General features: G+C 45.3%; 2 protein-coding genes across 3 annotated transcripts in view; both read left to right on the top strand.

Annotated features, from left to right (window-relative positions):
* The window catches only part of BCL7B (BAF chromatin remodeling complex subunit BCL7B), a 14,020-nt gene extending 3,641 nt beyond the window's left edge, over positions 1–10,379 (top strand). For both annotated transcript variants that reach the window (XM_040423597.1, XM_040423598.1), the window contains exons 2-6: positions 2,432–2,507; positions 4,381–4,459; positions 6,146–6,298; positions 8,132–8,211; positions 9,594–10,379. In XM_040423597.1, coding sequence (XP_040279531.1) covers positions 2,432–2,507; positions 4,381–4,459; positions 6,146–6,298; positions 8,132–8,211; positions 9,594–9,683 — 478 coding nt within the window. In that variant the 3' untranslated portion in view covers positions 9,684–10,379. The remainder of the gene's footprint in view (positions 1–2,431; positions 2,508–4,380; positions 4,460–6,145; positions 6,299–8,131; positions 8,212–9,593) is intronic.
* A 7,425-nt stretch (positions 10,380–17,804) lies between these two features.
* On the top strand, positions 17,805–71,583 carry MKS1 (MKS transition zone complex subunit 1). Its single transcript, XM_040423596.1, has 18 exons — positions 17,805–17,904; positions 17,975–18,090; positions 20,836–20,903; positions 24,814–24,969; positions 27,275–27,372; positions 32,478–32,606; positions 32,811–32,915; positions 37,020–37,128; positions 39,594–39,650; positions 41,000–41,042; positions 50,579–50,641; positions 53,806–53,876; positions 56,329–56,398; positions 56,476–56,580; positions 58,466–58,599; positions 58,723–58,805; positions 67,885–67,982; positions 70,484–71,583. The coding sequence occupies exons 1-18, from the start codon at positions 17,828–17,830 to the stop codon at positions 70,588–70,590; spliced, it is 1,689 nt and encodes a 562-aa protein (XP_040279530.1). The 5' UTR covers positions 17,805–17,827; the 3' UTR covers positions 70,591–71,583.
* The last annotated feature ends 506 nt before the right edge of the window (positions 71,584–72,089 follow it).

The raw sequence follows: 72,089 nt of genomic DNA, 5'->3' as shown, positions 1-72,089 counted from the left end.
CTTCCGCTTTGTACATGTTTATAGGTTCATTTATCAAACTGGTGTAAAGCAGAACTGGCTTAGTTGCCCATAGCAACCAATCAGATTCCAGCTTTCATTTTTAACAGCTCCTTTGAAACATGAAAGGTGGATTTGATTGGTTGCTATGGGACACTAAGCCAGTTCTACTTTACACCAGTTTGATAAATGACCCCCTTAGTTTCTGGTGCGGAGGCAGCCTGAACGGCGGGGGTGCCTGGTGTTGGACACCCACCGATTTAATATTGATGGCCTATCAAAAGGTTAGAACATTAATATCTGTAACCCGGAGAACCCTTTCAGTACTAGGTATGGATATACACTGCTCAAAAAAATAAAGGGAACACAAAAATAACACATCCTAGATCTGAGTTAAGTAAATATTCTTCTGAAATACTTTGTTCTTTACATAGTTGAATGTGCTGACAACAAAATCACACAAAAATAAAAAAATGGAAATCAAATTTTTTAACCCATGGAGGTCTGGATTTGGAGTCACACTCAAAATTAAAGTGCAAAAACACACTACAGGCTGATCCAAGTCAAAATGAGGCTCACTAGTGTGTGTGGCCTCCACGTGCCTGTATGACCTCCCTACAACGCCTGTGCATGCTCCTGATGAGATGGCGGATGGTCTCCTGAGGGATCTCCTCCCAGACCAGGACTAAAGCATCTGCCAACTCCTGGACAGTCTGTGGTGCAACGTGACGTTGGTGGATAAAGCGAGACATGATGTCCCAGATGTGCTCAATTGAATTCAGGTCTGGGGAACGGGCGGGCCAGTCCATAGCATCAATGCCTTCGTCTTGCAGGAACTGCTGACACACTTCAGCCACATGAGGTCTAGCATTGTCTTGCATTAGGAGGAACCCAGGGCCAACCGCACCAGCATATGGTCTCACAAGGGGTCTGAGGATCTAATCTCGGTACCTAATGGCAGTCAGGCTACCTCTGGCGAGCACATGGAGGGCTGTGCGGCCCTCCAAAGAAATGCCACCCCACACCATTACTGACCCAATGCCAAACCGGTCATGCTGGAGGATGTTGCAGGCAGCAGAATGTTCTCCACGGCGTCTCCAGACTCTGTCACGTCTGTCACATGTGCTCAGTGTGAACCTGCTTTCATCTGTGAAGAGCACAGGGCGCCAGTGGCAAATTTGCCAATCTTGGTGTTCTCTGGCAAATGCCAAACGTCCTGCACGGTGTTGGGCTGTAAGCACAACCCCAACCTGTGGACGTCGGGCCCTCATATCACCCTTATCGAGTCTGTTTCTGACCGTTTGACCAGACACATGCACATTTGTGGCCTGCTGGATGTCATTTTGCAGGGCTCTGGCAGTGCTCCTCCTGTTCCTCCTTGCACAAAGGCGGAGGTAGCGGTCCTGCTGCTGGGTTGTTGCCCTCCTACGGCCTCCTCCACGTCTCCTGATGTACTGGCCTGTCTCCTGGTAGCGCCTCCATGCTCTGGACACTACGCTAACAGACACAGCAAACCTTCTTGCCACAGCTCGCATTGATGTGCCATCCTGGATAAGCTGCACTACCTGAGCCACTTGTGTGGGTTGTAGACTCCGTCTCATGCTACCACTAGAGTGAAAGCACCGCCAGCATTCAAAAGTGACCAAAACATCAGCCAGGAAGCATAGGAACTGAGTAGTGGTATGTGGTCACCACCTGCAGAACCACTCCTTTATTGGGGGTGTCTTGCTAATTGCCTATAATTTCCACCTGTTGTCTATCCCATTTGCACAACAGCATGTGAAATTGATTGTCACTCAGTGTTGCTTCCTAAGTGGACAGTTTGATTTCACAGAAGTGCGATTGACTTGGAGTTACATTGTGTTGTTTAAAGAGGACCTTTCACCTATTCTTACTCTATGAACTAAGTATACAGCCATGTGGAGCGGCGCCCGGGGATCTCACTGCACTTACTATTATCCCCAGGCGCCGCTCTGTTCTCCTGCTATGCCCTCCGGTATCTCCGTTCCCTAAGTTATGGTAGGCGGAGTCTGCCCTAGCGCTGGCCAATCGCATTGCAGAGCTCACAGCCTGGGAGAAAATAACCTCACAGGCTGTGAGCTCTGCGCTGCGATTGGCCAGCGCTAGGGCAGACTCCGCCTACCATAACTTAGGGACTGGTATCTCCGCCTACTATAACTTAGGGAACGGAGATACCGGAGGGCATAGCGGCAGAACGGAGCGGCGCCTGGGGATAATAGTAAGTGCAGTGAGATCCCCGGGCGCCGCTCCACATGGCTGTATACTTAGTTCATAGGGTAAGAATAGGTGAAAGGTCCTCTTTAAGTGTTCCCTTTATTTTTTTGAGCAGTGTAGTGATGAACTGCTACAAGGCTACCAGCTTTAGTGACCGTGTGATGTACTTCTGTATTATATGCCATCATTTATGTTTCAGGGAGAAGAAATGGGTGACGGTTGGCGACACATCCCTGCGGATATTTAAATGGGTTCCTGTCATTGATGGAAGAGATGTGCGTATCCAGAAATATTTAAATTTTTTTCATGAATAAATGAGTCAATGCTAAAAATATGTTCTGAAGAAAATATTGTACTATGATTTCTTTATTTCTTCAAGGGGTAGACTTATTTTATTTGTATGTGTGAGCTATTAACCCTCTTGGTTCTTCTTCTCGAGCATGGCAGCTGAGGCGGTAGTCGGAGGGGGGGGGGAGGTAGCTGTTTCCACATGTTCTGAACAAACCATAGCAATGCACATGTGTGCAAGTTTTCCACGCGGGTGCAATGCGTGACGTGAACACATAGCACCCGCACTGAATCCTCACCCATTCATTTCAATGGGTCTGTGTACATGACATTTTTTTCAATCATCATTTTTGCGTTGCGTGAAAATCGCAGCATGTTCTGTATTCTGCATTTTTCACGCAGCCCAGGCCCCATGGAAGTGAATGGGGCTTCAGTAAAAAACGCATTGCATCTGGAAGCAAGTGCAGGGCTCCAAATTTAGGAGCCAATTTTAAATTTTTAGTCGCCAAATTTAAAATACATATAATTACGGTATAATAATAAATAAAAAAAACACTTCTTACCTAGGGTTGTCACGATACCAAAATTTTGACTCGATTTCGATACCATAAAAAAGTATTGCGATACTCGATACCACACTAAAAAAAATAAAACTCAAAAAAAGCTGCGTGCATTCCAGATTTTATGGAACGTCTGGACCATGATAGAACAGTCCTATCCTAATTTTTGTCGGGACAAGGTGACTAAAAAATGGCAAATTGCACGTTTTTTTTTTTTTTTTTTCTGTTACGGCGTTCACAGCATAGGAGATATTTTTTAATATTTTAATAGTTTTCGCTTTTTCGGGCATGGCGATATGTAATTTTTTTGTATTGTTTATATATTTTATATGTAAAATTGGGCAAGGGGGTGATTTGAACGTAATATTTAGGTGTTATTTTTTTTTTTGCCTTTTTTAAACTTTTTATTTAATAACTATTTCCCCCCTTAGGGGCTAGAACCTGGGATCTTTCATCCCTTGTCCTAGTCACCCTGTGCCATGTCAGTTTAATGTGAAAGCGGCAGAGCAGCGGAGGGTCTAGGCGTAAATGGCGACAAGACTACAAAGTCTTGTCGCCATTTAGCAATTCTAAGTCGCATTGGCGACCATTTTGGTCGCCATCTGGAGCCCTGAAGTGCGGATGCGATGCGTTTTTCACTGATGGTTGCTAAGAGATGTTGTTTGTAAACCTTCCGTTTTTTTTATCACGCGCGTGAAAAACGCATCAAAATGCATTGCACCCGCGCGGAAAAAACTAAAAAGCTATGGCTGTCAGACTATGGGGATGCAAAGAAAAAAATAAGTTTTATATTTTTTCAAGAGCCATAATTTTTCAAAAAATAATGGCCCTTGAAAGGTGAGCATGGAAAAGCGAAAAATAAAATTGGGCGGTGTCCCAAAAGGGTTAATGATCCCTTTATGATCAGTACCGGGTTTTAGCTTCAAAACGGTATCGGGTACCTGACCGCGTGCGGTCACCCTAATGAGATTAACATGTCTTGCTGTGTTTCATTGGTGTGGCATTTTGAGGTGCATGGGGTAACATGTCCTAGAGATGATAATGGGCGGGTATACCCTCAGCAGCAGAATCTACAGCTAGGGTAGAAAATCTGGGATATCCTAATTTCCACAGCCAGGGACTCCTACAATACTGTACCATGCTATATACAGGCAGTAGTTTGCCAGCATGTTCCCATATCATTTCTCCAGCCACTTCAATGCTATGGAGTTGGGGATGTGGTGAGAATTGGGTGTGTTTGTGTCGTGTGCAGTCACATACGTAAGTCAGTGTAATCAGCGACTTCTGTGTTTCTTATCAGAAGGAGAAAGTCAAAGGCAGTGCCACTCACTCAAATTCTTCATCCACTGGCAACTCCTCGCTTCTGCTGGAATTTCAGGGTAAGAAATATGTACTAATACGTAAAAAAAGAAAATCTGGCAAATATAAGATAATGTTCGCACAGCAGATTTTTCTGCTGGAATAATTCGCTGTGGAGATCCGAGGCTGACCGTCAGATTTCTGCTACGATTTTGCATGATATGCATCCACCCATGAATATAGCCCAACTCAATGGGGCTAATCCGCGTGTGGGCACCCTCCGTGGTTTCGAGGCGGTCTGTGCATGGCTATCGTACCAAGAACTGACATGTCCTATCTTGACTTGGTTTGTATATCCTAATGAATGGCAGTGCAGGTTCCCATTGAAAAAGGTGGGAGGTGGAAATCCACGCACAAAATCCTGCGTGTGGACAAGCCCTAACATCATCTTTTCAGAAAAATAAAGTTTAGAAACCTTTTCTGCCATTTAAAAATAATTTGAGAGAAATGGCCATTTTAGGGGAAACGGTTACCAGTTTTCTACTGGCCTAGCAGAGGATAGCATAAACTGGTGACGGAGATCTTGAGTCAAATGCGTAGTGATTGACTTAAATTGACCCAGACATCTTGCTAAAGTAAGTATCGAGCAGCTCCATTCCTATACTGTGCTAGAAAGCAAGATGGCAATCGGTGGTTGGGGACATGGAGAGCCAGAAGCCTATGAATACGAAGACCCCCAAGCATGTGCAATGCCATAAGTGGACGCTGAGGCTCGGCTTGTGCGGCAGCTGCTCAATACCGATTTTGCAGCCTTTAAATTAAATTATGCATCAACTAGTTATACATAATAATAAACTTTATTAATATTCCAATAAAAAAAAATAATAATCCAGTATTTAAAAAAGTATAAAACAGGAATTTGACATCCAGGATAGGATACAATGCTCAGTAGTGATATGCAGAGTAATAAAGTCACAGTCTAAAAAAACAAAACAAAAAAACAGGGTTAAAGGGGTTCATCAGCTTCTGATCGGCGGGGGTCCGACACCCGGGACCCCCGCCGATCAGCTGTTTGAGAAGGAAGTGGCTCTCCAGCAGCGCAGCGGCCTTCTCACTGTTTACCGCTGGCCTAGTGACATCACATCTAGCGTGGGCGGGGCTAAGCTCTGTTCACTTGAATGGAGCTTAGCCCCGCCCATGCTAGTTAATACTAGTCGTGACGTCACTCGGCCTGCGGTAAACAGTGAGAAGGCCGCGGCGCTGCTGCCTTCTCAAACAGCTGATCGGCGGGGGTCCTGGGTGTCGGACCCCCGCCGATCAGATGCTGATGATCTATCCAGAGGATAGATCATCAGTTAAAGCAAAGTGCAGAACCCCTTTAAGATTATAGAAACTGCGATTTAAGCATGTAAAAGAAGCAGCAGTAGTAAATGCCATGTATGTAAGACATGCATAGGAGTGCAATCTCATCAATAAAAAGTATATAACATGGTAGAATAAATCCAGACCCCAGGCAAGAGAGCTATACCAATTTTGGCAAAATGACTGGGTCCGCTCAAGAAAGTTTCATCAGGGCCTCTGTTGCCAGTCTACGTATCCTTCAGATAGGACAGCATAAAACTGTGGTCCGATTGCTGTTTAAGGGGTTGTCCAGTGTGATGATATTGATGACCTATTCTCAGGATTGGTTTTACTTTTTTAATGTTCTGTTGACTGTGCTTTTATCATTCTATTCATGGAACGGTTTTGTTTTTTTATCCTTACAGATGAAACCAGTAACCAAAGCTCCTTGTCAGATGCATACCAACCAAAGGTGGAAAGCAGCACCTCCAGCCCAAGCCCCACACATAGCGAGTCCCCCAGTCCAGTGCACACAGCAGACTCCCAGCCCCCAACACTGGGACAGGAGAGTCTGGATGGTAAGGATACTTGACTTAGATCCTTGGTCAGAAAAACGAGGAGAAGGATCTAAATCACATTGCTGTACTGTCACCAGAGAGATGGATGCTGTACCGAAGAAGATTTTTTATTTCTTTTGTTTTGTATGTCATACACACAGAACATTAGTACAAATGCAGATATAATTGTATTTAACCAAAGATCTCCTTATATGTAGCACATGCTGACACTGACATTTTCTCATCAATATATTTGCAGAATGTTGTCACAACTTGTCTGTATTATTGTATGGTCTTTGCTTTCATTTTGTCACATGGACAGTATATAATAGGCAGTTAAAGCCAATTTAGTTTAGTTCATGTCTATTACTGGGTGTGACCTGTATAATAAATGAGCCTGTGTTTTGCTGTGTTATGTTTTTTCTACTTATACAGTCTTCCCAAAATAATAACAATAATACTAATATCTTTGTAAGGCAGGCCCTGGCACATCTGCACTAACACCAAACAGCCATCCAAATGTTTTTTTCTATATGTTCTTCAGTTATACTTTTTCCATGGATTAATTTTTCCATAGAAATATAAATTTTTCCAATTTAAATTGAAAGCTGCAAGCAAATAAATTGTCTAATTTATGACACCCTAGAGGTGCATCTTTCAATACCTAGCTACATGTTAGTGGATACCTTGAGTAAAAAAAAAAGTTGCACTAAGTTTAAGGCTCCAATCTCTCTTCCTTCATTCATTTTCAGACCCCCTGCTACTTTGTTTGCAACCTGCTCCTTTTAATACATGTTGGGTGTGAGAACTGTGTGTCTAGAGTGATGTTGTCTTTACTAACTCTCATGTATCAGCATGGCTTCATTCTTGTACTGATTTCTCCTTCTACAGCTCTCCCTTGTATGGACAGTTACTGATGCCGAGGACTGTGTGATTCTACTTCCTCTGCAAAGTTTGTTGAGGGTGCTCTGCTTTCACTGTACACTTGCACAGAACCTACTGTAACTGATTCTTTCCTTGCAAACTGCCATTTGTGTATGTGGGTATGCGTGCTTTCCTCCCTATCTGCAGCCTGTTGTGAGCTTCCTGCCTTGGCTGCTTTTCTCCCTCTCTATCCTCTGCTCAGCTGTGTACAACATCCTCCCTCCCTCCTTACTGGAAAGGCTCTTTCAGGTGCAAGAATGTTTCCGCATATTAATGTCCATGTTAGAACCACAAATCTCATCCCAATCACTGGACTAATGATCCAAACTAACATCTAAGATGCTGTAAGTTTGGGTCAACAGATACAGATGAAAAAATGTGCCTACATTACTCATGTCTGAATAAGGCCTTACACTGAGAGAAGGGAAGGGAGAAAGCAGAGAGAGCCTTCAGAAATATAAGCAGTGCTCTGATGGATGGATGACAGATTGAGCAGCACCAGTAGCTAGGTGAAGGATTTACACACACTCTGCAGGGGCAACATGGTAGCAAATTCTATTGAAGAGCTTAATTTTGCATTTAGAATGCAAATTAAGAATTTATATTTTGGGGGGGCAAACTGGGTGTCCAGAATCTTTAACGTCTAAGTGTCACAGAATGCTTTACCTTTCATTTAAAAAAGCTCTTAGATTGTGTTGAGTAGCAAAATACATTCAGATTTTATTTCGTCAAGGATCCACAGTTTCTCCAGGTGTCAGCAATATTTTGTTAGGTCTTCTCCAACACCAGAGTTGGAAGACATCAGTACTTTCCTGTCCGGCATCTTTATCATCCAGCTTCCAACACCGGATAACATAACTTTCCGTCCCATTTATTGTAGTTGGTAATTCCTGGTTACTGTTTGTTAGATACCCTGTGTGTATTTTTCAGAGCCCTCTGTGCCTTCTTCTGAGGTAGCAGATGAACCCCCTACTCTGACTAAGGAGGAACCTGCGTTATCTGCTGCCCAGGTACTAGTCATTTCTCATTTTACAGGCATGCATATCAATCCATACCGAATCTAATTTGTAACATATAGGCACATCAGTTTTTCCTATAAAAGAATGAGTTTTCATGTATTCTTGTCATATACTGTATATCTGTGAATAATCAGCTAGGTCTTTTGAGATCTAATTTTTTGCCATGCCATCCTGTGTGACCTGCTAGTTCAGTGCTCATTCTCCTTTTGGCTGTCCCTCATTTATTTTTATTTTTTATAACATTTGTGATATCCAGTAGCCAATATCCCATATCAAGTTTTCATTGGTGGAGGTCCATGAGCTGTTACACATATCGCTAGAATAAAGGTGCCCTGTTGTGTTGGAGATCTCTACATTCTTTAGGGTCTTGGCACTAGGTTGACAACCATCCCATAGACATCAGTGGGGCTGTGATTTATTCTATGGGAGTCATTATGGGTGGTCCATAGGGATGCTGTGACCCCCAGTAAAATATACATGCAACAGCACCAATGCGCAAAATATTACCATGAAAGATGAAGGCTTGATAACTGTTGTATCATAAGATTTTTTTTGGCCAATAACCCTTGAATTGGCTGGGCATTTGTAACCTTTATTATCGGTTTCTTGTTCTTGGTGACATGTCAAAAACCGAAGGTACACGTTAAAGGGGTCTTCCCCTCTCAGAGTGGAGGAACATCCTATGCAGTGACCAGTGTGGCTGGAGTTTTTAAAATGTCCCCCAAAAAAGTTCCAAAGCCAAAGAGGGGTTGCACAAAATTGGAGTAACATTTCTAGATAAGACAGATTTAACAAACAATGTGCGCAGTTTAATAAAATTGGCACAACGTACCCCAAAACATACTCAAGGAAAATTGATTTCAGACATTACCCTCATGATAAATCCCCCCCCCCTTCAAACGATTTAGCTTTTTCTAATTATTAATCTTCGGAACAGGGTGCAGAGCAGGAGATTAATGGGTGTAGCTGTACATGTATTGCAACACTTAGGCTAAATGCACACGGCCGTTGTTTTGGTCCGCATCCCAGCCGCAGTTTTGGCGGCTCGAATGCGGACCCATTCACTTCAATGGGGCCGCAAAAGATGCGGACAGCACTCCATGTTCCGTGCTCCGCAAAAAAAATATAACCTGTCCTATTCTTGTCCGTTTTGCAGACAAGAATAGGCAGTTGTATTAATGGCTGTCCGTGCCATTCCGCAAAATGCGGAACGCACACGGACGCCATCCGTGTTTTGCGGATCGCAAAACACACAACGGTCATGTGCATGTAGCCTTATGCAAATGCTAGCATTGCTTTAAAGCACTTGATTATGATAGGTGTGATACTGCAGGGTGAGTTCTCATTGTGAAATCTGTTCTTCATACCCCTAGGCAGAAGATCCGGATGAGTCTGGAGCGCCACCGTTGAAGAGAGTGTGTCCCGATGTGCCTTCCCGTCCTCCCACTGCACTGAAAAGCTAGTGCCCAATGAATATACCATTAACCCTTTTGCTCTGACAGCATTTGAAAGCCTTAGAAGACAATGTTTGCACTGGAGGCTGGAAGTTGTGCAATTAGGAGGGAGTGATAACCTGCCTCACAGAGGCCCAGTCCAGAATGCAAAGCGAGAGAGTAATATTCTACATCATTAATCACATTCGTCAGAGGTACCGTACGGTACTAATGCTTAGATCATTTCCATAAACTGCCACAAGCTTATTGTGCCATGTTCCTGCTTTTTTTTCAGTTGGCCATTACTAATTGTACAACGTCATGTGTTGCCTTTTCTTCTATGAAGTCTGCGGAGCATATTGTTGCGTTACAGTTTCCGTGCCGGATGATTCTAATCCCTTTCGATTTGCTTTATAAAGGGAAATGATAAAGCACATATGTAACACACCATTCCCTGCCATATGCTGAAGGCCTTAACAGAACGTGGAGCACTTGATGGGTGCACACTCCGCTGACATGGCTCTCTGTCCATTAACCAGAGGTTTTCCAAACCAAGCACTTCTAAATTATTCAATTTATAATCTAGATTACACAGCTCCATTCCTTATAGAAAAGTTCTATATTATGCTACATTTATACTCCATGTTCTTTTCTAGTATTGGACAATGGATGTCGGATGTGTTTCATTATAACAAAGATATTTTTAATAAATGAACCATCCTGTTTCAGGTCGTCTCTGTGATTTATTAAAAAATGGTTGAAAATAAAATTTTGTTATTTATACTTTTATATAGCAAAAGCTGCTGCCTATAATTAGTCAAATAAAAATGAAATAGTCAATTGTGGCAACCAACTTTGCATAAATCAACAGTAAAAGTGAACATAAAAAGCTTTATGATACACTCATTGACAAAAAAACAAACAAACACTGAGATAGAAATGTCGGATTGCTGCAAAACTCTGCATGCAGTAATGTCTCAGGTAGATATGTAAATCATTACAGGTGTGATCGGATTGGATACTGGGTCTTGCCACAAGAGGGTGTGAAAGCTCTTCCTCTGCTACCCTATAAAAAAGGCTGTCAGAGGCTACTTTTGGGTAGTGTACCTCTTGGTGAGAGATCATTGACTGCCAGACATACCTCTACAAGGTACTCAAAGACTTTTTGCCCAACTCACTGACTTTGAGTGGGGGCACATTATTGGACTGCGAGAAACAAGATAAACATTTTGACAAACTGCCAGCCACCTAGGCCATTCTGCTCTATCTGTTAGGAAGTGGTGGGAACAGTGGCCATGTTAAGGCACACACACACACTACGGACAAGCCATACAGACGACCGGTAGAGAGGATGGTTTGATCCACCGACAACCACGAGCAGCTCCCACAGTTCAGTTGTCCACCATCCAGACACAGGTGGCACCTTAATTACACACCTCTGTCTCTGTCCAGATCATTTCAAGGTGCTTAGCAGAAGGAAATTTGGTGTCCTGACACCTATCACATGTCCTCTCTGCCACTAACAGTTCATTGATATGTGCAGGACATCCTGAAGCCACATGTGTTGCCTCTCATGGCAGGGCTTCCAACTGGCATTTTTCAGCAGGATAAGGCCTCTTGTACACGACCGTATGTATTTTGAGGTCCGCAAAAAACGGATCAGCAAAAAACACGGATGACGTCCGTGTGCATTCCATATTTTGCGGAACGGAGCAGCTGGCCCCTAATAGAACAGTTCTATTTTTTTTGCGGAATGGAAATATGGAAACGGAATGCACACGGAGTACCTTTTTTTGCGGATCCATTGAAATGAATGGTTCCGCATACGATCCGCAAAACAAACGGGACGGACACGGAAAGAAAATACGTTCGTGTGCAAGAGGCCTAATGCACACACATCAAATAGAAAACATCTATTGCTGGAACAAAGGCACACCTGGAAATAAGATACTAAGTGCTATTAGGCCATGGCTTTACTTCAATAGCGATTATCCTGGTGACAGATTTCCTTTAATACAAGGCACTTACTAATGTATTGGGATTGTCCATATTGCCTCCTTTGCTGCTTCATTAATTTTTCAATCACATTATACACTGCTTGTTTCCATGGTTACCACCACCCTGCAATCCATCGGTGGCCGTGCTTATGCAATGAGCAATATGGACAATCACAATACATTAGTAAGTGCCTTGTATTAACTTTCTCTACACGATAAATGCCACTTACTAAAGTAAAACAACCCCTTTAACCTTTCCATAGACCTGATAGGCAGCATGTAACCTGATTCCTCAGTGATTGTCTCTCAAGATAGATTTTACCAGTGAATTCAGAGTGAATGGTCAGTGCAGAGGGAAGGAGAAGAAATTGCTGATAAAAGTATTTGTTTCTAAGGCTGAGTTCACACGGGCGAGTTTTCCGCGCGGGTGCAATGCGGGAGGTGAACGCATTGCACCCGCACTGAATACCGACCCATTCATTTCTATGGGGCTGTTCACATGAGCTGTGATTTTCACGCATCACTTGTGCATTGCGTGAAAATCGCAGCATGTTCTATATTCTGCGTTTTTCACGTAACGCAGGCCCCATAGAAGTGAATGGGGTTGCGTGAAAATCGCAAGCATCCGCAAGCAAGTGCGGATGCGGTGCGATTTTCACGCACGGTTGCTAGGAGACGATCGGGATGGAGACCCGATCATTATTATTTTCCCTTATAACATGGTTATAAGGGAAAATAATAGCATTCTGAATACAGAATGCATAGTAAAATAGGGCTGGAGGGGTTAAAATAAAAATAATTTAACTCACCTTAATCCACTTGATCGCGGAGCCGACATCTCTTCTGTCTTCATCTTAGCTGTGTGGAGCAACAGGACCTGTGGTGACGTCACTCCGGTCATCACATGATCCATCACCATGGTAAAAGATCATGTGATGACCGGAGTGACGTCACCACAGGTGGGTACCAAACATGCGTGATTTTTCTCACGCGAGTGCAAAACGCATTACAATGTTTTGCACTCGCGCGGAAAAATTGTGCGTGTTCCCGCAACGCACCCGCACATTTTCCCACAACGCCCGTGTGAACTCAGCCTAAGGCTACTTTCACACTAGCGTTTTTACTGGATCCCACAGGGTTCAGCAAAAACGCTTCCGTTACTGATAATACAACCATGTGAATCTGTTATTAAACGGATTCGGTTGTATTATCTTTAACATAGCCAAGACAGATCCGTCATGAACTCCATTGAAAGTCAATGGGGGAAGGATCAGTTTTCTATTGTGGCAGAGAAAACAGATCCGTCCCCATTGACTTGCATTGGGGGTCATGCCGGATCCGTTTTTCATCCGCATCCCAGGACGGAAAGCAAAATACAACATGTTGCGGTTTGCTCTCCAGTATGGGAACGCAACTAAACGGAACGTAATGCATTTTGGAGCATTCCATTCTGTTCAGTTCAGTTTTGTCCCCATTGACAATGAATGGGGACAAAACTGAAGCGTTTTTTCCCGGTATTGAGACCCTATGATGCAACTCAATACCGGAAAACTTAAATGCTAGTGTGAAAGTCCCCTAAGACTATGTATTACAAGTTTTTATATTTTCTTGTAATATTGATTTATGCCAAATTTGTTACAAAGACTGACTATTTAGTGTCCATTCACACGTCCGCAATTTCGGACCCATTCATTTCTATGGGGCAGCACGATGTGCTGCCCGGATCCGGAATTGCGGACCCGCACTTCCGGGTCCGCAATTCTGTTCCCGAAAAAAATAGAACATGTCCTATTCTTGTCCGCAATCGCGGACAAGATTAGGCATTTTCTAATAAGTGCCGGCGATGTGCGGTCCGCAAAAGTGCCGATGTGCGGTCCGCAAAAAAGGGCATCTGTCAGCAGATTTGTCCCTATGAAACTGGCTGACCTGTTACGTGTGCACTTGGCAGCTGAAGGCATCTGTGTTGGTTCCATGTTCATATCTGCCCGCATTGCTGAAAAAAATGAAAAATGAGCCTCCAGGAGCAATGGGGGCGTTGCCGTTACACCTAGAGGCTCAGGTCTCTCCACAACTGCTGTGCATTAGGCAAGGTGAGGCAATCGCCTCAGGCGACGCGGCCCTGGTGACAAGTGGGGGGCGGCAGGGCACAGGGAGATGAGCGCTTCCATTGTGGAAGCGCTGATCTCCATAGTCATCTGTATCTCTGTCCTCAGGACAGCGATACAGATGGATTTGCTGCGGCGGGGCAAGGGAGGGAGAGGCGTCATCCTTCCCCATTCCTCTGATAGGCTGCAGGCACATGCTCCGTCACATGATCCATCACCATGGTAAAATATCATGTGATGAACCATGTGATGAGCGCAGTGACGTCATCAAAGGTCCTATTCTTCAAAGAAGAAGACAGAAGAGAAGCTGGGCTGCGCGATCAAGTGGATTAAGGTGAGTGAAATTATTTTAACCCCTCCAGCACTATTGTACTATGCATTCTGTATTAAGAATGCTATTATTTTCCCTTAGAACCATGTCGGGCAGAAAAATCGCACATTTTCCAGCGACGCACCCGCATCTTATCTGGGCCAAAAACATGACGCCCGTGTGAAAGAGGCCTAACAGCGACAATGTGGATTGTAGACAATGAGGAGCGAAATTAATTCTGGAAGACCTGCTTTCATCGAACTAATTTCTTCTCATTGAGTTACACATAATCACCATTCAGTATTGACACGAATCAAGAAAGCGACTTGAGCATCAAAGTTCTTGAATTATTACTGGAGATTCTTCTATGTGAGTTCATGACTTATCTGGGTAAGGCCTCCTGCACATGGCCGTTTTTTTTTCCTGTTCACTGGCCGTTTTTTGCGTTCCGTATACGGTCCGTATACAGAACCAGTCATTTCAGTGGTTCCGCAAAAAAAACGGCATGTACTCCGTATGCATTCCCTTTCCGTATTTCCGTTTTTCCGTTCCGTTTTAACATAGAACATGTCCTATTATTGCCCGCAAATCACGGTCCGTGGTTCCATTCAAGTCAATGGGTCCGCAAAAAAAACGGAACACATACGGAAATGCATCCGTATGTTTTCCGTTCCGTTTTTTGCTGTACCATCTATTGAAAATGTTATGCCCAGCCCAATTTTATCTATGTAATTACTGTATACTGTATATGCCATACGGAAAAACGGAACGGAAAAACGGAACAGAAACGGAAACACAACGGAAACAAAAAACGGAACAACGGATCCGTGAAAAACGGACCACAAAACACTGAAAAAGCCATACGGTCGTGTGCAATAGGCCTAATGCTACAAGAAATTTCTTGTAGTATATATTGAGGGTAGCACCTCTTTTAGACTGAGCAACGCCCATCAGCCATTTTTTTATCAACCTTATCTGGGTACATAATGATTCCCTGATAATAATAAAAAGTAAATGACACTAGATAATAATCTGATCTAACACAAAGCTCAGAAACTCTCCAGGTATGAACAGTTAGGTCCCTTGCAGACGAGCGTGTCCAGATTAGGTCCCGATGCGTTGCGAATGCCTTCAGTGAAAAATGTGCGATTTCGCAGGGAAAGTCATTCAGTTTTGCCTGCGATCGCGCTCAGTTTTTATCGCGCGGATGCAATGCATTTTGCACACGCGTGCTAAAAAAAAATGAATGTATACAAACATCTCTTAGAAACCATCCATGAAAAACGCATTGCATCCGCACTTGCTTGCGGATGCGATTTTTCACGCAGCTTCATTCACTTCTATGGGGCCAGCGTGGCGTGAAAATCGCAGAATTTAGAACATGCTGCGTTGTTCACGCGACGCAGAACTAATGCGTGAAAAAAAATGCTCATGTACACAGACCCATTCAAATGAATTCCGGATTCTATTCGGACGCAATGCGTTCGCATCACGCATTGCACCCGCGTGGAATACTTGCTTGTGTTTTCTGCGCGGGTGCAATGCGTGACGTGAACGAATAGCACCCGCACTGAATCCCGACCCATTCATTTCAATGGGTCTATGTACATGAGCGTTTTTTTTTTACACGCATCAGTTCTGCGTTGCGTGAAAAATGCAGCATGTTCTATATTCTGCATTTTTCACGCAGCCCTGGTGCCATAAGCCCCTTGTAGACGAGCGTGTCCGGATGCGTTGTATCTGCGATCAGGGAAAATCGTGAGAGTAGATACGCAATTGCAGTCAGTTTTGACTGCGATTGCGTTCCGATGTTCAGTTTTTATCACGCAGGTGCAATGCGTTATGCACGCGCGTGATAAAAAACTGACTGTGGTACCAAGACCAGAACCCGGACTTCTTCTTTAAAGTTTGGGTTTGGAATCGGTGTTCTGTATATTTTATTATTTTCCATTCTAAGGCTACTTTCACACTACCGTTCAGAACGTTTCAGTCTGCATTATAGTTTGAAAAAAATTCTAAGTGTGAAAGTCAATGGGAGACGGATCCGTTTGAAGATTGAGCCATATTGTGTCATCTTCAAACGGATCCGTCCCTATTGACTTACATTGTAAGTCTGGACGGATCCGCTTGCCTCCGCACGGCCAGGCGGACACCCGGACGCTGCAAGCAGCGTTCAGGTGTCCGCTTGCTGAGCGGAGCGGAGGCTGAACGCCGCCAGACTGATGCATTCTGAGCAGATCCGCGTCCACTGAGAATGCATTAGGGCTGGACGGATGCGTTCGGGGCCGCTTGTGAGAGCCTTCAAACGGAGCTCACAAGCGGACACCCAAACGCTAGTGTGATAGTAACCGAACATGGTTATAAGGGAAAATAATAGCATTCTTATAACAGAATGCTAACTAAAATGTCCATTGAGGGGTTAAAAAAATTAACTCACCTCATACATTTGATAGCGCAGCCAGTATTGTCTTCTTTCTTCTTCCTGTAGGACCTGCAAAAGGACCTTCGATGATGTCATGTGGTGAGCGCGGTGACGTCAGCGCAGGTCCTGCTGAATGAAGATAGAAGAACCTTCGATCTTCATTCAGCAGGACCTGCGCTGACGTCAACGCGCTCACCACGTGATGAGCGCGATGACGTCATCGAAGGTCCTTATCCATCAAGGTCCTGCAAGAAGAAGAAGAAAGAAGACCAGCCCGGCTGAGCGATCAAGTGGATGAGGTGAGTTACATTTTTTATATTTTTAACCGCACAATGGACCTTTTACTTAGCATTCTGAATGAAAGAATGCTATTATTTTCCCTTATAACCATGTTATAATGGAAATAATAAAATATACAGAACACCGATCCCAAACCCAAACTTCATAGAAGAAGTTCGGGTTCTGGTCTGGGTACCACAGTCAGTTTTTTATCACGCGCGTGCATAACGCATTTCACCTGCGTGATAAAAACTGAACATCGGAACGCAATCGCAGTCAAAACTGACTGCAATTGCGTATCTACTCTCACGATTTTCCCTGATCGCAGATACAGCGCATCTGGACACGCTCGTCTACAAGGGGCCTAAGAATGCAATTACCATAACCATGTTATAAGGGAAAATAATACAGTAAATTTAATTTTATCAATTTACTTACATCTTCTCCTAGCAACCATGCGTGAAAATCACACCGCATCCGCACTTGCTTGCGGACGCAGACCCATTCATTTCTATGGGGCCTGCGTTGCGTGATGTGTGAAAATCACTGCTCATCTGAACAGCCCCATTAAAGTGAATAGGTCCAGATTGCACCCGCACGGAATTCTCACCCGTGTAAAAAGGGGCCATAGAAGTGAATGGGGCTTCAGTTAAAAACGCATTGCATCCGAAAGCAAGTACGGATGCAACGCGTTTTTCACTGACGGTTAAAGAGATGTTTGTAAACCTTCCGTTTTTTATCACGCACGTGAAAAACGCATCAAAACACTTTGCACCCGTGCGGAAAAAACTGAACGCAATCGCAGACAAAACTGACTGGATCTTGCTTGCAAAATGGTGCGAGTATCACTGACCGCATCTGGAGCCTATCCGTCAGGCTGGAGTGAAAGAGACCTTCTACATTTCTCCTGTCATTCGGATTTCCACCTGCAGGGGGCGCATTTGTTTACGGGGAAGCAGGCCGTGCGCGGGTGATTGCTGTTCGCTCAGAACGTGACGACGCTGAAGCCCGTGCGCGCGTGCGTAGCGGTTACCTGGGAGACGTGGACGCGCGGTGTGCTGATGGCGGAGGAGTGGAACCAGAACACCGGGGAGGTGGTGTACAGGTCTCGGGACCCCATCAAGAACCTGAAGATCCGGTAAGGGAGCGCGATGAGGGGGGATGGCTGCCGATAGTGAGCGCACCTAGTGAAATGTTTGTGTCTGCAGGGTGAAGCTGCAGCGGGTGTCTCCGGTCAGTGCCTTGGTACAGCGGGTGCAGGAGGAGGAGGAGGGGAGCAGAGGGGACATCGCACTGCGGACTCTTGGCTCCAACCCCGGCACTAGTGAGTATAAGAGAGGTGTTCTCCGCGATCTCCCTGTTCTCCTACCTTGTCAGATTGGGCAATAATAATAATAGAACCCATTGTAAGTCAGTGAGCCCATCATGATCTGTCACAGAATAGATCGAGCTGCCATGGACCCCCAGAGCAAAACGTGTAATATCTCACCAATGCATCAGGAATGGCTTCAGCAGCAGCTTCAGATTATGAAAAACTATTTGATCTCCCAAATGCTCAGGGATACTGTACACAGTGATGTCACATATAGGGATCATACACACAGTGATGTCACAGTACAGGGATCATACACATAGTGATGTCACAGTACAGGGATAATAAACACAGTGATGTCACAGTACAGGGATAATAAACACAGTGATGTCACAGTGCAGGTATAATAAACATAGTGATGTCACAGTACAGGGATAATAAATACAGTGATGTCACAGTACAGAGATAATAAACACTATGATGTCACAGTACAGAGATAATAAACACAGTGATGTCACAGTACAAGGATAATAAACACTATGATGTCACAGTACAGAGATAATAAACACAGTGATGTCACAGTGCAGGGATAATAAACACAGTGATGTCACAGTGCAGGGATAATAAACACAGTGATGTCACAGTGCAGGGATAGTAAACACAGTGATGTCACAGTACAGGGATAATAAACACAGTGATGTCACAGTGCAGGTATAATAAACATAGTGATGTCACAGTGCAGGGATAGTAAACACGGTGATGTCACAGTATAGTGATAATAAACACAGTGATGTCACAGTACAAGGATAATAAACATAGTGATGTCACAGTATAGTGATAATAAACACAGTGATGTCACAGTACAAGGATAATAAACACTATGATGTCACAGTACAGAGATAATAAACACAGTGATGTCACAGTGCAGGGATAATAAACACAGTGATGTCACAGTACAGGGATAATAAACAGTGATGTCACAGTGCAGGGATAATAAACACAGTGATGTCACAGTGCAGGAATAATAAACACAGTGATGTCACAGTGCAGGGATAATAAACACAGTGATGTCACAGTGCAGGGATAATAAACACAGTGATGTCACAGTGCAGGGATAATAAACACAGTGATGTCACAGTGCAGGGATAGTAAACACAGTGATGTCCCATTACAGGGATAATAAACATAGTGATGTCACAGTATAGTGATAATAAACACAGTGATGTCACAGTACAGGGATAATAAACACAGTGATGTCACAGTACAAGGATAATAAACACTATGATGTCACAGTGCAGGGATAATAAACACAGTGATGTCACAGTGCAGGGATAATAAACACAGTGATGTCACAGTGCAGGGATAATAAACACAGCGATGTCACAGTACAGGGATAATAAACAGTGATGTCACAGTACAGGGATAATAAACACAGTGATGTCACAGTACAAGGATAATAAACATAGTGATGTCACAGTATAGTGATAATAAACACAGTGATGTCACAGTACAAGGATAATAAACAGTGATGTCACAGTACAGAGATAATAAACACAGTGATGTCACAGTGCAGGGATAATAAACACAGCGATGTCACAGTACAGGGATAATAAACACAGTGATGTCACAGTACAGGGATAATAAACACAGTGATGTCACAGTGCAGGGATAAACATAGTAAAACCTGGGGAGCTACACTCAATGTTCGTGGCGGACAAATTCATTTGGGCAGCCTGGAGATAATGCATGGACTGTATAGGTCCTGTGGCCACTTACAGGTGGACAGCTGTCATCTTGTTGAACACTTGGTATTTTTTGACACCCTGTAATATTTAGTTTTGTTGGGATGTCAGATTGGCTCAGACATATGTCCTATATTGTGCCCTGACAGCAATTTTTTTTTAGTTTGTGTTAAAAACAAACAAACCCCAAACCCTCTGTGTGCTCTCACCTAAAGTTGGAGACATACTCGTGTAAAGTGGCTTAGGAGGAGTTCACATCACCGTTTTATTTTCCGTTCTTCTGATCGATCAAAAGCAGGATCCTGTAAAAACAAAAAAAATAACGATCCCGTGCATCATTTATACACATTTGGCATCCGCTTGAGCCATTTTCTTCTAGGATCCGTTTTTATAGACAGACATAAAGTTCTGCATGCAGTGCTTTTTTCTCGTCTAATAAAAAACGGATCTCGGACGGAAATGGATCAAATTGGTGCCAAATGTGTATAATTGATGCACGGGATCATTTATTTATTTATTTTTTCCTACAGGATCCTGCTTTTTTTTCTGTTCCTCTGATCAAAAGAATGGAAAATGAAACGATGATGTGAACTTCCCCCTTACTTGTCCATAGCAACCAATCAGATTTCACCTTTCTTTTTCCAGAGGAGCTCTTTAAAATGAAAGGATCAATCTGATTGGTTGCTATGGGCAACTAAGCCAGTTTTCCTTCACACCAGTTTTGATAAATCTATCCCACCGAATTACACTATGGGTATCTGCCATGTCCATGAGGCTTTATGCTAACTCCCGTCATCACATCAGTGTTCTACATCAGTCACCTTTTTTCACAAAAAAACGTCTTGACCTATCCTCTGGTCAGGAATGGGGCAACACAGGCAGAGGCCAGCCATGCATGATAGTAAATGGCGCCCGGACTTTATGGATATCATGAGAAGATGCTTTTCTGGTGATCTTCAATGCAGCATTTAAAATTTTTTCTATCTTTTTTTTTTAATTATTATTATAAAAAAAGGTGGCTGCCGTCCAGGTGATGATGAGGAAGAAGTTGTGATCTCCTGGCAGGAGAAACTTTTTAGCACAGTAAGTTATTCCATGTTGAGTTTGCAGTGAGACATGTAGAATATGGGCGGCTCAGCTGGTGTAGGTGTGAAGCCTGATGGACTCAAACCAGGACAGACATCTCTAACTTAGGGCTCATGCACACGGCCGTTGCCCTGCCGCGGCCATATTGCGGGTCCGCAGTACACGGGGCACCGGCCGTGTGCACCCTGCATCACGGATGCAGACCCATTCCCTTGAATGGGTCCGCAAATCCAGGGATGCAGTGCTTCCGTGGTGTTTCTGGCCGTGCCTCCGCACCGCAAAAAGTAGTGCAAGTGAACGGGTCCGCGATCCGCACGTGGCTGCCTCACAGTCGATACCCGTGCATTTACGGACCGCAATTTGCAATCACGGGCACAGAGCCCTTACGTTCGTGGGCACGAGCCCTTAAAGGGATTGTCTGCCTACTCTGAGCCCTGTTTAAAAAAAAAAAAAAACAACCTGAGTTGAATTTTATATTTTTTTTTTCTGTGGGTCACACTTTAGGCACATACGGCTTGTCAGCCCCTAGGCTGGAGACCCTTTTGAGAGTATATAACAGACATCACACCTATACCTACTGGGCAGTGTGGATTTGATGCAGATTTTCTGCATACTGATTTTCCTCTCCCTATTGAAGTGAATGGAGAAAATCCGGTCAGGAAAAATAAAATAAAATTGACATGTTGCAGATTTTAAAATCCTCACCGCAGGTCAAAATCTGCACGGAAAAAAATCTGCACTGTGTACATGAGAATTTGAAATTGTACATAACCTACGGTGCGGATTTTCCCGCACGCCATTGTGATATTGTGCATTTAGCCTTAAAAGGGTTGCCTCAGGACAGGACAACTCCAAAAGAAACCTTGACGGTCAGCTCACCTCGGTCTATTAGTCCTCAACCTGGAAACCTGAGAGCAAGGAGATCATCCTGGACCAGGATCTGACTTCTAGAGAACTTCTCCTGCACTGCCATAAGACATATCTTCTGTTTCAGACTCAGTCTAGTCCTTAGTCTTCCACGTGGGCTGATGTTTTTAGTAGTAACTGAATAAAGAAGATCTGTTTTATGGAAGGGCAGGAGAAGTGGGTGTAATGTTCTGCATAGTCTCAGGACAGAGCCACCTCAAAGGCTATGTACACCTTCGGAGGCAATTTTTTTATGATTGCACGTTACTCATTTTTGGCTAAATTGACCTTTATTAGAAATATCAAGCCATTCTCTCACAAAGGGTTAACAGTTTTTCTAGCTGTGTGACTGGTACCTCATCTAATAAACCTTATCTCTAAATTACTGAGGGGTCATAAACACTTATTTAAGCCACATTCTTATCAGTAAGGCCCCTTGCAGACAAGCGTGTCCGGATTGGGTCCGGATGCGTTGCGTCTGCGATCAGGGAAAATCGTGCGAGTAGGTACGCAATTGCAGTCAGTTTTGATTGCGTTCCGATGTTCAGTTTTTGTCGCGCTGTTGCAATGCAATGCATTGCGTGATAAAAAAAAACTGAATGTTGGTACCCAGACCCGAACCCGGACTTCTTCACTGAAGTTCAGGTTTGGGTTCGGTGTTCTGTATATTTTATTATTTTCCATTATAACATGGTTATAAGGGAAAATAATAGCATTCTTTAATACAGAATGCTTAGTAAAAGGTCCATTGTGGGGTTAAAAATAAAAAAAGTATGTAACTCACCTCATGCACTTGATCGCGCAGCCGGGATCGTCTTCTTTCTTCTTGCAGGACCTAGCTGGAAAAGGACCTTCGGTGACGTCATCGAGCTGACCTTGTGGTGAGCGCGATGACGCCAGCGCAGGTACTTTTGCAGGTCCTGCAAGAAGAAGAAGAAGACGATGCCGGCTGCGCGATCAAGTGGATGAGGTGAGTAATTTAGTTATTTTTTTAACTCTTAATGGACATTTTACTAAGCATACTGAATTAAAGAATGCTATTATTTTCCCTTATAACCATGTTATAATGGAAAATAATAAAATATACAGAACACCGAACCCAAACCTGAACTTCAGTGAAGAAGTCCTGGTTCGGGTCTGCGTACCAACATTCAGTTTTTTTATCACGCGCGTGCAAAACGCTTTACTACGCTTTGCACTCGCGCGGAAAAAACTGAACAACTCAATCGCAGACAAAACTTACCGAAATTGCGTGCGCACTCGCGTGGGTTTCCCGCAAGGCACCTGCAACGCATCCGGACCTCGACGCATTCCTCGACGCCCGTGTGAAAGAGGCCTATGGGTCCAGGGCTGTGTGAAAAACTCAGAATATAGAACACGCTGCGTTTTTCACGCAACGCAGAACTGATGCGTTAAAAAAAAACGCTCATGTACACAGACCCATGAATGGGTCAGGATTCAGTGCGGGTTCTATGCGTTCACGTCATGCATTGCACCCGCGCGGAAAACTCGCTCGTGTGAAAGGGGCCTTACATAAGAACTGAGCTATAATAAGTGTTTATAAGGGCAGAAATAAGGAGTCCTGGTCCGACAGAAAAGACTGAAAATCCAAAGGTGCTACTAGAGCATGTCAGCTCTGTACAGAAAAAAGGATGCCATATTTTTAATTAAGGCCAGTTTAAAAAATATATTTTTAGCTCAATAATAAAAAAAAATTGCCCCCAAAGGTGTACATAGCCTTTAATATGACCGCCCCATGGTGATCCCCTTATCACTGCTGCTCCACCTCCAGCTATACATTTTCCCTAGAAGTGAAGTTTAAAGGGGAGAGGTAGTATTACACTGCCACCATTCAATTCACTAGAGCAAAAACCGCTGCTTGCTCTTCGGGAGGCCCGTTCTGGATTTTTTTCATGGACCCCACTGAATACTGGTTACACTCCTGCATGAATATCTACAATTTATTTACAGTATGTGTAGAAGATCAGCATGAAACATTGGAGAAAGCTTTGTAGCCTGGATCACAGGCGCGTCTGTTCAGCCTGCTGCATGTGAAGGCTTATGATCACCTAGTCTCTGCTATGGGCATTGCTTTTTCCAGGTGTACGGAGTAGTGATGGCGATTTACCTTGTATAATGTGCTAGAGAAGGTTAAAGGTCATCTGTCGCCAAATGTATCTCCATAAAACCAGCTGACCTGAGAGATGTGCGCTTGTCTGCTGAATTTTGTGATGTTGTTCCCTTCTCTCTGTGTGCCCACATTGCTGAGACATTTGCTTTGTAGGTGCAAAGTGGGAAGTGCCATTGCACCCAGAAGCTCCGCTCACTTTCTTGCATGTTGTGCTCCCGTCGCTTTGACTAACAGGGCCAGGCAGTGAAGACGTAATCACTCTTGGCCCTGAAGTCTCCCGTCTTGCACGTTGGCTTTGGTGTTGGACGCAGACGCAGTACAGAATCGGCCGAGGCCTGCAGTACAGGCGTTCATGGCTGAGATTGGAATACCCATTGTAGGCACCTGGCTGGGGTTATGGAAACAGTTGAGCGGGGTTAGAAGGGAATAGGGGTTACAGAAACAGTTTAGCATAGCCCACTCAGGGGTTTCCATGACCTCCGCTTCCTCGGGCCGCCTCCTATGCTGAGTATTCTGATCTCAACCATGAATAGTTGTGGTGACGGGCAGCGCGGTGGCTCAGTGGTTAGCACTGGTGCCTTACAGCGCTGGGGTCCTAGGTTCGAATCCGACCATGGACAACATGGAGTTTGTATGTTCTCACCCTGTTCATGTGGGTTTCCTCCGGGTACTCCGGGTTCCTCCCACACTCCAAAGACATACTGATAGGGACCTTACATTGTGAGCCCCACTGGGGACAGCTTGACGCTAATGTCTGTAAAGCGCTGCAGAATATAGTACCGCTATATAAGTGGGAATACCTCTTTTACGTTTCTTGAATTTTTAACTGTTGGTATCATTATTTCTTCCTTTTTCATATAATTCATCCAGTTTGAATATGAACTGTACCAAAATGAGGCGGCTTGTTGCACACCTCTGGATCGTCAGTATCATCAGGACATTTTATCTTTGGAGAGGCGAGGAGGACGGAAGAATATACGCGTCTTCACTTACACAGACTACGACCGATACACCAACCTAGAAGAGGTAGGTTTCAATATTTAGGATTTTAACCCTTGTATTACATGGTCGTCCACTCTTTTAAATGCGAGGCATCTACTACCTTATGTCTCCTGCTGCTTCTCCTGGTAATCACATCACCAGGAGTCTGAACTGCGGGGCCTGTGGCGTTCAGCAAGTCCTTCTTTAAAGAAAAGGTTCTGCACATGGGACAGCCTTCTTTGGAATTTTAGTCTAGGAATGACATTTACTTACACAGTATAGCGCCACCTGTTGTTCAAAGTTTATGGCATTGTGCGTGTCCCCTGTACCCAGCTGAGTGCTGCTGGTCACACACGCTCAGGTCTCTGCATAGTGATCCTCCCTTCACTGCAGAGCAGCTGATGGAAATAGCTTTTTACCCTGCGTTCACCGCAGAACCGCTAATAGAAATACCACTTTCCCTGCAGAAGTCTATTTCTTTTGGCTTTTCTGCAGTGAACGGGGGTTCAGTGGTCATGTGCACCCATGGACACATTACCACTGAGGCCAGTGAATGGCTGCAGCTGTGGACATGACAACACTAGACATGGCACAGGGGAACAGAAGCAATGATGACAGGACCCTCAGCGCTGGAACGCAGCAGCGGTGACTAGGTGAGTGGGCTTCTTTCTTTATTCCAGTTTTTATTTAAAGGGGTTTTCCGGGTCTTCTATATTGATGGCCTATCTTTGGGATAGACCATCAATATCTGATCGGTGGTAATCGGATTCTGGTGCTGGTGAGCTCTGCAACTTCCTAGGCCAGTTATTTCACTTTCATCGCTTACATGGCTTAATTGCAGCTCAGTCCCATTTAAGTGAATGGCGCTGAACTACCATGCTAAGCACAGCTGATATACTATGGAGGGTGTTGTGCTTTGTGTGCTGCAAGGAGGCCGCAACGCTCGCTGTAGTGCCACAGCCTCTTCGAAATACTGGCAGGGGATGCTGAGAGTCAGACTCCCACAGATCACATAAAGATGACCTATCCTGAGGATTGGTCACCAGTATAGAAGACCCGGAAGACCCCTTTCATTTGGGCTTGGAGGTTAGACAACCCCTTTAAAGAGGACCTGTCACTGGGAAATGCAGTGCAGTCTGCAGGCAGCATGTTATAGAGCAGGAGGAGCTGAGCAGATTGTTATATGGTTTTGTCGAAAAAGTCATGTAAATTATACATGCAAATCTCTCCTCTTTCTGAGCTCAGTACAAAATTGGTTCATCTTTATCAGTGATTGACAGTGTTCCTTGTATAAGGCTGGGTTCACATTGGCATTTTCAATTCCTGTATTCTGTTCTGGCATAGGGACAGAATACTGGAATTGCCGGATCTGTCATATGCTGGACACTGCGGGCGCCCGGTGGATTCCCATTCCAAATACCGGCATTCTGGCAGATCAAATACTGCTGCGTGCTGGGTTATTTTGTCTGGCAGAATGCTGGAATTCATGCCAGGATCCAGGTAGACCGCTTACAGTGAATGGGATCCATCGGGCACTGGCGGTATCCAGCATATGCCAGATTGGGTCATTGTTTTCCTATATCTACAGACAGGGGTGGATTGGCCATAGACCTTACAGGGCCCAGGGGGCCACCAAACCCCCATCTCTGCCACTGGCCAGGTATATAATGAGCTCTGGTAATTAACGCTGTGAGAATCAGGTACTCGGCCAGCGACCACACATATGCCCTCCTGAATTCAACAGTTGTGACCTGCATCTCACCCCCTAAGCACCCCGCTCCATATCTTAATCCGAGACAACTAGAGGAAGAGGAGAGAAAATGGCCAACTCTTGGGGAAATACATTGTGTGGTATTTTGCGCTATGGTATTGCTGACCGCCCTACTTTTGTCGCCCCGCCTCCTGTCAATTTAGACCCTCCTACATATAGTGGCCACTTTTAGGTATTTTTCTCCAGGGCCACTTTAGGTTCCCAATCCCCGTCCGTGCCTACAGAATACCAGATTTTAAAACACTGATAGCAACCCTAGCCTAAGAGATGGCTGTGAGTCAGTGATAAGATGGCCCACTCGACTGTCGAGCTCTGAAAGAACCGATTCTTTTTTACAGAATCTCTCCCGACAAAGCTATATATCTGCTCAGCTCCTCCTGCTCTATATCATGCTGCCTGCAGATGGCACTGCACTTGGTGGCGACAGGTCCTGTTTAATGGGAGACCTCAGAAAAAGTACTCTGCTTGTGACACATGGGTATGCCAGTCCTAAAGCAATACTTGTGCGTCTTTATGGATTAAGGATATATGCAGTGTTTTATTTTCGGCTGTACTGACGGGCATTCTCTCCTTGCACAGCACTGTCAGTCAGTGACCACCTCTGAACAAGAAACGCCCACCTTCTTGGCAGAACGTATGGCAAATGTCAGGAGACGACGGCAGGACAAAAGACCATTGTAAGTGATCAGTAAGGTTATCAGATGGAAGCGTTGTGCATTTTCTACTATGTGGGTTTGCCTGTTTGTCTCCTTAGAACTAACCACAGTCACTGGTTTTCACCCAGCTTTGACAGACACCTTAAAGGGGTTGTCTCACTTCAGAAAATTACCTTTATCATTGTAGACAAAGTTAAAAGGGTTTTCTGAGATTTTTAATACTAATGACCCGTGCTCAGGTTAGGTCATCAGTATCTGATCATGGAGGTCCGACACCCCGGACTCCCACTGAACAGCTGTTTGAGAAGGCAGTGGCGCCGTGGCCTTTCTCGCAGCTCACCAAGCACAGCGCCATACATTTTATAGCGGCTTTGCTTAGTATCGTGCTCAGCCCCATTTACTTCTATGGGGCTGAGCTGCACCTAAGCCACGTGTCCAATGAACGTGTTTCCACATGGCCTAGGAAAAGCTGCGAGTAGGCCACGGCGCTGCTGCAAGAGCAGCTGCCTTCTTTAACAGCTGATCAGCGGGACTCCCAGATGTCAGCCCCCCACCGATCTAATACTGATGACCCTATAATACAAGGCACTTACTAATGTATTGGGATTGTCCATATTGCCTCCTTTGCTGGCTGGATTCATTTTTCCATCACATTATGCACTGCTCGTATTCAGGGGTTATGGCCACCGCTGCAGCGCAGATACAAGGTGGCTGGTACAGGAGCTGCTGTGCATGCGTACCTTTGCTCGCCTCCACGGTACCGGCCAACAGAGAGGGCCCTTTTCTCTAGTATGCAAGCACGGCCACCGCTGATGAATTGTAGGGTGGTCGTAACCCCTGGAAACGAGCAGTGTATAACACAATGGAAAAATGAATCCAGCCAGCAATGGAGGCAATATGGACAATCACAATACATTAGTAAGTGCCTTGTATTAACTTTCTACATGATAAATGCCATTTGCTGAAGTGAGACAACCCCTTTAATGGTAAAACATAAGTTGCTGGCTTTTGTTACTGCCTCTACCCGAGCTTGAGCTTGGAGGTGCTGTTCACCACTGCCAGCCCTTGTAGAGAGGACATGTGGGCAGTGCCTGGTTGGTTATTGCCTCTCCCATAACCCTACTTACATGTTTCTGGCACTAAGGCCCGTAATCATGCCAGAAGCATGTGAGTGGAGCTGATGTATGATTTTCAATGCTGCCGGTCGTGTTATCATATATTTTAATGAAGATTTAATAAAGACAACATTTTTAGGATTGCCAGAAGTGCTGGTCTCCATGTTTACCAGTGTTTTTGGCTTAGTATGTATAGGACATTGTATGTCGATTGTAATAGGGAAAGGGACATAAGAAGCTGCAAACCACCTCTGGCAGCGCTAAAGTACCAGGGGAACAAGGGATCGACCTGCTCACGTACACATCAAACTGTTAGACAGTCCCATCGAAGTGGGGGAAAAGGAGCAATGTTCCTTTAAATCTCACAGTATTGTTTCCCCCTTAAAGAGGTTCTCTCTTGTTACTTTGCTATAAATATATTCTCAAATACCTTCCATTAGTTATAATGGCTAGTTTTGTCTGGGGGCAATCATCAGGGGAAACAAAATGGCCGCTGTCCCATTAGTTCACACAAAACCTGTCTTAATCACACAGGAGCACAAGTTACTTTACAACACTGAGGTAAAGAGCTGCCTCATCCTCCTCTCTGCTCTACTGATCCTGAATACAGATAATAAGAACTTTAGCTGAATCTCTGGGGAATTTAGTTCATCAGGAGACATGAAGTACAGAGAGGAGGACAGGACAGACTGTGGTAATGGAGACTGCATTCAAGTGCTGCTGCTCATTAGTCACATCCCCACCTCCTCTCATGTCTCCTCGTCGTCTCCATTTTCACAGAGATTCCCCTGTATTCAGGATCATGATTCCTGACAAGCAGAGCAGAGAGGAGGATGAGGCAGCACTATGGCTCATTGTGGTGAACAGAGGTCGCAATAACGCCTGTACAAGCGTCATAGACGCCTGTTCAGGCCATTTTACTCCCTGGAAAAAGTCTAAGGCGTACCGATACACCTTAGACTTTTCCCTGCCATTCATCAGCGCAGTGAGCGCTGTGAACGGCAAGGGCAGCGCACCGATGCTGCTGCTGCTTGAAACAACCAATAACAAAGCTCCTTACAGTAAGGAGCTTAGTGATTGGTCAGTTTGAGCGGGCTGCCGGAGCTTATGCCACACCGCTCTGAAGTGAGGAAGCAGGCGCACGATCCTCACTGGCGGGGTAAGTGGCCTTGTTGTGTAGTGAAATTTAGTGGGGGTCCCAGATCTGAGCGCCTGGTTTTTCAATATAATGAGTAGTCTGCAGCGCTCAGCCGAGCGCCGTCTCTCCTCCCTGCTGAGTGCGGTACTGAAGACGGCCTCAATAGAAGGTCTAGGGGACCGTCTTCACTACCACGCTCAGCAGTAAGGAAAAGTGGCTGAGCGCTTCAGACTCCTGCTTACAGCAGTCAGCGAGGGTCTCAGCACTGGTCACGCCAACAGGAGACCAGCAGCAAGCAACACCAACCTCAGACTTGGGTCTGACCGCCAGCTGCAAGACAGCGAGGACACGGGAGGGAGACCCTCAGGGCAGGTCATTCTATTGTCCCGTAGCCAGAAAAATAAAGGAGAAGCAGCTTATAGATGCAGCACCCTGTGATGTGCCTGTGTACCCGGTGCGGGGCCCAGCACAAGCCTCCTGGCTGATACACAGATGTCACAGCATGACTGACTTACAGATACCCCTACTCTTATTGCCAATGCAAGTCCTGGAGATAACAGGGGAGAAGAGAGGAGGCTGCAAGCACCATGGACCAGGAGGCTGCATGAGGGGTAGGGTCGGGTTCACACACAGACAGTACTGGCCAAGGAAAAGCATCACTGTCCCACTATATACCGTACACTATTAAACAATGTGCACTATAGTCCATGACACTATCACACTATATACCGTATACTGTATCACTATGTACACTATAACAGTATATACAGTACATTATCACACTATGTACACTATAATAGTATAACAGTACACAATCACACTACATCCCACTATGTGCACTACATACAGTACATTATCACACTGTGCTACCCTAGCCTACCACCCTGACCCTGCAAAGCCCTGTGCTACCCTAAGCCTACATAGCCTCATACTGTGCCAACCTGACCCTGCAGAGCTCTCTGTGCCACCCTAAGCCTACATAGCCTCATACTGTGCCAACCTGACCCTGCAGAGCTCTGTGCCACCCTAAGCCTACATAGCCTCATACTGTGCCAACCTGACCCTGCAGAGCTCAGTGCCACCCTAAGCCTACATAGCCTCATACTGTGCCAACCTGACCCTGCAGAGCTCAGTGCCACCCTAAGCCTACATAGCCTCATACTGTGCCAACCTGACTCTGCAGAGCTCTCTGTGCCACCCTAAGACTATGTAGCATTAGCATCCAATCTGAGACCACTATTAACTGCCTGAATAAGGTACGTTAAAAATAACTTTATTGTGTTCTTTTATAAAAAAAAATCGGTTCTCCACCAAATCTGGCGATCAGGCTAGTAGTGTGAACTGGTGTATAAAGGAGATTTATAAATACTTCCTCCTCAACTCACACCAGAGTGAAGTATTTATAAATCTCCTTTATACACCAGTTCACACTACTAGCCTGATCGCCAGATTTGGTGGAGAACCGATTTTTTTTATAAGAGAACACAATAAAGTTGTTTTTAACGTACCTTATTGAGGCAGTTAATAGTTTTCAATAGCAGTATGTCCATTTTCTATCAAAAAGCAGTTAACTACAATCTGAGACCACTGCAGAGGGGGAAGCTCTCATGTAACAGTGTCCCCAGCTTTAGGCGTTGGAGGAATGACTGTAATGAGGAGTCTACTGTTCGAATCTATACCGGCAAAAACTGGTGGCACTGTTTAGGTGGCAGTGGTCTTATGTTTAGTATATGATGTCAGCTAAATTTAAAATTGTCTAAATTTGCTATTTATGCATAAATAGCAATACGTAGGCCTTCGTTTTAACTATTTGAATTACTGTAACTTTCGTTCTCCTCATCGGCTAAAAATACTCCTCAAAAATGGTAAGAGGAGTATTTTTACTCTTCCAGAAAAAATGTAGCGCGACCTCTGGTGGTGAAGTAACTTGTCCTGCTGTGCGATTAGGAAAGGTTTTGTGTGTACTGATAGGACGGCGGCCATTTTATTTCTCCTAATGATTTCTCCCTAGACAAAACAAGCCATTCTAAGTAATGAAAGGTATTTTTGAATATATTTATTATAAAATAATATTTAAGTATTTTCATATTATTTTTTATTCCTGGAGAACCCCTTTAAATTGGTTGTCCAGGATCCCACACCCAGTGGTACCTGTGAAGAGATCTATACTACCCAGACTGTCTTCACTTCTTCACTGCGCTTCTGGTCCCCAACTATCACCCCCCACTCAGACAGACAGACTGTCCGCAAGCAGCATGTCACTACTGGGTCACGTGCCACTTGGGGACATGTCACTACTGCGGCCAGTCATTAGCTGAAGTGGTGCACATGATCCGGTCTGTGTGAAAGTTGACAGATGGGGACCGGGAGTGACCAAGCCAGAACGGAGCGGAAGATAATACGTAAGTCTAGATTACAGAGGAATAATAAAAAAAAAAATCCTGGACAACCCCTGTCACTTCTCCTGACATGTCTGTTTTAGTAACTACTTGCATTTCCCTTTTATTAACAATTCTGGAGCATCTTTTCCTATAACTCTGTTGTGCCATTCCTCTGTTATTCCTACTAGAAGTCTGTGAATCAAATGCCAATTGGGTGTGACAAATCCCTGCACAGTCAGCCACTGGCAGCACTGATGGGATGGCGTCAGACTGTGGAGGGACATGCCTCCAACTGGTAGCATCCAGTTGGCAATTCATTCATAAAACTATAGCAGGAATAATACAGGAATGGCACAACATAGTCATAGGAATAGATGCTCCAGAATGGTTATTACGTGGGCAATATAATTATTTATTGAAACAGACAGTCAGGTTTTTCTTACAGCTAATCTGTGATGTAAAATATTCCGTTTTGACTATTTTATTTTAAAGGGATGGAGTTGGGATCCGCAATCGTCTTATCACATGGAAACCATCAGAGGAGTTCATAAAGAATAGTCACATCATTAATACACCCGTGCAGACGATGTACATCATGGCAGATTTGGGACCAAGTGGAAAGTGAGTTCACCTACCATTTCAATGGTAAACTTGTATATTCACCGCTACGGTAGAATTGGTTGGATTAGAAATTGGCAACAATCGGAGGGTTAGAGAAATCTCTATGAACTTTTACTGAGAACATCCTAATTGTTTTCAGCATTTAATCCAGAAGTACGAATGTGTTTCCTGCTGTGCCGTCATAGCCTTCTGCTCACTTTACAGATTAGGACTGAAGGAGAATGAACATGTTCTTTGTACCATACGTGTAGACAGTAATGGAGTCATCACCCTAAAACCTGATGTCACTGGCACTAAAGGCTCATACAGGTAACGAAGGTGCAGAAACAAACATGTATATCAAATGTAACACTATGGGGGTCATTTACAAACAGATGTACACCACTTTTGTGGCGTAGATTCTGTCGCACGCCATGTTGCAGCAGAATCTGCAACTTCTTCCCCGTTCACGGCAGGGCGTGGGTGTACGGGGTTTGATTCATCATTTTGTACGCCTAGTTTAGGCGTAGAAAATGCTCTAAATGTAAGATAGCAAGGAACTGTCGCCTCTGCATAACTTTGGCGGATCCACCGCCAGCGCAGGGGCTTATTAAGACCGACAACTAAAACGCCGGTTTTAATAAAAGTGCCCCTATAAGGCTGCATTCACACGTCCGTGGAACACGGACCATGAGATACCGGACTGGCATCCGGCTTAGTGCAGGAGCGCACGGCGTCATTGGTTGCTATGACGCTGTGCGCTTCCTGCCGCTGTACAGTAATGTATGAGCTATACCAGTGTATCACTGTACAGCGGCGGCAGCAGGAAGCGCACGGCGTCATAGCAACCAATGACGCCGTGCGCTCCTGCACTAAGCCGGATGCCAGTCCGGTATCTCGCGGTCCGTGTTCCACGGACGTGTGAATGCAGCCTAAGTCTGACGTGTGACATTGATTTCACAGTTGTTCAGGGAAGGCAATTTAATTTCCTTTGAGGGTTTAAAGGGGTTGTCTCGCTTTAGCAAATGGCCTTTATCATGTAGCGAAAGTTAATACAAGGCACTTACTAATGTATTGTGATTGTCCATATGGCCTACTTTGCTGACTAGACTCATTCTTCCATCACATTATGCACTTCTTGTTTCCATGGTTACGACCACCCTGTTATCCCGCTGGCCTATGTGCGCTCCTATGGTTCTGGCCACCAGAGAGGTCTGTGCTTTTTTTCTATCTTGTGCACAAGCATGACCATGGATTGCAGGGTGGTCGTGACCATGGATTGCAGGGTGGTCGTAACCATGGAAACGAGAAGTATATAATGTGATGGAAAAATAGATCAAGCCATCAAAGGAGGCAATATGCACAATACATTAGTAAGTGTCTTGTATTAACTTTCTCTACATGATAAATGCCATTTGCTGAAGTGAGACAACCCCTTTGAACAGAATCCCACAGTTTTTGTTATATTCAGCTACTGTATATTATGCTTATTTGTTTATAGTCAAAATTCCTCTTGATAATAGCTTCATATCTTAGCTGTATTCAACGCTTCTGAAGGTGGATCCATCCGAATTCCATTTTGCATCCCGGGATATTGTTTTTCTGGACCCGTAAGAATGGCAGAGGTTCTATCAGCCTCCTTAGGCCCGATGCACCTTTTACGGATCCGCACAATATGGATGCGGTCCATGTTGACTTCAGTGACTTCCAAAACCTTATACTGCAGATATTTTTACTATTCTAACCATGGATTAACTCCATTTAAGATGATATATAAACTATATTATTAGCCACATTTCTCTGTCGTGTTCAGTTCAGAGATTCTGACCAGTGCCCGGGATGTGCTTCTGTAGGAGCAGATCGACCCTTCTTGTGTGGGGTTTTCCAAAGCTTTTTTAGATATTGCCACCAGTTTCTTAAGAATATCTATGGTAGATGTGGGGTTAGTATCCCCTCAGATCCATGGCATTCTATCCCGGGGGATCTAAATCAGTTTTTATCGAGTCCTATTCAATTTGCAAGAGCATATAAATTATTTGTGGCGCACTATGCTATTGCTAAACTCTGGTTATCATCAAGTTTTCCTGCAGCTCACGCTTGGGAGAGGTCTGTCTCAAATTTTATGTTACTGGAGTTTAGACTTTTTAGATGTAATAACAGGGCTGGTGATTGGTTCACCATTTGGAAATTTTGGTTTAATAATTTAGATGGAGTAAGGCTACTTTCACACTAGCGTTCGGGGCTCCGCTTGTGAGCTCCGTTTGAAGGCTCTCACAAGCGGCCCCGAACGGATCCGTACTGCCCCAATGTATTCTGAGTGGATGCGGATCCGCTCAGAATGCATCAGTTTGGCACCTTTTTACCTCCGCTCCGCTCACAGGCGGACACCCGAACGCAGCTTGCAGTGTTTTCGTGTCCGCCTGGCCGTGCGGAGCCAAACGGATCCGTCCAGACTTACAATGCAAGTCAATGGGCACGGATCCGTTTGACGTTGACACAATATGGTGCAATTTCAAACGGATCCGTCCCCCATTGACTTTCAATGTAAAGTCAGGAGTCCCTATTAATATACCATCAGATCGGAGTTTTCTCCAATCCGATGGTATATTTTAACTTGAAGCGTCCCCATCACCATGGGAACGCCTCTATGTTAGAATATACCATCGGATTTGAGTTACATCGTGAAACTCAGATCCGACAGTATATTCTAACACAGAGGCGTTCCCATAGTGATGGGGACGCTTCAAGTTAGAATATACTGAGAACTGTGTACATGACTGCCCCCTGCTGCCTGGCAGATGCTGCCAGGCAGCAGGGGGCAGACCCCCTCCCTCCTGTATTTAACTTATTAGTGGCCAGTGCGGCCCCCCCTCCCTCCCCAGTATTAATTGTAACCAGTGCGGCCCCCCTCCCTCTATATTCATCGGTGGCCAGTGCGGATCCCCAGTATTAAATATGACCAGTGCGGCCTCCCCCTCCCTCTATATTCATTGGTGGCCAGTGCGGATTCCAAGTATTGTGACCAGTGCGGCCTCCCCTCTTCCCCCCCCCCCCCCCAATTAAAATCACCCCCTCCCCCCATCATTGGTGGCAGCGGAGAGTACCGGTCGGAGTCCCAGTTTCGCTGGGGCTCCGATCGGTTACCATGGCAGCCAAGACGCTATTGCAGTCTTGGCTGCCATGGTTACTTAGCAATAAATAGAAGCATTATACTTACCTGCGAGCTGCGATGTCTGTGTCTGACCGAGAGCTCCTCCTACTGGTAAGTGACAGGTCTGTGCTATAGGCAATGCGCCGCACAGACCTTTCACTTACCAGTAGGAGGAGCTCCCGGCCGGTCACAGACATCGCAGCTCGCAGGTAAGTATAATGCTTCTATTTATTGCTAAGTAACCATGGCAGCCAAAACTGCAATAGCGTCTTGGCTGCCATGGTAACCGATCGGAGCCCCAGCTATTAAACTGGGACTCCGATCGGTACTCTCCGCTGCCACCAATGATGGGGGGGTGATTTTAATTAGGGGGGGGGGAGAGGGGAGGCCGCACTGGTCACAATACTTGGAATCCGCACTGGCCACCAATGAATATAGAGGGAGGGGGAGGCCGCACTGGTCATATTTAATACTGGGGAGGGAGGGAGGGGGAGGCTTGCACTGGTCATATTTAATACTGGGAATCCGCACTGGCCACCGATGAATATAGAGGGAGGGGGCCGCACTGGTTACAATTAATACTGGGGAGGGAGGGGGGGCCGCACTGGCCACCAATAAGTTAAATACAGGAGGGGGGGGGGGGGCTGCCCCCTGCTGCCTGGCAGCATCTGTCATGTACACAGTTCTCAGTATATTCTAACTTGAAGCGTCCCCATCACCATGGGAACGCTTCTGTGTTTAGAATATACTGTCGGATCTGAGTTTTTCGAAGTGAAAAATCAGATCTGAAATAAACAGTTATGCAGACGGATCCGTTCTGAATGGATGCAAGCGTTTGCATTATAGGAGCGGATCCGTCTGTGCAGACACCAGACGGATCCGCTCCTAACGCAAGTGTGAAAGTAGCCTAAGTTTACTGACAGGAACTTGAAATGATAGTGAGTCCCCTATAGTACATGATGTGAAGGTGTTTTTTTTTGTTCTCTGTCCACTCCTGGTGGCTCATCTTGGATCTAATTTATCTATATTAATGTTTTTCGATGTTCCCAATTTGCTTTATAAAATAAAATAAAAGTGTCCGACTTGCATATTAAAGGAGTAATAAATTCTATCAAAAGTGAATTTGGACATGGTGTAACTTTATTCTATGCACTCCATCTTTATTCTCGCTCCACTGTTTGCAGGCTGTGCAGGGAGGGGATTGCTTCTTTATTGTATAGATGTGGCAGAGTACTTGTGGGCCTCTTTTTCACACCTACTAAGTGCCTTTTCCTTGTCTTTAGGCTGGAGGTGGAGAGTCACAAGCGTGAACTATGGAGGTACACCCTACACCATGTCTCTGAGTCAGTCCAACCAGAAGAGCAGGAGCGGGAACAGATTCTCTACAAAGATGTGAGTGAATGTCAAAGGTTGACTAGCGCACTTGGGGAGATATTTAAATGTAACTAAGGTAGCATTCATTTATTAAAACCAATAAAAAAAAAACTCGGCCTTCTTACTGTGGGCATTAAGGCTCTTGCTCTTGGACATTTTGAGGCCAATATATTGTCTAGGTTTAGGGGTAAGTCCACACAGGACAGAAAAAAATGGACAGATTTTGATGCAAATTGTTTGCAAAATTTGCCTGCTTTAAATCTAAGATTGTGGGTATTCAACATACGGTTTTATAGATTTATCTGCATACTACCTCTTGTATGTGTATTGTATATCAACATGGATATTCAGGGTCACTGTAAGGTTTATCCAGCCTCCTTGCAACTCATAGCACACCCCAACAACGACTCCAATTACAAGACTCAAAGGATTACTACAGCCAATTCTGTCAATCGGTGGGGGTTGCAAGGCAGTGTATGTCAGTACGGTAAATGTGTAGAGATGCCTCCATATTAACACTCTACAAGGAACAAACTTGGGCTACTTTCACACTGGCGTTTCTGGATTTGCTTGTGAGATCCGTTTCAGGGCTCTCACAAGCGGCCCAAAACGGATCAGTTCAGCCCCAATGCATTCTGAATGGATAAGGATCCGTTCAGAATGCATCAATTTGGCTGCGTTTGGTCTCCGTTGCATTTTTTAGACGGTCACTAAAACGCAGCTTGCAGTGTTTTAGTGACCGTCTGACGATGCGGAGCCAAACGGATCCGTTCTGACTTACAATGTACGTCAATGGGGACGGATCAGTTTTTCACTGACACAATATGGTGCAATTGAAAACGGATCCATCCCCCATTGACTTTCAATGTAAGTCAAGACGGATCCGTTTTGACTTAGACTTTTTTTTTTTTTATGAATAAGTTATGAACGGACACAAGCGTTTGCATTATCGCTGCGGATCCGTCTTTGCAGATAAAAGACGGATCCGCACCAAACGCGAGTGTGAAAGTAGCCGTAGATATGACATATTTCTGCAAATTAGAATTCATAATTATTGTTCATTTGCTGAATATCTCATAGTGAAAAGATACAATTATGTAGAAAAGACACCCAGTACTATAGTGCCAAGGAGAATGCAGCTATAGGCGTGCGATCCCTATCACAAAGCACTGATAATAAACTTGAGACAAAACACAATTGCCGCTGCGCTCCTTTCCCCATAAAACACCCTCCTACATAAAATATCAGTATCAAGAAAGCGTGATTACATTTCAACAGATACACTCCATAAGGTGTGAACACTGCGATCAGGTAATGGACTTGTACTAGTCAAGATTTTAGTGTACAGTTTACAGTACCTTTTGGGGCTATTTCTGTCACATCACCTATCCTTTATGCGCTACTTTATGCCTTTTGGCAGTGTATCTGCTGAATTTGAATCACACTTTCTTGATATTGTATGTAGGGTTGTGATTTACGGGGGAGAAGGACAGTAGCAGTTGTGTTTTGTCTACACTTTGAAATGTGCAAAGGTTTGGCTGTTCTTAGTAACACCCTCTTTCCAAGAAATCAGATCCTGCAAACAGTTCTCATCAAACAAGAAGTTTTCTTTCTTTAGGATTTTTTACACTATTCATTTCATAATGCTTTTGGTGCAGAAATATTCTTTGGTCATCTTGTATTTTCTCTTCTCTGAACTTTCACTGTACGTTTTAAAAAACTTTTTATAAATCAACAGTACATGCATGGGCGTAGCTATAGGGGGTGCAGAGGTAGCAGTCGCTACCGGGCCCAGGAGCCTGAGGGGGCCTAAAGACCCTTGTGCCACATAAGAAGACACACAACGCACTGAGGGAAGGGGGGCCCAAGCTGAACTCTTGCACCAGGGCCCATGAGCCGTTAGCTACGCCCCTGAGTACATGCAAATACAAGAAACATCTTGATATATGACTAGTATTCTGCAATTTTCATCAGTAATTGTCAGTCGCCCTGAGCTTGTGGGGTGGTCTAGCTGTTATGATGCCTCCCACACACTGCACTCATACAGAAAAGGGTAATCCTTCTACCCCATCGTTTTGTAGCATGTCCTCAGAAGCAGCAGCAACACAGAAGACCTTATACAGCAGTTCTGGGCAGTGCTGCTGTGAATCCATCACCGGAGCGAGATAAAAAATGTATAACAGCTTTCAGTAGTGTCTGTGTGTTTCTCTGCCTCTGTCTCGGTCCAGCAGCTCCCACTGCTCACTCCATAAACTTCTGTGGACAGCATTTAACCTCATCCCTCGGCGAGCCTATACACAGATTTTAGCTGTGAAGAGTGTAAATGGTCAGATATATATCTAATGGTCACCTATAGTGCTACTCCTCCTGTACACACACGACTTCTTACTCTGAAAAGTCACTTGAAGAAGAAACGTTTGATTAGTGCTTGAACAGTTCCTTGTTTTATGAATTACTTTTCTGGTGTATGATTTACTTTACAGCTGTATAGTCGGCATAAGGAATACTTGAACAACCTGGTGGGCTCAGATTTTGAAATGGTAAGTTATCCTGTGTCCATTGTGTTAACATGTAACAGTTTAAAGGGGTTTTCCATTTACTTGAAGTTGAAATTATGTTTGAGTGCTTATCAATGTAACAAAGTCCTCGATACACTGTTATTCTAAGTTAAGCTACAGTTGAGCATCTCTGCACAGCGATGTGAACTGACACACGCATTGACAGCGAGAACCGAATGAGTCTCTGGGATGCAGATGAATTACTGGGATTTGGGTGTCGCACGGCTCTCCTAGCCAGTAAATAGAGCAGAGGCACTCATGAACGCACACTACCACAGGAGTGAATTATAGGAATTGTAGTTTCAGGACCGTTTCTGGTCATGTGAGCAGGCACCGCAGCCATGAAAGTCTAAAATGGAATAGGATTGCAGCAAGAGCGAACAGTGAAAAAAAAGGCGCAGGCGATCCACTGGAATGTGAAATACACCAGGTTAGGGATGATACAGTACAGTCAGCATATAGCTGGATTTTTGAAAAATAGATTAGGTAACCGGAATACGCCTTTAACTTGTATGTAGGTTCATATAGGGCTGTTGTGATGGCTAACCTCCGGCACTCCAGCTGTGGTAAACCTACCACTCCCAATATGTACACTTGCTTGGCTGTTCTCAAAACTCTATAGAAATGAATGGAGCATGCTGGGAGTCGTAGTTTCACCACAGCTGGCGTGCCGGAGGTTAGCCATCACTAATATAGGGCATCCTTGTTTAATAGAATTGCATGTAATGTGCGGTGCTGTCAGTCACACTGCAGTGTTATCTACATTCAGCTCCTCACTTTGTAATTACAGGGAACAAACGCAATGAAAAATGTTTTTTTGATATTTCAGATGCTCAGTTGAATTATTTTTTTTTTTTAAGGGATTTCCAACTCTTTTTGTAATTTTTTTTTAGCAGGAAGCAGGTCAGTATGTAAAAAGAGAAAAAAACATCTATTTACAGCGTCCTGGTTCCACTGCTGTGGCTCCCATTCCTCTTACTTTTAGTGCCCACCTGGACCGGAAAGTGGTGATGTACCGTATACATGTATGTGACCACTGCATCCAATCAGTGGCCTCAGCAGTGATCTGTGCATGAAAAGTCATGTTCATGTATCTGGCACACCACCACTTCTAGTCCCAGGGGGACAGGAGTCACAGCACTGGAATCGGGACACTGACAAGGTGAATATAAGGCTGTCCAGACCCCTGCTAAATATTTTTTAGTGTTGGACTGCCCCTTTAAAATATGTCGGAATATTTATTGAAATGTTACAATGGTGTTATTTAAAAAATAAAGTGTAATTATATTTAATTTATTATTAAACAAGTAACATAAGCTCTTTTCTTACAGCCGCCCAGTGGAGCGTTGCGAGTATTTATCAATGGGGAGATCGGTGAGTGAATTACTTTGTGATTTATTATTATTATTATTGCAATCATTACTTGTACCTTTATTTTACACATATTGGGCAATTTATTATCATAGTTTATGACCAGAGGACATTTGATGCAAAGTGGTTATCACACAGATTTTGCTAACATCAGACTGCTGTGGGGTATAGAAAGGTGGTCACTGAATCATTGAGTGACTACCAGTGTTTAATGCTAGATGTGTGTATAGTAGAAATCTAAGAGCATAAGGCAAAAAACAGGGAATTAATGTATCGATTATGGTGGGAAGGAGCAAAGACAAGGGAGAATAAGACAGAAACAGGGAATGAACATGTTTGAAAGAGCTATTGGATATTGGGCTGAGAGAAGATATTAGGGTACTTTCACACTTGCGTTAAACTTTTCCGGTATTGAGTTCCGTCCTAGGGGCTCAATACCGGAAAAAAACTGATCAGTTTTATCCTAATGCATTCTGAATGGAGGGCAATCCGTTCAGTATGCATTAGTATGCATCAGTTCAGTCACTGTACGGTTTTTGGACGGAGAAAATACCGCACCATGCTGCGGTATTTTCTCTGTCCAAAATTCCAGAAAACTTGCTGGAATGCCAGATCCGGCATTATTTTCCATTGAAATGCATTAATGATCCGGCCTTAAGTGTTCTGGCAAAACTGATCCGGTTTTCGGTCTGCGCATGCGCAGACCTTTAAAAGTGTGAAAAAGATAAATACCGGATCCGTTTTTCCAGATGACAACGGAGAGATGGATCCGGTATTGCAATGCATTTGTGAGACAGATCCGGATCCATCTACAAATGGTATCCGTTTGCATACAGATTGCCGAATCCAGCAGGCAGTTCCGGCGACGGAACTGCCTGCCGGCATCCAACAACGCAAGTGTGAAAGTACCCTTAGGCTTAGGGCTCATGCACACGACCGTATGTATTTTGCAGTCCACAAAAAAACGGATCTGCAAAAAATACGGATGACATTCCGTATTTTGCAGAACGGAACAGCTGGCCCTTCATAGAACTGTACTATCCTTGTCCGTAATACGGACAATAATAGGACATGTTCTAATTTTTTGCAGAACAGAAATATGGACATACGGAATGCACACGGAGTAACTTCCGTTTTTTTTACGGACCCATTGAAGTGAATGGTTCCGTATACGGTCCACAAAAAAAACGCAACGACACTGAAAAAAAATACGTTTGTGTGCATGACCCCTTATACAGATAAACTTAAATAACAGGTTATTATGATTTTGTTTTAATGTGGCATTAAAGTGGTTGTGTTGTCAGTTAAAGGGGTTTTCCACGAGTAGAGTATTGATGACCTATCCCCCGCCGAACAGCTGTTTGAGAAGGCAGCGGCGCTCCTTCTCACTGTTTACCGCTGGCCAAGTGATGTCACGACTTATATCACTGGCCTTGGCGGGGCTAAGCTCTGTTCACTTGAATAGAGCTTAGCCCCCCCAGGCCAGTTGATACTAGTCGTGACTTCACTGGGACTGCGGTAAACAGTGAGAAGGCCGCGGCGCTACTGGAGCGCCGCTGCCTTCTTAAACAGCTGATCGGCGGGGGTCCCGGATGTCGGACCCCTGCCGATCAGAAACTGCCGATTTATCCAGAGGATAGATCATCAGTTTAAACAAAGTGCAGAACCCCTTTAAAATATAAAACTATACGGCGTAAAAAATGAAAATGTCTGTTTCCTTTCACTTACCCAAAAAATTTAGTGTCATAGACACTCCAAAATTGTGATAATAAAAAGTACAGATTGTCTCGCAAAAAATGAACCCTCACAGCTCCGTAGACATAAGATTAAAAAAGTCATGAGGGTCAGAATATTAAACAAGTATTAATAAATAAGGGTACTTTCACACTAGCGTTTTTCTTTTCCGGCGCTGAGTTCTGTCCTAGGGGCTCAAATCCGGAAAAGAACTGATCAGTTTTATCCTAATGCATTCTGAATAGAGAGCAATCCGTTCAGGATGTCTTCAGTTCAGTCTTTTTGACTAATCAGGCTTTTCAGAAAACCGTAGCATGTTGTATTTTTAACTCCAGCCAAAAATCCTGAACACTTTGACTGAACGCCGGATCCAGTCTTTTTCCCATTGACTTGCATTAACGCCGGATCCGGCGCCGTGTGTTCAGTCAAACCGGAACCGGCTTTTGCATGTTAAACCCGAAAAATGTGAAAAAAAAAGTTAAAGTCCATAAATGGCGGATCCGTTTTTTCCAATGCATTTTTTCATTGTCATCAAAATCCTGATCAGGATTCAAATGTAATCCGTTTTCACACGTTTTTTCGGATCCGGCGGGCAGTTCCGGTGTCGGAATTGAACGCCGGATTCAAACAACGCTAGTGTGAAAGTAGCCTAAGTATTAAAACACAAGGAAAACTATATAAATGTGGTATCGTTGTAATCATACTGTAATCCTAATGAAGGCCACCGGTCAGTTTTACTTCATAGTGAACGCCTTAAAAACAAAACCCATAAAACTGTGGCAGAATTGCATTTTCTCGCTCGTATCATTGGGGGACACAGGACCGTGGGTATAGCTGTTTGCTGCCACTAGGAGGCGACACTAGGCTGAATACTGTTAGCTCCTCCTCTGCCAGCTATACCCCCTCCAGCATGGAGAGAGCATATCAGTTTTTAGCTTAGTGTCGTAGGAGGCAGACCTCCCTGCTTAGCAGGGTGGCTTCCTTAGATTTTTCTTTTTTTTTTTTTTCTTTTTCTCCAATTTAACATCTGGATGGGAAACAGTCGCATTGCCTCTCTGTCTACCTGGGGAGGCTGGCCAGTGTCGGTTGTACCACCGCCCTGCCTCCCCCAAGAAGAAAAGGTGGACCAGGGCTGCCTCGCTCCCCTGCTTCCTGCCAGCGCAAGGGCCACCTGTCCTCCAAGACCTTCACTCACCAGTCCCCTGCCACTTGTGTGCCAGTGACTGTAGAGGTGGCCCTGCTGGATTATGATGGAAGGGTGAAGAACACAGATGAAGGCAGGTGAGTATATCCCTCTCCCATTCCCACACCTTCCTCTCCACTCTCAACACTCTGCCTGGTCCCAGATTAGGACAGCAGGCATCGCGGGGGGGTCATCGGGAGGGGGTAGCGATTCCACTACTGAGGCGGACGCCATTACGCCGCCGCTGGCATGCGGGGGTTAACTTGTGGGTCCGGTCGTAATTGGAGGCCAGCTGCCTGGCGACTCCGCTATTGTGGGCACCGGGGTCGCTGTTTTTTCTGTCCCAGCGCATCGTTATCTGCCCTCTCCTCCCCCGCTGCTGGGCCCTGGTGCATGCGTTATTCTGGGACTCCCGACCGTCTTGTCGGGATAGCTATGCGCCGCAGACTGCGAGACATGGCAGGGGGGCGTGGCTAGACGGTAGCGTGCTGCGCTCGGTTTCGCGCCAGTCATGCTCCTCAGCGTCCTAAGGTGGCGGGGCTAGTTTTCCCACCGCGACAGGACATTCCCTCCTTCCGCGGATCTCTGCAGCTCTCGGTCAGGGAACACAGGACCTGGGTTTGGCGGCCATTCTGGTAGGAATATCGCTACCACCTCCAGCATTGAGCGCTATTGCAGCACACATGTCTGACCCAATCAGTACTTCCCCTCAGGCCAGCTACTATGCATGCACTACTTGCAAGGTAAAATTCCCTCGTGGACAGGCAGACTCTCTGTGCTCGGCATGCCATGCGCCCATGCATGTCCAACCCGGCCCCCCTCCTCTGGTCCTGCACTTATGTGGGCTGGAATCTGTCAGTGTGGAACCAGACTGGGCACAGGCCCTGTCCCGGGCAGTGGAGGACCTATCTAAGATATCCCAATCCACCCTTTCTCTCATGGGTCGTTTGGTTGATAAATCGCCACCTGCGCAGTCCGCACCGTCTCAGGGCGTCCACTCCAGGGGCAGGCCTCCTAGCAAGCGTTGCAGAGCAGGACACCATTCTTCCTCTGATGCCTCAGCATCCCCTCCCCCTCCCGGTTCCCAATCACAGGCGTCCTCCCTCCTGGGAGACGCAATGTTGGAGGGGGAGATTGCGGATTCGGACTCTGAGGTGGATCCGGCACAGTCTTCCCAAATTGCATCCATGGTGGATAGCCTGGTATCTGCCGTCCGTGACACTTTCCAGGTGCAGGACGACCTTCCCTTCACCAGCCACCAGGGGGTGTCTTTTTTTTTGCTCAAAGCATGCCCCCAAGACTTTCCTCTTGCACAATGACTTCTCTGGTTGTCTCCAAGGCATGGGGCCAGCCAGGTCTGCGCTTTCTGGTCCCAAAGCGGCTGGACCTGCTCTATCCTTTTCCCACTGAGTGTGTGGCGAAATGGTCCTCTCCTCCAAAGGTGGATCCCCCGGTTGCTCGCCTTGCGAAAAATACGGCGATTCCGGTAGCCGATCCTCTCTCCATGACCCTGTGGACCGTCGCATAGAGTCTCTCGCTGTCCGTCTTTGCGGCCAGTGGCTCAGCACTAAGGCCCATTTTTGCTTATGCCTAGGTGGCCAAGGCGGTCTCTGAGTGAGCCCTCCGTTTGAACCAGGACTTGGCGGCGGATCTCCGCCCAGCTGAGCTCCAATTCTTGGCGGTTCAAATCTCTCAGGCAGGGAAGTATCTTTGTGAGGCGGCCCTGGACGCTGGGGCAATGGTCGCGCGCTCCTCGGCCCTTACGGTATCTATCCGCTGAAAACTGTGGCTTAAAGTTTGGGCGGCAGATTCCTCCTCTAAGCGATTACTTTCGGGCCTTCCTTTTGCCAGGTACCGACTCTTTGGTACCCGACTAGACAAAATCATTTCGGAAGCGACGGGTGGAAAAGAGCACCCATCTTCCACAGCCAAAAAAAAAGCGTACATTTTGTCCTAGGGCTTCGGCTTCCCGGTTCCTAGTCCTTTCACCGATTCTCTGGCACCCGACCGGCGGGGTAACATGTCTGCCAGGCCTCCCACACAGGACCAGCGGAAAAAAACGTCTTTTAAACCCCAACCGGCCTGGCGCCCGCGTCTTCCGCATGAAGGTGCACCCCTGCCCTTGTGGGTCGTCTCCTCCTTTTTCAGGAGACATGGCAGGCTCACATCTCGGACGCATGGGCACTCGAGGTCGTAACCTCGGGTTACAAAATAGAGTTTACATCCACCCTTCCCAACCGTTTTTTCCTTTCACAACTTCCCAGGGATCCAGTTCGGGCTGCGGCATTCTTCCAGGCGGTTTAATCCCTCCTCGCACGGGGTGTGATAACTCTGGTTCCTCTGGAGGAACTATTTGCGGGTTTTTATTCAAATCTGTTCGTGGTTCCCAAAAAAGAGGGCGCTGTCCGCCCGGTTCTAGATCTAAAGGTGGTAAACCGGTTTCTCCATGTTCAACGATTCAGAATGGAGTCCTTTCGCTCCGTGGTTGCTTTGTTGGTTCAAGGGGAATTCCTAGCGTCCATAGATATTCAGGACGCCTACTTGCACATCCCTATCGCAGCCGCCCACCAATGCTTTCTCTGTTTCGCTATTCAGTCGTGCCATTACCAGTTTGTCGCCCTGCCCTTCGGCTTGGCGACAGCTTCGCGGGTATTCACGAAGGTACTCGCTCCCCTCCTAGCCCTTCTACGATACAGGGGCATTACTCTGCTCCCTTATCTGGACGACATCCTGATCAAGGCTCTGACAGTCGCTCAGTGCAAAGGAAGTCTACAGGTCACCTTGGACACGCTCTCTCGCTTCGGCTGGCTGGTGAACCTGCAGAAGTCTTCCCTGCGTCCCTCCACACAGATCAGATTCCTCAGCATTATATTGGATTTGGGCGTGGCGTTGTTATGCCTCCCCCGGACAAGAGGCTGGATCTCAGCGGTCGGTCTGTCTGCTCCTCCAGCGTCGAAGCCCGTCAATTTGCAATTGTATGTGCATACTGGGTGCGATGGTAGCCTCCTTCGAGGCAGTTCCATTCGCACAATTCCACACCCGGTCTTTTCAACGTGCCATATTGTCGTCCTGGGACAAATCCCCGGATTCCCTGGATCTGAGTATTCACCTGTCTCGACAGGTACGGTTGGCACTCAGCTGGTGGATCGCACCTGGAAGTGGGGAAGTCCACCACAGACGCCAGCCTTCAAGGTTTGGGCGGGGTCTTTGCCACCGAGACAGTCCAGGGCGTTTGGTCTCTATCGGAGTCCAAACTGCCCATCAACATCTTGGAGCTCCAGGCCATTTATCTGTCCCTTCGGCATTGGACCCCTCTCCTGGAGGGCCGTCCACTCAGGGTACAGTCGGACAATGCCATGGCTGTAGCTTATATCAACCACCAAGGAGGGACCCGCAGCCTTACAGTGATGAAGGTATATGCAAAGATTCTACAGTGGGCGGAAGCCCACGTTCCGGTGATCTCAGCGGTCTACATCCCGGGAGTGGACAATTGGACGATTTTCTCAGCCAGACGACGGTGGACCCAGGGAGTGGTCCCTTCATCCGAGGTGTTCGAGGTGCTCTGTCTCCGTTGGGGCCAACCAGACGTGGACTTGATGGCGTCCAGACTCAATTACAAGATCCCTTGCTTCTCCCCTTGCGCAAGAGACCCCAAGGCATACAACGTAAACGCCCTTGTGGTGCCATGGGACGGCTTTTCTCTCCTGTACGTCTTCCCAGCCCTTCCTCTTCTGCCTCGGATTCTGCACAGAATCAGGATGGAGGGCATCCGGACGATCCTGATCGCCCCGGACTGTCCTCGCCGAGCGTGGTACTCCGACCTCATTCTTATTCTAGGGCTCAGGGCCGACCTTCTTTCGCAGGGTCCGGTCTTCCACCAGAGTTTAGATACGCTACGTTTGACGGGTGTGGCTATTGAAACCTTCCTTCTAAGTGGAGAGGTTTCTCTGATACGGTCATTCGAATGATGATTAAGGCCAGAAAACCCACGTCGTCCAAAATCTATTACCGGACTTGGAAGTCCTTCCCGCGTTTCTGTGAGGAACACAGTCTCCCTCCCAGACGGTTCGCCCTTCCTCCTATTCTGGCATTTCTTCAGTCCAGATTGGAACTTGGACTCGCGATTAGTTCCTTGAAGGGACAGATCTCAGCCCTGTCCATCTTTTTCCAGAGTTCCCTGGCTGGGTTAGGCCCTGTCAAGACATTTCTGCAGGGGGTGCCTTACACAATGCCTCCGTATTGTCCCCCATTGCATTCTTGAGACTTGAACCTGGTCCTGGGCTCGCTCCAGGCTGCTCCTTTCGAGCCTTTGAGTGAGGTCTATCTTCGCTTGCTCTCCTGGAAAGTGGCCTTTTTAGTGGCCATCACGTCTGTCAGGAGCATTTCGGAACTGGCAGCCCTTTTTTGCAAGGAGCCCTTTCTGGTGTTCCACCAAGATAAAGTGGTGCTCCGCCCAGTTCCTTCTTTTCAGCCGAAAGTGGTGTCGGCCTTTCCTGTCAACGAGGACATTGTTATTATCAAAGAGAGCGCATGCTCCATCGGCTTGATGTGGTGCGGGCTTTGAGGATCTACCTGTCCGTTTCTGATTCTTTTCGGCATATGGACTCTTTGTTTGTAGTCCCTGAAAGTCCTTGCAAGGGATTGTCGGCCTCCAAGGTGACGATTGCCAGGTGGATTCGGTCAGCGATTGCCGAGGCATACCGCTCCCGGGGCAAGGCGCCTCCCCCTGGGATCACGGCCCACTCTTTCTGAGCAGTCGGGGCTTGTTGGGCTCACCTCCACCATGCTTCTGCGTCTCAATTGTGTAAGGCTGCGACTTGGTCCTCCTTGTACACGTTCACAAAATTTTACTGGGTGCATTCTCTGGCCTCGGCGGATGCTGCTCTGGGCCGCATGGTCTCGCAGGCCGCAGTGTAGTAACTTCCTCGAGGGAATTGTTTTCCCAGGGGTTCTGGTTTTCCCTCCCCGTGGACTGCTTTAGGACGTCCCACGGTCCTGTGTCCCCTAATGATACGAGCGAGAAAACGAGATTTTTGTGAACTCACCTGTAAAATCTCTTTCTCGCTTAGTTCATTGGGGGACACAGCTCCCACCCAATTTTCTTAGTGCGGCATGTAGGGGCAGTTGGTTGCCGGTTGGAACCTCGGTTCTGGTTTGGTCCTACGGCGGTGTGCGGTTCTAGTTTGTTTTTCAGTTTACTTTCTGCTTCTCCTACTGCTAGGGCACAAACTGATATGCTCTCTCCAGGCTGGAGGGGGGTATAGCTGGCAGAGAAGGATCTAACAGTTTCACGGTCCTGTGTCCCCCAATATACTAAGCGAGAAAGAGATTTTACAGGTGAGTTCACAAAAATCGTGTTTTTTCTAATTCCACCCCATTTGGATTTTTTTTGTTGTCCAGCTTCCCACTATATTATATGCAACAGCAAATGGTGTCATTATAAAATACAACTTGTGCTGAAAAAAACAAGGCCACATATGGCTATGTGAATGGAAAAGTAAAGTTTTTTTTTTCTAGGAAGGCAGGAATTAAATCAAAACAAAAATGCAAAAATTGAATATCGCCATGTCATCAAAGAGTTAAGGGGGTAGAGCCAGAAGACGGGGATATCCCATGAAGGACAGATAGGACATCATGTTGCATCTGTAAACACCAGAATCTTGTGATCACGTGACGGCAGGGCAGAACCGACATATGAAAAGGGTTTACATATATAATACATTCATGCTAATTGTACTTGTTTTTGTATGAAATTTTGGTTAAATTAGTACAGTGGGAGAGAGAAACCTGCCCACAAGGGCTTACAATCTACAAGAGAATGAGTAAGGAGACAGTAGATAAGGCTGGTTTATTGTAGGCTTTCCTCCGAAAAGTTGGGTTTTCAGGTTGCTTTTGGAAGTTAGTATGGTGGGGACGGTCTGATTTGCTGAAGTAGTGAGTTTTAGAGTATAAGGAGATGCATGGGGAAACTATTTGAGGTGATTGTATGAGGAGCAGACAAAATAAGAGTAAAGAAGGAGGTACCGTATTTGGGGAGGTAGGGGCAAGTGTGGGTGGTAGATGCAAGGAGAGGACAGGTTATGGACAGCCTTGTATGTTTTTAGACAACTATTGAGACATAATAAAAGTTTTGATTGGTGGGGGTCTGAGTGCTGAGAACTAAGAGAGAGAAGCACTCGCATATCACACTCTATTTCCTCTCTGCAGGAGGGAGACACTCAGTAGAAAGTCTATGGGCCCACAAATTGGTTTTCAATTCAATCCCATCTCCTGCAATAAGGAGCGACCGCACTATATGAGAGTGCCTCTCTCTCCTCGTTTCATCGATTGGTGGGGGTCTCGGCACTCAAAACCCACCGATCAAAACTTTTGATCTGTCTCTATAACATGTGAAAAGTTTTGATACGTGACCCTTTATTATTTTGATCTGAATTCACTAGGCAGTAGTGAGCCAGTGCAGAGATTGACAGAGGGGGTCGGACAATGCTGTAAATTTAATCTTATGGGTATGAAAAAAAATTATGCACATGGTGATGATAAACTGATCACTAAGTGTATTGTTTTTTTATTCAGAGAAATGCATTGATTTTAATATTATATCCGATTTTTAATTTTGCCACAGTATCTGCACATGAATATGAATATGATAATCTCTATGTTCATTTCTTCATGGAGCTACCAAAACGTAAGTATCTAGAGTGAAGATTTTCATGATTACTGATTGTCAGTCACATTTGGACAGGATTCCAGTGTTTCTGCTGTAATATAGCAGCATCTAATGTTGCTTATGCTTGTGTATAAAAGTAACTACTCTAAGCTGCATACCTCCTCAAATCTAATTGATACAACCCTTACTTGACTATGATGATGATGATCAAAGGTCCATGATCACAGGCATATTGGTGCCCATTAATGAGCACCAACTGACAGTGTATAGAAAGTGATCGGTGCTCGTTTAAGGATGTTTTTACACATTCTCCACGACAATATACTTACCGTATTTTTTCGAACTAGAGAAAACACTTTTTTTTGGGTGGGGGGGAGGGGTGGGGGAATGGCAGTGCATCTTACAGTCTGAATGCTAATGACTGCTTCTATTAAGGAAGTGGTCATTAGCATGCAGAAAGCATGTACACACCCTCCCTATTCTTCTTCCGGCCCCACTCTGCACTGTGTCCTGGACTGCGTACAGCATTAGTACATAGTGCACCGTCCTGAGCAAGTGAGGGTAAGTTTATTTATTTTAATGTCTGATCCAGGGCTCATAAGTGGTCTCATCTGGTGCTTATTTTGGGGGTCTCATCTGAGGCTGATGGAGGATGGGGGACTCTGATCTGAGGCTGATGGAGGTTGGGGGGGGGGGGGGAGGGGGTCTGATGGAACTTGGCTGATTTTTGAGGTCTGATTGGGGGGTCTGATTTTGGGGTCTGATGAGGATTGGGCATCTGATCTGAGGACTGCTGAAAACTTTTTTTTTTTCTTATTTTTCCTCCTCTAAATCCTATGTGTGTCTTATAGTCCGAAAAATATGGTACCTACTGATTCTAATGTGTTTATTTACACATCAGTGATTTTCCACTGACCGTGGGTCTACATGATCCGTGTTTGGTCATTGGTTTTCACAGACCATTGCTAGAACATGCTGTGGAAATCCCTTTTCAGCCTTGCTGTGTCTGTGGAGTATTGATGACACACAGATAACACGAACCAAGCACAGATTCTTCACGGACATCATAACAGGTGAACCACTGACTATCTTGTCATGGATGACATCACGGACATGTGAAAGAGGCCTCACACTGGGCAATAACCATCAAAGAGCATTAGAAAAGGCTAATCTTCCATATTTCCATATTTCCTTAAAGGGTTGTCCAGGATCTTGATTCTAGTGACCTATCGTCAGAGTAGGCCACCAGTATCAGCTGTTTCCTTGTAATTCTGGAAGTTGGTGCCGGAACTACACAGCCCAGAAATGGTAACTGCGCCACTGCTCAGCTTGAGGTGAGTGCGAGCAGCACTGCAGATACCAGCTTTATCCACTTCAGAACTGACGGAGCTGTGTAGTTCTGGAGCTACAAGGTAACAGCTGATCAGCAGGGTGTAACCCTGGATAAACTCTAAAGCTAGGGTTCCACAGTGCTATAGGGTTTTACAGTGATTTTTGCAATATATATATTTTTGCAATCTTATGGGCCATTGTGGCATGCATGATGCTATATCACAGACTTTGGAAATGCAGGGACCACATTGATCAACTTTAATTCACAGGGGAAATAAAATCACAGCTCCTATTTAAATCTGCGGACTGTCTAAGTAATTTACTGATGTATAAGGTCCTACTGAATAAGAGACACTTAGTAGCTGTTCTTTGTTCAGGGTAACAGATTAGGGGTGGCTGATATAGGCGATATGCGATATAAATTTGTGCCACGATATGGATTTTGTGAATATCGCCTATATCGCCGGACCGCGATATGATCGTGCTCTCGGCGCGCACCATGTTCTCCTGAGCCGGCACAGTGGAGAAGGAGGGAGTCCCTCCCTCCCCACTGTGTGCGGCTGCCGCTGACCACCAATGAGAACAGAGTAGGAGGAGGAGGGGAGTGACTGTGGCCACTGCGCCACCAATGAATGTGCCGGCCATATAACCAATCGGAGCCCCAGCATTACACTGCTGGGACTCCGATCGGTTACCATGGCAGCCAGGAGTCACGCTACTGAAGTCCTGGCTGCCATGGTATGTTAGTGAGCAGCATTATACTCGCGTGCGCCGTGGCCGCCTGTCGCTCCTTCTTCTGTCTGTGCGGTGCATTGCTAATGCTTATAGCCTTAGCAATGCGCCTTACAGACCTATGAGAAGAAGGAGCGCCTGGCGGCCACGGCGCACGTGAGTATAATGCTGCTCACTAACATACCATGGCAGCCAGGACTTCAGTAGCGTGACTCCTGGCTGCCATGGTAACCGATCGGAGCCCCAGCATTACACTGCTGGGACTCCTATCGGAACTGCCCACTGCCACCAATGATGGGGGGGACCCTGTGGCCACTGCCACCAATGATTAATACTGAGGAGGGAGGGGGATGGGTTTGAGTTACCAGAGGGGGCTGATAAGAGGGAGAGGCTGGGGGACACATGAGAGGCTGGGGGGCGGATCAGGGGCTGGGGGCGGATCAGAGGCTGGGGGGCACATGAGAGGCTGGGGGGCACATGAAAGGCTAGGAGGCGGATCAGAGGCTGGGGGGCACATGAGAGGCTGGCTGCCATGGTCAGCTCCCTGCTGTTGTGTGCACAAAGCACAGGGCAGCAGGGAGAGTGTAAAGTCCTATTCACCCTAATAGAGCTCTATTAGGGTGAATAGGACAAGGGTTCTAGCCCTTAAGGGGGCTAATAGTAATTAAATAAAAAGTAAAAAAAAAAAAGTTTAAACACCCCCCCCCCCCAAACATAGAAAACAATATATCGCGATATATATATCGCATATCGCACATGCTTAAATTTATATTGCAATATAGATTTTAGGCCATATCGCCCACCCCTTTATCAGATAAAGGTCCTGAATGAAGGAACCCTCCACTATTAAGCCAAAATTAGCAAACAGTGTAATTTAAAATGAGTTTTCTAAACCAGACAGCCCATGTAAGAACTTGCGATGGTGTGTCTTTGGATTATTGGCAATAGGTCCCGCAAGTTATGACCCAAAGCAGTGATTTGATGACCGCCTCAGTAGAAATATTGCAGAATCTCTTGTGTCTGACTGAACCTTTTGTGAAAAGGGTAAAAAAAAAAATTTATATAACATGTAAAATTTGATTTGATGAAGAAACCATTTCTTGATCTTTTCTCTGCAGACTGGTCCAGTCCTGCCTTCCAAGAACTTTCAGGTGTTACTCAAAGCTGTAGATCTAAAACTCACAAAAGGGTAAGCACCTGCTCTCATTTGTCACATGCAATTTTGGTTCTATATTATTTACTATTATATAAGTTTATGCTTTATTTCCTGCACCATAACTTACAGTTGTGTTCAAAATAATAGCAGTCAGACATCACTAACCTGATCAATCACTGTTTTTGGTAGAAATGATATTTCTACATGGCAAATAATTTACTAGCAGGTGTAGTACAGTAATAGAAACCCAACAGACCCAACAGTCATGGCATGCATGCTGCTGATTCTTTGTAATTCAATCACTTATTGAAAGGGGAATGTTCAAAATAATAGCAGTGTGGAGTTCAATGAGTGAGGTCATTCATTATTTGAAAAACAGGTGCCAATTATTGCCCTTTTTTAAGGAAGGAAGGCAGCAAATGTTGTACATGCTGGTTACAGTGCATTTCTCTCTGAAATTCTGAGGAAAATTGGTTGTTTCAGACATTGTTCAGAAGAACAGCGTACCTTGATTAAAAAGTTGATTGGAGAGGAGAAAACATATAAAGAAGTGCAGAAAATGATAGGCTGCTCAGCTAAAATTATCGCAAATGGTTTAAAATGGAAACCAAAACCTGAAAGACGTGGAAGAAAGCGAAAAACTACCATTCGAATGGATAGAAGAATAGCCAAAATGGCAAAGACTCAGCCAACAATCAGCTCCAGGAAGATCAAAGAAGGTCTAAAGTTACCTGTGAGTACTGTTACAATTAGAAGACGCCTATGTGAAGCCAAGCTATCTGCAAGAAGTCACCGCAAAGTCCCCACTGTTGAAAAAAAGACATGCGCTGAAGAGGTTATAATTTGCCAAAGAGCATATTGACTGGCCTAAAGAGACATTTTGTGGACTGATGAAAGTAAGATTGTTCTTTTTGGGTCTAGTGGCCGGAGACAGTTTGTCAGACGACCCCCAAACACTGAATTCAAGCCACAGTACACTGTGAAGACAGTGAAGTATGGTGGTGCAAGCATCATGATATGGGGATGTTTCTCATACTAAGGTGTTGGGCCTATTTATCGAATACCAGGGATAATGGATCAGTTTGAATACATTAGAATACTTGAAGAGGTCATGCTGCCTTATGCTGAAGAGGAAATGCCCTTGAAATGGGTGCTCCAACAAGACAACGACCCCAAACACACCAGTAAATGTGCAACATCTTGGTTCCAGACCAACAAGATTGACGTTATGGAGTGGCCAGCCCAATCCCCAGATCTTAATCCAATAGAAAACTTGTGAGGTGACATCAAAAATGCAGTTTCTGAGGCAAAACCAAGAAATAGAGAAGAACTGTGGAATGTAGTCCAATCATCCTGGGCTGGAATACCTGTTCACAGGGGCCAGAAGTTGGTTGACTCCATGCAACACAGATGTACAGCAGTTCTCAGAAACAGCGGTTATACAACTAAATATTAGTAAAGTGATTCAAAGAAAAGCAAAATCTTGAAACATTTTTCAGTTTATATAGTGAATGTATGAGTTTGTAAAGAAGAATACATACACTGCTATTTTTTTTTTTTTTTGAACAGTCTAATATTCACTTTTCTTCAATTTTTTTAGAGGAACAACACAAATTTGATATATTTTTCTTCATGTTTTGATTTGGAATAGAATGTGTAATGTTCCCAATGCATTTGTGTGTGTGGAAATAAAAGCTATTAGAAGGATTTTGAGCTTTATTCACTTTTTTAAACACACTGCTATTATTTTGAACACAACTGTACGTACTTGTGGTCTTTGTAGAGATTAGATTTATACTAAATCATTTTTATGACTATGTGAAGGAATAGATCTTTTTGGGGGCTTGCCTAATGTCTTTTTCAGCCTAATTATTCTCCTTCAGCTGCACAGCTAGAGGCATCTCTCTCACAAGCAGGGGCATCTGCCTTCTGTGGACTCTGCCAGCACTGTACTGCTGTGACGTCTTTTTCCTTCCCACTATGTTTGTTTTCAGCTCTGGAGCTTACAGAACAGATAAGGAGTGGGAGATCAGACTTGCAGAAAGCCTGTGAGCTTTAGAAGAAGTGTAGAAGCAGTTCTTTTATCAGACTCTGGATATCTCTGCTAGCTCTGACTCTTTAAACCTTTGGCAACATCATGCAAATGTATGTCAAATGTGTGCGAGGATCAGGCTAAACAACCACTCCATACATGGTTGTTGCTGGCTGTATTATGCAGCTGACACCTATCTGTAATGTCCAAGATTGGAGAGAACTCTGATCCTGGACATTTAAGCCCTCAGATGGTGTGGTTAATAGTCATGCGAATCATGTATATGACCATATCCCTGCAAGGTGGCCAACGGGGTAGGGAAGGGATTTAAGGTAAGTAGACTATTTTCTTAAAATTTGTGTATGAGACAAATTTTCTTAATTTGTATATGAGACATATTTCCTAGACTGGTACGGCCGTTTTATCTCTTATTTCACCTCTCTTGTCCGCCAGGAAAATGTTGCTTATTTCTGCCACCCTTTCAGTTTTGAGATGTTCCTGTCAGAAGAAGTGGAGTCTGAGGGTAGGTTGTTGGATGAGAGAATGAAATTGATGTGCGCTCGCAGAATCTTGTAAATATAAATATTCACTTCTTTTCAGATATACCCCAATGGCCAGTTTTGTATTTTGAGGTTCTTTCTCTGGACATTTGGCAGAGGTATCGTGGTGAAGGATATGGATCGGTTGTGCTTCCACAAACCCCAGGCAAGTGTTCTTCGGAAATTTAAAAAGAAGCTGCTTTCACTTGGTGCTGCGCTCAGACTGTACAGCATATTTTATGAACTAGAGAGTGTAACTGAATCCATTAGACAGCCCCTAAAGTACTAAACGGGGACGTGACCTGGTTCTGTGGTGTCACACAGGGTATGACGAGATTGCTCCTGGTTACTAAGCAGCTCTGAAAAGGATCATGTAACATACACTCTACAATGCCTAAGATTGTATCATATCATTCTTCTTAGAGCAACTGACCGGATGTGCGGGGTCATGCGATCAGGGGCGTAGCTATAGGGGGTGCAGAGGTAGCAGTCGCTACCGGGCCCAGGAGCCTGAGGGGGCCCAAAGACCCTTGTGCCACATAAGAAGACACCGGTATTATAGAAAGTGCCTGCTGGTCAAGTTACACCTCTGGCTGGAGGGAAGGGGTTAGGTCAAGAATTTGGCATGGGGAGGGGGGGGGGGCGTTTAAATTTTTGCTTCAGGCAGGACGAAGGCTATGTGCTTCCCTGCCCCTGGCCACAAAGCCCTGAGGGACGGGGGGCCCAAGCTGAACTCTTATACTAGGGCCCATGAGCCTTTAGCTACGCCCCTGCATGCGATACATCATATGACTCCACAGAACCAGGAACCCCTTTTTATTCCAGATCCCTTGTCTTTAACTTTGATACACGTGACTGTTTAGTGTAGTTCTGTAAAGGCTTCACACTGATACGCAAAGTGACTGATATACTATAGAGGTACAGCACTATGCATTGGATAGCGGCTGTGCATGTTATTGCAGCTCAGTCCCATTCACTTGATTAGAACTGAGCTGCAGGAAGGACATGTGGCATGCGACCTCTCGCGTCAGGTCAAGAAAAAGGCCACAACGCTCAGCCATGCTGCCCCTTCCAACAGCTGATCGGCAGGGCTGCTGAGAGTCTTGACCCCTATTGGTCAGATATTTGTGTCCTGTCCTACTTGGCTCCGGCAGTCCCATAGAGAATAAATGGAGTGGCAGGCATGCTCAACCTGATGCTCCATCAGATTGGGGGACTGGCAATGGTTGGACCCACACCGATTAGTTAGTTATCCCCCCATCCTGTGTATAGGGGATAACTTAAAAACTTGGCACTACCCCTTTACCATCGGGAAAATCACTTCACTGTTTACCTGCTCGTGATCGCAACCGCATCGATGAGCAGTATAATTACTTCTCGGCCGTCCCATTCAAGTGAATACTGCAGGCCGTCCCATTCAAGTGAATACTGGCTCCTTCCCATTCAAGTGAATACTGCAGGCCGTCCCATTGAAGTGAATGAGACTGCTGAGATGTAATTACACCTGCTCACTGCTGGTAAACAGTTAAGAGAAGGCAGCGCTTGTACGAGCGCTGCTTTCTCTTCAAATAGCTGATCAGCGGGGGTGCCGGCAGTCATCCCCCCGCCGATCTGATATTGATGACCTATCCTGAGTATAGGTCGTCATTATAAATAAAACAGACAACCCCTTTAATTACTTAGTTAATGTTCTCCTGTGTATGGTGTATCTCACTTGTGTCAGTTCATATGTCATTAGCAAATCTGGTAGTCGTTAGTAACCCATACACGACTTAATTATATTCGGGTAAGAGATGCAGAAGGATTAGAATAACGAATCATTCAGACGACCATAGTGTTTTGCGGATCCGCAATTATGGTCAAGAATAGGACATGTTCTATCTTTTTTTGCGGGGCCGTGGAACGGAACTACGGATGCGGACACAGCACATGGTGTGCTGTCCGCATCTTTTTCGGCCCCGTTGAAATGAATGGGTCCGCAAGATTGCGGAACGGGTGCAGACCCGTTCATACTGCTGTGTGAATGGGCCCTAACACTTAATATTTTACAGGAATGCACAACGTCACAGCACAGACATGGCGACCTGTGGAACAGGGAACAGTATCCGAGCTCAGAAGGTTTTTCATAGGTGGCTCCCCTGAACTGGAGGACCTGACTTATATCCGAATACCCGGAACTTTTCAGGTGATTAGCATTTTGATGATAAAGTTGAGAACCTGATCTGTATATCATGTCTGCACGTATTGTCCACATAAACTGCATCTTACCGAAATAGACCATAACTAAAGTGTGTCTTGTGCCGTACAGGGGGAACGTTTAAGTCGTTTTGGTTTCAGGACAGAGACCACGGGCAGAGTGTCTTTTCGCTTCCACGCCATGCATCAGTCACGGTATGCGAAGATTAACTTTACAGGTTAAATAAGCAATACTGTAAAACTGGCCATAGACATGGGATTTAAGAAGGCCTTCAAGACAAGAATCATTGCCTGGGGTTCTTCATAGATCTTTTTCTGCCTGAATGTAGGTTGTTTTTATTTTTTTCCTCCTGTCAAATATCTGTGGTTTCACTGTATTGTTCTGCATATGCAAAGAAGTATCTCCTAAGGAAGGACTGGTCTCTTTAAAGAGACACAGCACCCTGCCTAAGCTGCATTCAAAGCATCGCACTCAGCCAGCCAGAATCCTACTCTGTACCGAAGAGGGGCAAGCACCCCCGAAACAGCTGTCTATGGGTGGATATCTATCTGGCTTGGCTATATCCCCTTGTCAAGTCCCAAAGTTTGTTTGAAAGTTGGAGGGAGCCACTTTTAAGAGGTGGCGCTGGAATGTGGCTCCAATGCGAGCACCGCTTCCTCTTCATTACACTGCGCTCCACAGGAGATGAGACGTAGTATAATGACGAGGAAGCCTCGCTACGCAAAACCGTATCTGACTATTAAAGGGAACCTGTCGCAGGTTGTTAACCATAAGAATCATCGGCATCCTGAGATAGTTCTCCCCCACCTTAATCATACTATTTTTTATTTTATTTTTTAAAGACCTCTAAGTGCTTCTTTTAGGCCCCTTTCACACGGGCGTTGCGGGAAAATGTGCGGGTGCGTTGCGGGAACACCCACGATTTTTCTGCACGAGTGCAAAACATTGTAATGCGTTTTGCACTCGCGTGAGAAAAATCTCGCGTGTTTGGTACCCAAACCCGAACTTCTTCACAGAAGTTCGGGCTTGGGATCGGTGTTCTGTAGATTGTATTATTTTCCCTTATAACATGGTTATAAGGGAAAATAATAGCATTCTGAATACATAGTAAAACATCGCTGGAGGGGTTAAAAAAAATAAAAAAAATTTAACTCACCTTAGTCCACTTGATCGCGATGCCCATCATCTCCTTCTGTCTTCATCTGATCTCTGTGCAGCAACAGGACCTTTTGGTGACGTCATTCCGGTCATCACATGATCCATCACCATGGTAAAAGATCATGTGATGGATCATGTGATGATCGGAGTGACATCACCAAAGGTCCTTTACCTGTAAAATGCTCACCACAGGTCCTGTTCAGCAAAGGAGACAGAAGGAGATGCCGGGCCGCGATCAAGTGGACTAAGGTGAGTTAAATTTTTATTTTATTTTTTTCAACCCCTCCAGCGATGTTTTACTATGCATTCTGTATTCAGAATGCTATTATTTCCCCTCACCCATGACGGCACCCAGTGCGACTCAGGACCTCCCATCAGGACAGGAAACCTGAGAAGATAAAAAGGACACACCTCCACCCAACACCAGTTCAGGTTTCCTGTCCTCCGATGGGAGTTCCTGAGAAGCAGCAGTATTTCTGCGGGACATACCTCAAGAAGAAGCCAGCGCTGGGGGGGGGGTCTGTGGCATTGCCGTGGGAAGACCTATCCCTGGGGAGCGGTAGTTCTGTGGCCGTGCCGGAAGCCGCTCCCCACAAGTCTGCCTGCGCCCGCACTCGCTGCCGGTCCTGCGGGGAGCCGCTGTGGCCGTGTTCAGGCGGCTCCCCACGCCGGCTTGCCCAGTTTGAGAATGGCGCCCGCGCGTCTGAGCGCTTATGCGCATGCGCGGGGCCATCTTTCGGAGGGCTGGCCGATGACGTCGGGGGGGCGGGGCTTCTCCCTCGACGCGCAGGACCCGGAAGTGAGGGCCGAGGCGCGTCTTTTAAATCTATAAATGCGGCAGCAGGTGAAGGCAGCCAGCGGAGGCACAGTGTGTTTGTGCTGAAGTAGGATCCAGCTAGCAAGCATGTCGGAGCCTACAGATGGACGCGCTGAACCCCTGGACCCCTTGAGGCCTGCAAGTCCGGTACTGGTCCTAAGGATGGGGAAGGAAAAATTCACATGGTGAGAACGTTCCTTTTTTACTAATAAGGTGTTTCTGTCTTAGATCCCAAAGCCTCCAAAAAAGTCGTCTTCAAAGTCAAAACACAAAGAGTGTGCAGATTGTAAGACGACTCTATCTGCATCCTATCAGAAACCTCTGTGTACGGCATGTATAGACAAACTGGTAGCGGAACAATCCCAGACCCTTACAAGATCTATGAGGTCCTTAATCAAAGCATCCTTCAAGACATTCAGTAAAGGCCGTGCCAGATCCCCGGATAAAGCCACAGAATGTGATAGTATGGAAATGGACTCGTCCGATAGTGAAGCCAGAGAATCCGGGCAGCTAGATTCCAGTAATTCAGATTCCTCGGACGAGGAATATTCAGGGAAGTCCTTCTTTTCCCCTGAGGATACGCAACCATTATTAAAAGCAGTCCGAGCAACTATGCAGCTGGAAGATATTAAGCAGACCAGATCAGTTGCGGATCAGGCCTTCCAGGCATTAGGCCCTAAAAAGCATAGGGTTTTTTTCTATGCATGAAAGCATGCAGGCGATTATTAAAAAAGAGTGGAAGAATCCTGACAGAAAGTTCTTCATACCTTCCTCTGTTAAAAGAAAATACCCTTATGAAGAAAAAGTGTCCTCAAGCTGGGATAGGGCCCCTACGGTGGATGCACCAGTCGCCAAGATTGCAAAAAAGTCTGCCCTCCCATTTGATGATTTAGGTTGTCTTTCTGACCCGTTAGATAAGAAGCGGACATATATCTTAAACGGGCTTGGGAGACGTCGGCCGCCTGTCTCAGACCGGCAGTCGCAGCCACCTGGGTTTCCCGGTCGCTGAGACTATGGATTGACCAGCTAGAGTCACATCTTAAAGAAAAAAGACCTAGAGAAGAGCTCCTAGCTTCTCTCCCCACCTTCTCAAAAGCAGCTGATTTTTTAACGGATGCCTCCACTGATGTGATGCGCTTTTCCGCCAGAGCCTCTGCTATGTCGAACGCGGCTAGAAGAGCTATTTGGCTTAGATCCTGGAAGGGTGACCAGGGATCTAAGGCCAGACTCTGTGCCCTTCCGTGTGAAGGCGACAGATTATTTGGGTCATCTTTAGATGACATCCTGGAGAAGGCCTCTGACAAAAAAAGGGGGTTTCCTGTCCCTCAGAAGCCCCCCTTTTTTCGTAGGCCCCAGCAGAGCTTTAGAAGGCAGAGGGGCAAGCCCTACGATAGGAAAGAGAGAGATCGATTTCAGAGGAAATCTAGCGGCTTTCTTTTCAAATCCCAAGATAATAAAAAAGATAAGCAGCAATGACGCCGGCTCCAAGTTGGGGGGAGACTCTCTTCCTTTCTCCCTGCTTGGTCAAAGGTCACCCAAAACAAATGGGTTTTGGGAGGGATAGCAGAGGGAGTCAGATTGGAGTTTCTCTCCTACCCCCAAAATTTCTTCACCCACACTCCAACTCCGAAAGATCCTTAAAATCCACAGTTTTAGAGGCAGAGGTTCAGTTGTTATTGGACAAAGGAGTCGTTTGCCAAGTTCCCATAGAAGAGGAGGGCAGGGGGTATTACTCCCCACTCTTTCTAGTAAAGAAACCCAATGGGTCCTTTCGAATGATTCTAAATCTAAAACGACTAAACAAGTTCCTGAAATACAAAAGATTCCGGATGGAGACGATAAAGACAACTATAGATCTGCTATACAAGGATTGCTTGGATGGCAAGTATAGACTTAGAGGATGCTTATTACCACATCCCTATTCATCCCTCCTCCCAAAAGTATTTGAGAACGGCAGTCCAAGTAAAGGGCCAGCTTCTGCACCTGCAATACAGGGCCCTCCCGTTGGGGTCTCACAAGCCCCGAGAATTTTTACAAAGGTTGTGGCGGAGATGGTGGCATTCCTCCGATTGTCCAGGATAGTGTTAGTACCCTATCTGGACGATTTTTGTTCATAGCCCAGACGAAGGTACAGTTACAGACGGATCTTGTCCTGGTGTGTTCTCTATTGAAAGATCTGGGATGGAAGGTCAATCGAGAAAAGTCTTGCCTAACCCCCTCTCAAAATTGCGTATTTTTAGGGATGCAGCTAGATTCCACGGCTCAGAAAAACATTCCTTCCTCAGAAGAAAATAGTTTCAACAAAGGAACATGTTTGGATCCTTTTCCGCTCCTTCCGATGTTCCATCAGGAAGGCGATGGCAGTATTGGGGCACCTGACGGCTACGATTCCCGCAGTGCCGTTTGCTCAGATTCACACAAGATCGTTACAGTGGGATATCTTAAAGAAATGGAATGGTCTTCCACAAACACTAGAGGAAAAATTTCATCTCTCCTCCAGAGCAAGGTATTCCCTCCTATGGTGACATCCGAGAAGAATCTTTCGGCAGGGATGCCCTGGTCCTTCATAGAACCCATACGGATAACAACAGACGCCAGTCCGTGGGGTTTGGGGGGCTCATTCAGATGGGAAATATTGGCAGGGAAGATGGGATTTAAGAACCCGAGCCTGCACATCAAATTACAAGGAACTCAGGGCAGTAGAAAGAGTTCTAAGGGTGGCAGTTCCAGATGTCTTGAACAAAAAACTGGTCTTTACTCGGACAATTCAACAACAGTGGCATATATAAATCACCAGGGCGGAACAAAAATACCATCCCTAATCTTCCTCTGCCAGGAAATTTTCAAATAGCAGAAGACAGGACCTGCTCCTATCTGCAATACATCTAAAGGGAAAAGAGAACACGGTGGCCGACTTTTTAAGCCGAGTGGAACTCAGCCAGGCAGAGTGGAGTCTGAACGAAGAAGTCTTTTCCCAGATTGTCTTAAGGTTTGGGACACCAACTATAGACCTCTTCGCTACCCGGAAGAACAGAAGACAGAGAGGTTCTTCTCCTTAAATCACACAGAGAACCCCACGGCCGTGGACAGTCTGGCCCAGGATTGGAGCCGAGAACGCGGCTATGCCTTCCCACCTATTTCCCTAATTCCACAGGTACTGAAGAAGGTACGGAGGGAGGGAGCCTCTATAATCCTGGTAGCCCCGAAATGGCCCAAAAGGATCTGGTACTCCACCCTGTTAAATCTAGCCAGAAGCCCCCCCTGGACGATCCCTCCAAGGGAGGACCTCCTTCTCCAGTGGCCTGTATGCCACCCCAATCCGGAGATTCTACAATTGGCAGTGTGGAGTTTGACAGGGGCATCTGGTTGAGTAGAGGGCTTTCTAACAAGGTTGTTTCCACCCTTTTAGGCAGTAGGAAAGCTACAACAGCCAGGAAATATAATAGAGTGTGGAATATCTTTGCTTCCTTTCTAGGGTCTAGCCCTGATCCATTTAAACCTCCAGAAATACCTAAAGTTTTAGACTTCTTGCAGGCAGGTTGAGACAAGGGACTCAAAGCCTCCACCCTAAAAGTACAGGTATCAGCCTTGAGCTATTTTTCGACTATCAGTTAGCAATGCATCCTTGGGTCAAACGTTTTCTTTCTGCCGCGGCCAGAATCCATCCTTCTGTAAGGCCTCTTTCCCCTCCATGGGATTTAAACAGGGTCTTGACAGCCCTAACCGATAAGCCATTTGAGCCCTTGTTAGAGATCCCAATTGACATCCTGTCCATTAAAATGGCTTTTCTACTGGCAATCACCTCTGCTAGGGAGGGTCTCGGAGATCCAGGCCTTCTCTGCACATCCACCATATACTGTCATCCAGGACAATCAAGTAGTAATTAGGCCCCTGCCTTCCTTCCTTCCCAAAGTTGTCTCGGATTTTCACAGGAGCCAGGACATTGTGTTGCCTTCCTTTTTTCCTAACCCCTCCAATAGCAGGGAAAAAAGTTTTCATTGCTTGGACGTTAAAAGATGCTTGTTAGTTTACCTGGATGTTACGTCTTCATGGAGGAAAGACGAGAACCTTCTTGTCCAGTTTTTAGGGGGGAATAGGGGTAAAAAAGCATCCTGCGGGGTTATTGCCAGATGGGTGAAGAAGGCCATAACAAAGGCTTACATCTCCTTGGGTCTTTCCCCTCCTTCGGGGTTCGGGGCCCATTCTACTCGGGCAGTGTCTACTTCATGGGCTGAAAGAGCTGACGTGTCCTTAGCTCAGATTTGTAGGGCAGCTACATGGAGTTCCCCACATACCTTTCTCAACATTATAGGTTGCAGCTCCATTCTGACGCCTCATTTGGGCAGAAGGTCCTGCAGGCTGTGGCCCCCCCCTAGACTCTACTTATAGTCTATCTCGCACTGGGTGCCGTCATGGGTGAGGGGAAAACAACATTGCTTACCGGTAATCGTTTTTCTCGATACCCATGACGGCACCCGATAGTTCCCTCCCCATATATAGATACTGATACATTTATAAAAATATATAAAGTATCTGTATCAGTCAGGTCTATATGAAGTAATATAGATTTAAAAAAAAAAAAAAAAAAAAAAGAAGAGGGTCTTTAATCCCTTATCACTTCTCTCCGGAGAACAATTTATTTCTTCCACTGGTGTTGGGTGGAGGTGTGTCCCTTTTTATCTTCTCAGGTTTCCTGTCCTGATGGGAGGTCCTGAGTCGCACTGGGTGCCGTCATGGGTATCGAGAAAAACGATTACCGGTAAGCAATGTTGTTTTTCCCTTTATAACCATGTTATAAGGGAAAATAATAATGATCGGGTCTCCATCCCGATTGTCTCCTAGCAACCGTGCGTGAAAATCACACCGCATCCGCACTTGCTTGCGGATGCTTGCGATTTTCACGCAACCCCATTCATTTCTATGGGGCCTGCGTACGTGAAAAACGCACAAAGAGGAGCATGCTGCGATTTTCACGCAACGCACAAGTGATGCGTGAAAATCACCGCTCATGTGAACAGCCCCATAGAAATGAATGGGTCGGTATTCAGTGCAGGTGCAATGCGTTCACCTCCCACATCGCATCCGCGTGGAATACTCACTCGTGTGAAAGGGGCCTTACAGTCCACTTTCTCTTTTTTTAAAGGGATTCTGTCACCAAGTTTTAGGTTATAGACACGGAGAGGGGGAGGTGGGGAGGGAGTTGGGGGGGGGGGGGGGACTGGGAGATTTAATAAAGATTTTTTTTTTTTTGATGCAGTGTTATTGACATGCTGATTTGGATAAAGTATGATTGATTTTACTGTATTGATATCCTATTGTCATATAATGTATGGTTTATCTGAACAATTGGCTGTATGTAAAACCTTTAATAAAAATGATCTGATTCAAAAAAAAAAGTTTAGGTTATAGAGCTGTGGACATGCGCGGCTAGATCGCCACTAGCATGTCCGCAATATACCTGTCCTATAGGGCTGTGTGCTTTTATTTTCTTTAAAAAAGGATTTTAGCGATATGTGACCAAGGGGCTGTATGAACCTTCCTGGTGCCCAGCCACGCCCGCCTGTGAAGGAGCCCAGCACCGCCTATGTCCTCCGAATCTCCTCCTTTCGTCACCGTTAGATAGCCGTAATCTCGCGATGCGCGAGCTCGCGCATGCGCAGTTCCTTCCCTGTGCTGGCATCAGCCTCAGGGAAGGAACTGCGCTTGCGCGAGCTCGCGCATCGCGAGATTACGGCTATCTATCGATGACGAAAGGAGGCGATTCGGAGGACATAGGCGGTGCTGGGCTCCTTCACAGGTGGGCGTGGCTGGGCACCAGGAAGGTTCGTACAGCCCCTTGGACACATACAAGACTAATTTACATATCTCTAAAATCCTTTTTTAAAGAAAATAAAAGCACACAGCCCTATAGGACAGGTATATAGCGGACATGCTAGTGGCGATCTAGCCGCGCATGTCCGTATCTCTATAGCCTAAAACTTGGTGACAGAATCCCTTTAAGTTATGCAAATTAAATGCTTACCTCATCACTTCCCATTCCTAACCCCACCTCCCATTATAAGAGTGACAGAATCTAAAGATCCTACCCTCCTCCCGAACTCGCGTCCCAAATCCCGCGCATGTGCAGAACCAGTCACCTCACTTACTGATGAAAAAAATCTAGAATTTTCGCGATTACGAAGATATAGCACTATATGCCAATTCTCGAAGTGTGGATATTCGCGATAAAAATTAGCGATTAGAATTTTCGCGATCAACACTACTACTGATCACATAATGTATACTGCGCAGCTGCGAGACTTGGAAGAGAAGGGATGGAGATGAGCAATGTAGAGGTTGTGTCTTAGGCTACTTTCTCACTGGCGTTTTGAATTCCGTTTGTGAGATCCGTTTCAAGGCTCTCACAAACGGTTCAAAACGGATCAGTTCAACCCCAATGCATTCTGAATGGATAAGGATCCGTTCAGAATGCATCAGTTTGGCTCCGTTCCGCCTCCATTCCGCTCTGGAGGCGGACACCAAAACGTTGCTTGCAGGCTGGCGATGCGGAGCCAAACGGATCCGTCCTGACTTACAATGTAAGTAAATCCGGACGGATCCGTTTTCACTGACACAATATGGTGCAATTGAAAACGGATCCGTCCCCCATTGACTTTCAATGCAAGTCAGGACGGATCCGTTTTGACTTGGACTTTTTTTAAAGGAATGATGCAAACCGATCCGTTCTGAACGGATACAAGCGTTTGCATTATAGGTGCGGATCCGTCTGTGCAGATACTAGACGGATCCGCACCTAACGCAGGTGTGAAAGTAGCCATATCCATTTGTGGCCATGGCTGGGCTCAGAGTCAGAGAACGCTGGACTCCTCTCTAAAGCATGGAGGAGACAGGACTCATCTAAGGTTCATTTACATATATGGCGGGAACATTTTTTTAAAGGTTTTTCTCTGAGAATTGATTTTAATATCATTATTAATGTATTAAAAAGTATTTATAGAAAAGTGAGTGGATAAATAGGCTTAGAAAGTGATGACAGGTTGCCTTTAACTCCACTCTTCAAGTTCGCCCATAGATCATGCTTTGAGGATTCTCCATAGAGAGGGCACTTGTGCCAGTGACTGGCATTAATTCATTCGCCTGAGAGTACTTGATGGGTGGAGGGGAGAAACATTCCAGTAAATAACGGAGCCCTCTAAAGTGTAGACTGTATTCCTTGGCACAGGTCTTCCATCTGACTTGCAATTCACTGAATCTCTGAGCGGTATCTTCTCTCCATTAATGTGTGTGTTGCTCTGTAGATCCTTCCTTGACAGGAGCTCTCTGAGGAAAAGAATGCAGACTGTATTGGATCGTCTGGGAGGCTCCAGCCAGCAAAGCTCTATTCTCAATGTCCTTGGTACGTGTTTCTTTTCTCTAGACTTTACTGTGTTGCAGGGAACCACCTAGTGGTGACACAGTATATTACACTGTGGAAATTGTGCCATTTCTTAAGGCATCCTGTTGTCTTTAAGTATTATTAATATACGCTCTAATATTTGTTCCAGATATTACGCTTTGAGGCAGTCCTCGGTGAACCATATTCTTTCCAGCAGAGTCACTAATAAGAGATCAGCAGTGACGTCAGAATTAATCTTCTTAGGCCTAATTCACAGTTCTTTTATGTAGGTTGTATTTTTAGCATAGACTGGGAAAGGAGTCCACGATGAAGTGAAACATTTCCAGTTATACTTCTTATGTCTTCAGGATCCCCTCCTCCTTGGGGCTAATAAAAGGGGATGTCGGTACTGGTTTCCAGTATACAGATAGTACGTGGTGCAGCTGGGGGCTAAGAGTGCTGTGTATCTGCATTGCCGGCTGCTGCAATGTGAAGCATGTACAATACATTAATGATACCCTACAACTACTACGCCTGTATCAGTACTTCTACATCACCTCTAGTGATATAATATCACTATTGTTACATAGGTTGAAAAAGACACGGTTCAACATTTCTCAGATCAGGTATACAACATGAATTGTTAATACATAAGCATTAGCCCTTTTTTAAATGCTAAATAGTCCCTGCCATTACAACCTCTTAGGGTAGAGTATTCCATAGTTTGACTACTCTTACTGTAAAGAACCCTTTCCTATACTGATGTCTAAATCGCCTTCCCCTTGTCCTTTGTAAAGTCCTTGGAGAGTGAATAAGGGTCCATTCACACATCCGCAAAATGGGTCCGCATCCGTTCCGCAACTTTGCGGAACAGGTGCAGACCCATTCATTTTCAATGGGGACGGAATGTGCTGTCCGCATTTGCGGATCTGCACTTCTGGATCCGCACTTCCGTTCCACAACAAAATAGAACATGTCCTATTCTTGTCCGCAATTGTGGACAAGAAGAGACATTTTCTAGGAGAGTGCCGGCGATGTGCGGTCTGCTAAATGCGGAACGCACATTGCCGGTGTCCATGTTTTGCGGATCCGCAAAACACATACGGACGTGTGAATGGACCCTAAATCATGTGCCAGTTCTTTGTATTGACCACATATATATTTATACATGTGATTTGAGATCACCTATGAAGGTACGAACAAACTTTGCGGTCGTGCAGGGGGTTGTGACACAGTGTGGTCGAGTTCCGCTGTAGTCATAGGGGTCGCAGCTGCATTTTATTAATCTAATGAGACAGCACTGTTCAGTGGGTCAGCATTGTAAATGGCCGTGCGGTATTCAAGACTGAATAGTGCGGTCTTATTTGTTTAATTAAAGGCAGCTGCAGCACATACAACCGCTTGGTTGTATCCTGACCTAAGGCCCTTTTTTTTATTTTGCCAAGTTCGATTTTACAATAGATACCTTCCATCCCATTTAACAATCTAGTTATATGCCTTGAAACCCTTTCTAGCTCTCCTATATCCTATATCAGTGGTGGCGAACCTATGGCACAGGTGCCAGAGGCGGCACTCAGAGCCCTCTCTGTGGGCACCCACACCCTGGAAAAAGTCTATGGTGTACCAATATCCCTCAAACTTTTCCTGCCATTCATCAGCGCAGGGGGCACTATGAACGGCACAGGCAGCGCACTGAATGCAGGCAGGCTATTATAGCTAAATCATAAAGTACATGGAAGATATACTATATTAGTATTCAGGTTAAATTGCCATGTTGTCACTTTGAGATAAATAAGTGGGTTTTGGGTTGCAGTTTGGGCACTCGGTCTCTAAAAAGTTTGCCATCACTGTCCTATATTATTAGAATGTGGAGCCCAAAACTAAACCCTATATTCAAGATGTGGCTTTACAATGAATTTATAGACAGGCAAGATTACATTGGGATCGTGGCTTTTTATCTCTTTATTTATTACACCCTAAAATCGTATTTGCTTTTGCAGCTGCTGCCTGATATTGAGTGCTGCTTAGCCTACTTGTTACCAGAATTTCCTTCTCTTGATCTGTTATCCCGTTCTCTTTCATTTTATGTATCTGCAGTAATGCAATTAATGTGGCGCTTTACATTTATGAACGCTGCTTCATGCCTTCTGTGTCAATACCAATGTCCCTGCTCCTTTACTCCAATTACTCCTGCGTTCTAGCATTTCCGATCTCACTACTCCTTCATTTATAATCAACATTTCTGAAAGTATGCTTGTTTAGTTCAAAGAGTTTTCCATGAACGATATCCGTAAGTCTCCACTTCTCCAGTTATGGACCCAGTTAGATGATACAAACCTCTGCAGAAGACTGAGGGCCGCTGCGCGAAGAATATTACATTTACCGCGGAGTACCTTGATGAAGTCTTATTGTGATATATATGTATTGCTAAAGGTCCTCCAGGGCTTATAGTGACAGTGAGCTTGGTGTCGCACGTACAGTTTATTTCCAGTTATATTAACACAACGTTCAATGTCTTGTAGATGCTTTCCAGAGAGCAAGAAGACGAATGCAACAAGCTAGAGAGAGCCTTCCGAAGGACATCTTGAGTGCCACTAAAACATTACAACTCGAGCAGTCAACAGCTTGAACGCCTGATGTGCAGCTCTTTTCCACATATCACCGGGGCTCTGTGATCTACATACAAGTTGTCCAAAGGTTGCCTTTTGCAAGGTGTGTTCTTAAAAGGAACTTACCCCAAAATTCGCCTTCAAGTGATAGAGATGTATCAGAAGATAATAGCTGTAGAGTCCAGGAGTTTGGACCAAGTTATAAATCACCCAAACCCCTTAGAGATTTGTAGTTACTGAAATCTAAATCTAATGCCTAGGTGCTTTATAAAGCCGCAGCACTTGTGGTTTCCAGAGTTGTAATCTTCTGACATGTCGCCGTAACATGTCTGGTGATAAAACGGTCACACAAGATGGACTTTACTTGACGTGTGAGTCAGAAGACGCAGTATTGGTGCCGATCTGGAGTTATGACTCCTAAGCGTATGTGTTCATTGTGATTTTTTTTTTTTACGCAGATTTCTTTTCCACGCCGAGATTCCTGCTAAAACACTTATAATATTCGTCCCATGATTTGAATGGAAATCCACGCTGTTAGTGCATACGGCATATTTTTTTTTCCACGTACAGAACTAAATTTTCTCATGTAGAAACAGCGTTGAATTAGTCTCATTGAATGGAGCTAACCCACATGCAGATTCCACAGCAGTGCAAACTGCAGAACCATGGCAGAAATCCATCCAAGGATTTCTACTGTGGATTCCACTAAAGAAAGACGTCCGGTTTTTCCAAAGAGCATTCCCCAATTCCCCAAATTTTTCTCTGAACATTCCCCAATTCATTTGGTACATTTTATTTAAAGGAATGACTCCTTGTATAGTTATTTATTTTTCATAGTTTATTATAGTCACAGATGCAGTAGATTGAAGAGAACCTGTCCTGTTGAACATGGGGTCTGAGCTGCAGGCAGCATATTATAGAGCAGGAGGAGCTGAGCAGATTGATATATAGCAATATTATAGCATTGTGGAAAAAGATTCAGTATAACCTTCCCTTTATGATTGTGTATATAGAGATAACTGTCAATCACTGATAGGACCGCCTCCTTGACCTCAAAGCCCAGAATGAGCAGGAACATAAATGAATGGAATATAAGTTATACTGAATCTTTTCCTATAAAACTATATATCAATCTGCTCAGCTCCTCCTGCTCTATAACATGCTGCCTGCAGTTTTATGGTGGCAGGTTCCTTTAAAGTCTCCTTTTTGTAATCTGCACAAAATGTGATTTAAAATATCAAGGGGTTAAATATGCTCATGTATCTTTTAACCATATTTTTTATAATTTTACCTGTAAAGTATACATTTTATAAAAAGTATATTTATCCTAACATGTTTTCATACAGAAATATGGACAAAATGACTGAAAATGTAACGTCAGTATGGTCTTATGGGCACAATTGTGAACTCTGTAATCTATACTGGACTACATGTATTTTACATGTCAGTCCATAGTGGTAATATAACGTGTATAAGTGTGTCCACTTGAGCTCATGAATGTATCCGAGTGCTCTGCTAT

Source organism: Bufo bufo, chromosome 3, assembly GCF_905171765.1.
Source record: "Bufo bufo chromosome 3, aBufBuf1.1, whole genome shotgun sequence".
NCBI lineage: Eukaryota > Metazoa > Chordata > Amphibia > Anura > Bufonidae > Bufo > Bufo bufo.
The sequence above is the reverse complement of the archived record's forward strand: the minus strand, read 5'-3'. Positions and strand labels throughout refer to the sequence as shown.

What these genes read in the sequence shown, in the direction of transcription:
- MKS1 (XM_040423596.1), top strand. Translation starts at nt 17,828, where the DNA reads ATGGCGGAGGAGTGGAACCAGAACACCGGGGAGGTGGTGTACAGGTCT. An exon ending in GAATACCCGGAACTTTTCAG is followed by an intron (nt 58,600 to 58,722) that starts GTGATTAGCATT and finishes TGTGCCGTACAG; the next exon opens with GGGGAACGTTTAAGTCGTTT. An exon ending in CTCTATTCTCAATGTCCTTG is followed by an intron (nt 67,983 to 70,483) that starts GTACGTGTTTCT and finishes AATGTCTTGTAG; the next exon opens with ATGCTTTCCAGAGAGCAAGA.